Source organism: Bufo bufo, chromosome 9 (assembly GCF_905171765.1).
Source record: "Bufo bufo chromosome 9, aBufBuf1.1, whole genome shotgun sequence".
Lineage (NCBI taxonomy): Eukaryota > Metazoa > Chordata > Amphibia > Anura > Bufonidae > Bufo > Bufo bufo.
The window spans coordinates 153,706,753-153,778,841 of NC_053397.1; positions in this window are offsets into that span (position 1 = coordinate 153,706,753).

The window sequence follows — 72,089 nt, forward strand, 5'->3', positions numbered from 1 at the left end:
CCACTGCGCTCCACCCTCACCCCTGGCCCTGCCTACTTGCCTCACGAGTCCTGATGACAGGGGACAACTGGACGACAGTCCCTAACTTAGGATACGTGCAGGGAAGACAGACAAGACAAAATACGGAACATGAACGGACCGGGTCAGAACCAAGAGAGCTACGCAGTACAAAGGGTTAAGCAAAGAATGGTCAGGAGAAGCCGGGGTCAAATACCAGGAGAGCAGAGAAGTACAAGAGGAGTCCTAAGAGAGTAGTCAGGTGGGAGCCGAGGTCACAATACCAGGACGATTGCGCAGTACAGGAGTAGCAGGCAAAAGGATCATCAGGGAACAGGATCAGGTAAGTCTTCAGTAGTCCAACAAACAGCCAGGAACCTAGAAATTAACAGGCAACCTGTGGCTAGCAGGCTGCCTGTATTTATAGTGGGGAGTGAGGGTCATGTGACGCGGCCAGCGTCACATGACCGACAGACCAACCAGTTGAGCACCGAGTGATCAGCTCGGCGCTCAAGGCAGACTTAGGAGCAGGGAGCCACACATAGAAACATAGAATGTGTCGGCAGATAAGAACCATTTGGCCCATCTAGTCTGCCCAATATATCTGAATCCTATGAATAGTCCCTGGCCCTATCTTATATGAAGGATAGCCTTATGCCTATCCCATGCATGCTTAAACCCCTTCACTGTATTTGCAGCTACCACTTCTGCAGGAAGGCTATTCCATGCATCCACTACTCTCTCAGTAAAGTAATACTTCCTTATATTACTTTTAAACCTTTGCCCCTCTAATTTAAAACTGTGTCCTCTTGTGGTAGTTTTTCTTCTTTTAAATATGCTCTCCTCCTTTACCGAGTTGATTCCCTTTATGTATTTAAAAGTTTCTATCATATCCCCTCTGTCTCTTCTTTCTTCCAAGCTATACATGTTAAGGTCCTTTAACCTTTCCTGGTAAGTTTTATCCTGCAATCCATGTACTAGTTTAGTAGCTCTTCTCTGAACTCTCTCTAGAGTATCTATATCCTTCTGGAGATATGGCCTCCAGTACTGCGCACAATACTCCAAGTGAGGTCTCACCAGTGTTCTGTACAGCGGCATAAGCACTTCACTCTTTCTACTGCTTATACCTCTCCCTATACATCCAAGCATTCTGTTGGCATTTCGTGCTGCTCTATTACATTCTCTTCCCACCTTTTAGTCTTCTGAAATAATTACTCCTAAATCCCTTTCCTCAGATACTGAGGTCAGGACTGTGTCAAATATTCTATATTCTGCCCTTGGGTTTTTACGCCCCAGGTGCATTATCTTGCACTTATCCACATTAAATTTCAGAGTTCTGACCATTCTTCTAGTTTTCCTAAATCCTTTTCCATTTGGCGTTTCCCTCCAGGAACATCAACCCTGTTACATATCTTTGTGTCATCAGCAAAAAGACAAACCTTACCATCGAGGCCTTTTGCAATATCACTTATGAAGATATTAAACATAATTGGTCCCAGTACAGATCCCTGTGGAACCCCACTGGTAACATGACCTTGTTTTGAATGTTCTCCATTGACTACAACCCTCTGCTGTCTGTCACTCAGCCACTGCCTAATCCACAGCAGTAAAGCCGCCCTGGGAATGAGGTCAAACACAGATCCTCATTCCCCAAGCTAAGCAACAGTTCTGCGCCCAATGGGGGACCGAGTGCACCTTCGGAACCCCGTTACAGAGAAACAAAATAGCCACTGTTCTATTAGTGCACACAAAGCTTGTCCTAATCACACAGCAGGACAAGTTACTCCACAACACTGAGGTAAAGAGCTGCCTCATCCTCCTCTCTGCTCTACTTGTCAGGACCGGTTTTGTGTGGACTAATAGGACAGCGGTCATTTAGTTTTTCCTAATGATTGCTCTTAATTCCCAGACAACCCCTTTAATGTCTGCATGGAAGACCTGGTGTAAAATTTGTTAAAAGAAACAGTTGAGTTCCACAAACTCTTTACAGATTACTATCATAGTCAACTCATCTTTCCATGATGGCCGCCCAACCCCCATCTTTTATACCTGGTTCAGACATGGCCTTTGCTCACTTGTACATTTTGTAGAACAAAATAAGAAATCGGTACACACATTCAAGGAATAACAGGAAAAACACTCCATATGCACCTTTCCTTTATTTGCATAACTCCAAGCCTAAAGCTTCATCACAAAAAACATATGCTTCCTCTCTGATGTTGGAACTCGGCTTTTCACAATTAGCTTCTTAGTCGTTCTATAAACTCCAAAGGGTAAATCACTTCCTTATATAGATAATTACATTATACGCTAGATTATTGTACCTGCTCCACCGATTAGTGACATGGTTCCCTATCTTTCCTGGGTTGGACATTAAGGACCTCTTAACCATCTCAGCCCCCCTAGCTTAAACACCCTTAATGACCAGGCCACTTTTTACAATTCTGCACTACACTACTTTCACCGTTTATTGCTTGGTCATGCAACTTACCATCCAAATGAATTTTACCTCCTTTTCTTCTCACTAATAGAGCTTTAATTTGGTGGTATTTCATTGCTGTTGACATTTTTTTATTATTAATCGAAATTTAACGAAATTTTTTGCAAAAAAATGACATTTTTCAATTTCAGTTGGAATTTATTTTTTTTAAAACGACATCTATATATAAATTTTTCTCAAAATTTATTGTTCTACATGTCTTTGATAAAAAAAAAATGTTTGGGTAAAAAAAAAAATGGTTTGGGTAAAAGTTATAGCGTTTACAAACTATGGTACAAAAATTTGAATTTCCGCTTTTTGAAGCAACTCTGACTTTCTGAACACCTGTCATGTTTCCTGAGGTTCTACAATGCCCAGACAGTAGAAAAACCCCACAGATAAATATCTTCTCGGTCAAATGCCAACTTTGTATAAAAAAATGGGAAAAGTTGTCTTTTGCCGAGATATTTCTCTCACCCAGCATGGGTATATGTAAAAAGACACCCCAAAACACATTGCCCTACTTCTTCTGAGTACGGCGATACCAGATGTGTGACACTTTTTTGCAGCCTAGGTGGGCAAATGGGCCCACATTCCAAAGAGCACCTTTCGGATTTCACAGGGCATTTTTCACACATTTTGATTTCAAACTACTTCTCACACATTAGGGCCCCTAAAATGCCAGGGCAGTATAACTACCCCACAAGTGACCCCATTTTAGAAAGAAGACACCCCAAGGTATTTCGTGATGGGCATAGTGAGTTCATGGAAGATTTTATTTTTTGTCACAAGTTAGTGGAATATGAGACTTTGTAAGAAAAAAATAAAATAAAAAAAATCATCATTTTCCGCTAACTTGTGACAAAAAAGAAAAAATTCTAGGAACTCGCCATGCCCCTCACGGAATACCTTGGGGTGTCTTCTTTCCAAAATGGGGTCACTTGTGGGGTAGTTATACTGCCCTGTCATTTTAGGGGCCCTAATGTGTGAGAAGTAGTTTGAAATCAAAATGTGTAAAAAATGCCCTGTGAAATCCGAAAGGTGCTCTTTGGAATGTGGGCCCATTTGCCCACCTAGGCTGCAAAAAAGTGTGACACATGTGGTATCGCCGTACTCAGTAGAAGTAGGGCAATGTGTTTTGGGGTGTCTTTTTACATATACCCATGCTGGGTGAGAGAAATATCTCGGCAAAAGACAACTTTTCCCATTTGTTTTATACAAAGTTGGCATTTTTAGATATTTGGATCCCAGACTTCTTCTTACGCTTTAGGGCCCCTAAAATGCCAGGGCAGTATAAATAACACACATGTGACCCCATTTTGGTAAGAAGACACACCAAGGTATTCAATGAGGGGCATGGCGAGTTCATAGAAGATTTTTTTTTGGCACAAGTTAGCGGAAATTGATTTATTTATTTTTTCTCACAAAGTCTCCCTTTCCGCTAACTTGGGACAAAAAGTTCAATCTTTCATGGACTCAATATGCCCCTCAGCGAATACCTTGGGGTGTCTTCTTTTCGAAATGGGGTCACATGTGGGGTATTTATACTGACCTGGCATTTTAGGGGCCCTAAAGCGTGAGAAGAAGTCTGGAATATAAATGTCTAAAAAATTTTACGCATTTGGATTCCGTGAGGGGTATGGTGAGTTCATGTGAGATTTTATTTTTTGTCACAAGTTAGTGGAATATGAGACTTTGTAAGAAAAAAACCAAAAAAAATAAATAAATCAATTTCCACTAACTTGTGACAAAAAAATGTCTGAATGGAGCCTTACAGATCAATGACAGGGGGGTGATCAATGACAGGGGGGTGATCAGGGAGTCTATATGGGGTGATCTCCCCCCTGTCATTGATCACCCCCCTGTAAGGCTCCATTCAGACGTCCGTATGTGTTTTGCGGATCCGATCCATGGATCCGTGGATCCGCAAAACACATACGGACCTCTGAATGGAGCCAGCCTTACAAGGGGGTGATCAATGACAGGGGGGTGATCAGGGAGTCTATATGGGGTGATCACTCCCCTGTAAGGCTCCATTCTGACGTCCGTATGTGTTTTGCGGATCCGATCCATGGATCCGTGGATCCGTAAAACACATACGGACGTCTGAATGGAGCCTTACAGGGGGTGATCAATGACAGGGGGGTGATCAGGGAGTCTATATGGGGTGATCACCCCCCTGTCATTAATCACCCCCCTGTAAGGCTCCATTCAGACGTCCGTATGTGTTTTGCAGATCCGATCCATGGATCCGTAAAACACATACGGACATCTGAATGGAGCCTTACAGGGGGGTGATCAATGACAGGGGGGTGATCAATGACAGAGTGGTGATCAGGGAGTCTATATGGGGTGATCAGGAGTTAATAAGGGGTTAATAATTGACACGGGGGGGGGTGTAGTGTAGTGTGGTGCTTGGTGCTACTTATTACAGAGCTGCCTGTGTCCTCTGGTGGTCAATCCAAGCAAAAGGGACCACCAGAGGACCAGGTAGCAGGTATATTAGACGCTGTTATCAAAACAGCATCTAATATACCTGGTCGGGGTTAAAAAAAATCGCATCTACAGCCTGCCAGCGAACGATCGCCGCTGGCAGGCTGTAGATCCACTCGCTTACCTGCAGTTCCTGTGAACGCGCGCGCCTGTGTGCGCGCGCTCACAGGAAATCTCGCGTCTCGCGAGATGACGAATAAATGCGTGACTCTGCCTGAGACTGCCGCCTCCGGAACGTGATCCTGCGTTACGCGGTCCGGAGGCAGTTAAACATGTATTTCTACCAAAACAAAACCCTTGCATGAGCCAGATATATGGAAAAATGTATATGTGGAAATGGTTCTACAAACTTTTCTCAGATCACATATTTCACAGATCAGAGGTTTTAAGATGGGCCTTTTCCCCTCAAATTCTTGTCTCAGCTGTGGTTCTTCACAAGCAGATATTGTCTGTGGTCTTGTGAGGTAATTCAACATTTCTAGTCAAAGGTCTGCGACTTTACCCAAACGTACTTAACTAACTTTGAACTTTTCAACATTTTTTGGGGTTTGTTTGGATGAGTGGACATGAAGCAATAGCGTTGTGATCCAGACACATGAAAATTGCTTCAAATGTTATCCACAACAAGTAAAACTACAAAATGGATAGACCCACAAGCCCCACCACAGGGACTGTTCTTTGACAACCTCACATTTTTATTGAACCAGTTCCCCACGCCCATCGGCTATAAACCTCAGGGAGGTCTGGACTAATCTCTGAACAGACGTTCTGAAATGCCCGTTCAGAGATAACACCTGCACGATAATCATACAGCTGCTGAGCAGACGCTCTCAGTGACAGCAGGGCACCCCATAGAGAAGGCAGGGACGGTTTCTCAGTGTCCGCTGTGTCACCGAAGGAGCTCTGTGTACACAGTTCAGGAATCGCTATGCTGCTTCCTGTTCCGGCCTTAGCAATCATGTGACCGCCGGAACTGGGAGACTGCAGGAGCCGCCAGGTCTGCTTAGACCTAGATCAGCCCTGCAGTGAGGTTGTACATCATTGTATGGCACTGTATAGAATCTCTGGGGGCTGTATTCCCTCTGTAACTGGTACTACTATGTCAGCCCAAGCTACAGGAGAAATCAGCATAAAAAAAATTAAAAAAAGTAATGGTATACAGTGGATATAAAAAGTCTACACACCCCTGTTAAAATGTCAGGTTTCTGTGATGTAAAAAAATTTAACAAAGATAAATCATTTCAGAACTTTTTCCACCTTTAGGCTACATTCACACGTCCGTGGTGTGTTGCGGACCCGCAAATTGCGGGGCCGCAACACACCAGCCCGGCACCCCCATAGAAATGCCTATTCTTGTCCGCAAGCTGCGGACAAGAATAGGACATGCTCTATCTTTTTGCGGTGCTGCGGACCCAAAATCGGGGCCGCGTTCCGCAATTGCGGCTGCAGACAGCACACTGTGCACACCCTCTTATAACTGGGGATGTAGCTGTGTTCAGAATTAAGCAATCACATTCAAAATCATGTTAAATAGAAGTCAGCATACACCTGCCATTTAAAGTGCCTCTGATTAAAATAAATAAAATTCAGCTGCTCTAGTTGGTCTTTCCTGAAATGTTCTAAGTCGAACCCCACAGCAAAAGCCATGGTCCACAGAGAGCATACAAAGCATCAGAGGGATCTCATTGTTAAAAGTTATCAGTCATGAGAAGGGAACAAAAGAATTTCCAAGGCATTAGATATACCATGGAACACAGTGATGACAGTCATCATCAAATGGAGAAAATTTGGCACAACAGTGACATTACCAAGAACTGGACGTCCCTCCAAAATTGATGAAAAGACGAGAAGAAAACTGGTCTGGGAGGCTACCAAGAGGCCTACAGCAACATTAAAGGAGCTGCAGGAATATCTGGCAAGTACTGGCTGTGTGGTACATGTGACAACATTCTCCCGTATTCTTCATATGTCTGGGCTATGGGGTAGAGTGGCAAGACGATAGCCTTTTCTTACAAAGAAAAACACCCAAGCCAGGCTACATTTTGCAAAAACACATCTGAAGTCTCCCAAAAGCATGTGGGAAAAGGTGTTATGGTCTGATGAAACCAAGGTTGAACTTTTTGGCCATAATTCCAAAAGATATGTTTGGCGCAAAAACAACACTGCACATCACCAAAAGAACACCATACTCACAGTGAAGCATGGTGGTGGCAGCATCATGCTTTGGGGCTGTTTTTCTTCAGCTGGGACTGGGGCCTTAGTTAAGATAGAGGGAATTATGAACAGTTACAAATACCAGTCAATATTGGCACAAAACCTTCAGGCTTCTGCTAGAAAGCTGAACATGAAGAGAAACTTCATCTTTCAGCATGACAACGACCCAAAGCATACATCCAAATCAACAAAGGAATGGCTTCACCAGAAGAAGATTAAAGTTTTGGAATGGCCCAGCCAGAGCCCAGACCTGAATCTGATTGAAAATCTGTGGGGTGATCTGAAGAGGGCTGTGCACAGGAGATGCCCTCGCAATCTGAGTGTTTTTGCAAAGAAGAGTTGGCAAATCTTGCCAAGTCAAAATGTGCCATGCTGATAGACTCATACCCAAAAAGACTGAATGCTGTAATAAAATCAAAAGGTGCTTCAAAAAGTATTAGTTTAAGGGTGTGCACACTTATGCAACCATATTATTTTATTTTTATATTTTTTCTTCCCTCTACCTAAAAGATTTCAGTTTGTTTTTCAATTGAGTGGTACAGTTTATAGGTCACTTTAACTGTTCTGAAATAATTTATCATTTATCAGACATTTTAACAGAGGTGTGTAGACTTTTTATATCCACTGTATGTCTCCCAAAAGGTTTTATATGACGATATGGGGGACACAAATGTGTAAAATAAAAAATAAGGTGTAAAAAAATAAATAAATAAAGTCCCTTTTCCCTAATCAATTCATTTAAAAATTCTAAAAAAATAGGGGAAAAAAATACATATATTTGGTATCACCAAGTCTGTAATGACTGGCTGTATTAAAATATCACAATATCTAACCCATCCAGTGAACTCCGTAAAAAAAAAAAATAAATAACTATGCCAAAACAGCTATTTTTAGTCACCTCACCTCCCAAAAAACATATCAAATGATAAAAAAAAGTCATATGTACCCCAAAATGGTATCAATGAAAATTATACCTCATCCTGCAAAAAAGAGCCCTCACACAAGACCATCACCATGAGAATAAAAAATAAATAAATATGGCTCTAAGAAAATGGGGACAAAAAAAGAATGATTTTTTTTTCAAAAAAGCTCTTATTGTGTAAAACTGAAAAAAATAGACATATTTGGTATCGCCACGTCAGTAACGACCTCCTGTATAAAAATTTCACTTGAAATTTGACCCTATCTGATGAACGCTGTATAAAAAAAAAAATATGCCAAAAGAGCTATTTTTAGTCACCTCATATGCCAAAAAACATAATATCAAATGATCAAAAAGTCATGTATACCCCAAAATAGTACCAATGAAAATGTCACCTCACCCCGCAAAACAAAAGGCCACCACTAGAAGAATAAAAAACAATGGCTCTCAGAAAATGGTGACACAAAAGCCAGATTTTTTTTTCCAGAAATGCTCTTAGGCCTCTTTCACACAGGCGAGTATTCCGCGCGGGTGCAATGCGTGAGTTGAACGCATTGCACCCGCACTGAATCTTGACCCATTCATTTCTATGGGGCTGCGCACATGAGCTGTGATTTTCACGCATAACATGGTTATAAGGGAAAATAATAGCATTCTGAATACAGAATGCAAAGTAAAATAGTGATGGAGGGGTTAAAAAAAAATAATAATTAACTCACCGAGTCCACTTGATCGCGTAGTTGCGGATCTCTGTCTTCTTCTGTAATGTTGAGCTGCCGGCTAAGGACCTGTGGTGACGTCACATCACATGATCCAATCACATGGTCCCTCACCATGGTGATGAACCATGTGATTGGACCATGTGATGAGCACAGTGATGTCATCAAAGGTCCTATTCCTGTGCACAGCAAAGAAGAAGACAGAAGAGATGCCGGCTGCGCGATCAAGTGGATTAAGGTTTTTTTAACCCCTCCAGCCCTATTGTACTATGCATTCTGTATTCAGAATGCTATTATTTTCCCTTATAACCATGTTATAAGGGAAAATAATACAATCTACAGAACACCTAACCCAAACTTCTGTGAAGAAGTTCGGGTTTGGGTAGCAAACATGCTGATTTTTCTCACGCGCGTGCAAAACGCATTACAATGTTTTGCACTCGTGCGGAAAAATCGCGCATGTTCCCGCAACGCACCCGCACCTTTTCCCGCAATGCCCGTGTGAAACCAGCCTTATTGTGTAAAACTGAAAAATACAAAAAATAAAACAATGAAAAAGTCATATGTACCCCAAAATGGTACCTATAAAAAATACAGTCTGTCCTGCAAAAGGCAAAACATCTACATTGGCTGAAAAATGGATATTAGTATATGGCGATGAAAAATACAAAAGATTTTTAATAAACAGTGATTTTATTATGCAAAAGTAGTTAAACAAGTAAAAAATATATATCAATTTTGTATTGCCATAATCGTATCAACCTGCAGAATAAAGTTATCATATATACCACATGGTGAACCCGATAAAAAAAAAAAAACATAGAATTTCTATTTTTGACCACCTTACCTCCCAAAATGTAAGATAAAAAGCGATCAGAAAGCCAAATGTACCCCAAAATGGTGCCAATAAGAAATACAGCTTGTTCTGCAAAAAAATGAGCCCTCACACAGTTCAGTCAACAACAAAAAAAGTTATGACTCTTAAAACGAGCAAATTCCATGCTTGAAAATCCAGGACCCACTCCATCCGTTCTGAACCCTGGGGTATTCCCAAACAGCAGTTTTCGACCACAAATGGGGTGTTACTATATTCAGGAAAAAATGGATAGCAAATTTTGGGGCGATATTCTCCTGTTATCCCTTTTGAACAAGAAAGTTTGGGCCTAAAGTGACATTTTATGGTTAAAAAAATATATTTTTTTCATTTTCACAGCCAAGTGTTATAAATTCTATGAAACAACTGTTGAGTCAAAGTGCTCACTACACCCCTTAAAAATTCCTTGGGTAATGTAGTTTCCAAAATGTGGTCACTTTCGACTGTAGGGGTACCTGAGCGTCCCTTCAAATGCACCAAAGACAATTCCAGCAAAATCTGCCCTCCAAAAACCATATGGCGCTCCTTGCCTTCAGAACCCTGTTATATGCCCATACAACAGTTTACAACCACTTATGGGGGGGGCGGGGGGGGGGGTGCGGTCCGCCCCGGGAGCCGGCTCTCAGGGGGGTGCCAGAACAGAAGCAAAGAGCGCTTCCATCAATACAGAGGGAAGCGCTCATTGCTTTTCCCTTTATAAGATGCAATGAGTATGCAAACCTGATGGTCAGGAATATATACATTAGATCAGTGTCTCCCAACCAGTGTGCCTCCAGGTGTTGCAAAACTACAACTCCCAGCATGCCTGCACAGCCAAAGGCTGTCCGGGCATGCTGGGAGTTGTAGTTTTGCAACAGCTGGAGGCACGCTGGTTGGGAAACACTGCATTAGATACTGTAAGTGAGGTCTAGCAAAAGAAAACAATTTCCACAAATACCTAGTGCTGCTATGGCCCCTTTGTTTATATGCAATTGCAGAGCTGTGGGGGCGTGTAACATGTGCATGTAGACGTAGGCATAAGTGGCATGTATAACCTCTGCACAACTTGAGCTTTTGTGTGTCTAAATACATTAGTGTATTTTTGGGGACAGTCTATGGTGTATGGGGAGTTCCTGACTCTCTCCTGACAGATGTAAATATTTTCGTCTGATCCTTTTCTTCTCTGAAGAGAACCGAAAGTGTAGGAGAAAGTCGGGAGAGATAGCTGTCAGTTGAATGATCGTTCAATGGACAGCTACTAAATGCGTATGCTTGGCTGATGGTTCTGTGTGTGTGAAAATTATCTGAAAACCTTTGGCAGTGAAATAGTTAAATAAATAAGAAATTTATAATTTGAAAAAAATGTGAAAATTCTTACCTGAAGCAAGAAAATCTGCAAATCCGACAAAACGGTCTGTGGAAGGTCCGTCATTTTTAAATGTGCCGCCTCATCAATAATTTGATCTATTTCATCCATAGTAAGAATGCTCATACAATCATATTTCACAAACTTAAGAGAATAAAAGAAAAATAACTAATATTTTCAAATGTCATTTAAAGTTTCATATAATATTGCATTTGGCAACAGTAAAAGCCTCTATGTTGCATGGAACATTTAACCCCTTTGCGCTCTTTTACATAACTCAACATCCAAGATGGGTGTAGGAAGTGTGGTCACAAGCTAAGTCAGCTATGGAATACCAGCTATGGAATACATCTGACACCAGATAACTTCAATCCTGGTCATTAAACCCCTCAGATGCTGCTGCCAATAGCAACTGCAGCATCAGTTAGAGGGAAAGGGCTCTGACTTCCGATCTGAACCCCTGCAGTAAAATTGCAAGGTTGTGATCAGTTGCTATGAAAGCCTGGGACCAAGCCTACCATAGCAAACTGCATTTTAAGCCAGTCTATAATACAGCGGCCCCCAACCACCAGGCTGCAGACAAGTACGACCGTGGCCCACGGTGGGACTGGTCCACGGGGAGCACCAGAGTTGAATGGTGGAGATAGAAACTATTGGTTCCGCTGCCCCGCCGTTTAGCCTCATAGGCTGAAGGCTGCCATGCCTGAGGCCTATGAGGCAGTGCTAAGATGCAGAATTGTCTCTATGACATCATCACGACCTCCTGCGCCAGGTCACAGGAGGTCGCAATGACGGTCTCGAATTTTCTTTGCATCGCCATTTTCTGACAGCCATAAATGTTCTTATAATTTGGTCTACAGAAACCATTTTTGTGGTATGTATGACTTTTTGAATCTGTCACCTTCAAAAACCATCTGAAGCCGTACCTGAGAGTAGACAGCAGTGTGTTTTTGTTTTGTTCATGAAGGCAGATGCGGCAAAAGCTTTGAAAACGTTCCTTTATCCCGGTCACCGCCAGTTCTGTGAGAAGGTCTGACAGACGTTCTTCTCTACCTCTTGTATGACGTTCTTTGTTTTGGTTTCACTTTGTCATCTCCGTTCCTTCTGCCAGGTGTCACTTATTTAGACTAATTGTCTTCCTTTATATTCCCTCCCATACTGCCTCACTTTGCGGTTTATACTAATTCCTGGATGAAGTGTTCACTGCTGGAGGCTGCTGCTGTTTGCTCAGATAAGTCTTTTCCTTTATTGTGTTTCCTTGCTGGCTTGATTCTAGGTGACCCTGACTCCGTCCATATTAAGTGCAGGGAGCCGGTGGTGGTGTCCCCTCACTATTATAGGGTTTTCAGGTGTCACACATTCTTAGGTACGTGGGCATGCAATCGTCTACAATTGAGACCCTTGCATGTGCTTAGCAGTCAGGGAGAGCTCGTAGGGTTTTAAAGGGCTCACCTATATGCTCCTTAGTTTGGGATCAAGCCAGTCGGTCGTTTATTTATAAGTTCCAGCTATCTGCAACTTCACCCGTGACATTATAAACCGCCTAAACAGTCTTAAGCATGGATCCGGTTTCAACCTTGATTGACCGCATGCAAGTTCTTTCGCTGGATGTAGCAGATCTCCGTAAAACTGTGTCTCAGTTTCAGGTGACCGGTTCTGCTGGCGTTCATGGAGTTTGTTCCGAGCCTAAGATCTCGCTTCCGGATACGTTCTCCAGGGGTAGTGAGAATTTTGTTTGCTTTAGAGAGGCTTGCAAACTCCATTTTTGCCTACTTCCCCATTCCTCTGGTGATGAGGAGCAGAGGGTGGGGATCATCATCTCACTGCTCAGGGATAACGTTCAGTCTTGGGCCTTTTCACTGCCGGTGGGGGCACGGCCCCTCCGATCGGTGGATCAATTTTTTGTAGTCCTGGGGCAGATATATGATGACCCGGATCGTATTGCTCTGGCTGAATCTAAACTGCGTCTTTTATGCCAGGGTAAACAGTCCGCAGAGATATATTGTTCTGAATTTCGGAGATGGGCAGCTGATACTGGTTGGAATGATGCTGCACTCCGAAGTCAATTTTGCCATGGTCTTTCGGAAAGATTAAAAGATGCGTTTGCTTTTCATGAGAGACCAGCGTCGTTAGAGTCTGCCATGTCTCTAGCTGTTTGTATTGACAGGCGTTTTAGAGAGAGAGAGGAGACTACTCTTTCCTGTCATATTCAGCCCAAGGACAGTGGGGCTGTCTCATTCAGTGCGCAGGGGTCTCAGTCTCTCTCAATCCCCTCTGAGGAGGAGGCCATGCAGCTGGGCTTTTCTTGCCTCTGATAGTAGAGGATTCAGCTCTCAGAGGAGGGTTTGTTTCTGTTGTGGGGGTATAAATCATTTGGCTAATGTTTGCCCCTCTAGGAGATTCATGGAGTTTTCTGAGGGTAAAAAAAAAAAAAAAAAAAAAAAAAACCCTCTAAAAACTTTCCATTTGCTACTATTGGCAAGGTTGATGCCGAAATTGAAGGTTTGCTGTTTGCTTGTAGTTCCCGTTTTCTCCTACCTGCCAGGGTGGCGCTAGACAGCAAGAACATTATTTGTAAGATTTTTGTAGATAGTGGAGCAGCTGTCAATCTCATTGATAATCAATTTGCAACAACGCATGGTTTCCAGATGTGCACTTTGGAAAAGGATATACCTGTTTCTGCTATCGATTCCGCTCCACTTTTTCAAAGATCGTTAAAGGGCATAGTTCACAATATCCGTTTGACTGTGGGCGACGCTCATGTTGAGGATATGTCATGGTTTGTCTTAAGCGAATTACCTACTCCTCTAGTGTTGGGGCTACCCTGGCTCACTAAACATAACCCCACCATTGATTGGCAAGCAAGGCAAATAAATGGTTGGAGTGAGTTTTGCAGAGAGAATTGCCTCACGGCATCTCTTTCAGAGGTTTCTACCAAGACTGTGCCATCTTTTCTCTCTGAATTTTCTGATGTGTTTTCCGAGAGTGGTGTCCAGGAGTTGCCCCCTCACGGGGAGTACGACTGCCCTAATAATCTCATCCCAGGCCCCAACCTGCCAAAATCACGATTATACAATCTCTCCCAACCTGAAAGAGTTGCTATGCGTACTTATATCTCTGAGAGCCAGAGAAAGGGACACATCCAACCCTCAAAGTCACCTGTTGCCGCTGTTTTTTTTTTGTTAAGAAAAAAGATGCTTCTTTAACCACCTCAGCCCCCAGTGCTTAAACACCCTGAAAGACCAGGCCACTTTTTACACTTCTGACCTACACTACTTTCACCGTTTATTGATCGGTCATGCAACTTACCACCCAAATGAATTTTACCTCCTTTTCTTCTCACTAATAGAGCTTTCATTTGGTGGTATTTCATTGCTGCTGACATTTTTACTTTTTTTGTTATTAATCGAAATTTAACGATTTTTTTGCAAAAAAATGACATTTTTCACTTACAGTTGTAAAATTTTGCAAAAAAAACGAGATCCATATATAAATTTTGCTCTAAATTTATTGTTCTACATGTCTTTGATTAAAAAAAAAAATGTTTGGGTAAAAAAAAAAATGGTTTGGGTAAAAGTTATAGCGTTTACAAACTATGGTACAAAAATGTGAATTTCCGCTTTTTGAAGCAGCTCTGACTTTCTGAGCACCTGTCATGTTTCCTGAGGTTCTACAATGCCCAGACAGTACAAACACCCCACAAATGACCCCATTTCGGAAAGTAGACACCCTAAGGTATTCGCTGATGGGCATAGTGAGTTCATAGAACTTTTTATTTTTTGTCACAAGTTAGCGGAAAATGATGATTTTTTTTTTCTTACAAAGTCTCATATTCTCACTAACTTGTGACAAAAAATAAAAAGTTCTATGAACTCACTATGCCCATCACGAAATACCTTGGGGTCTCTTCTTTCCAAAATGGGGTCACTTGTGGGGTAGTTATACTGCCCTGGCATTCTAGGGGCCCAAATGTGTGGTAAGGAGTTTGAAATCAAATTCTGTAAAAAATGACCAGTGAAATCCGAAAGGTGCTCTTTGGAATATGGGCCCCTTTGCCCACCTAGGCTGCAAAAAAGTGTCACACATCTGGTATGTCTGTATTCAGGAGAAGTTGAGGAATGTGTTTTGGGGTGTCTTTTTACATATACCCATGCTGGGTGAGATAAATATCTTGGTCAAATGCCAACTTTGTATAAAAAAATGGGAAAAGTTGTCTTTTGCCAAGATATTTCTCTCACCCAGCATGGGTATATGTAAAATGACACCCCAAAACACATTCCCCAACTTCTCCTGAGTACGGAGATACCAGATGTGTGACACTTTTTTGCAGCCTAGGTGGGCAAAGGGGCCCATTTTCCAAAGAGCACCTTTCGGATTTCACTGGTCATTTTTTACAGAATTTGATTTCAAACTCCTTACCACACATTTGGGCCCCTAGAATGCCAGGGCAGTATAACTACCCCACAAGTGACCCCATTTTGGAAAGAAGACACCCGAATGTATTCGCTGATGGGCATAGTGAGTTCATGGAAGTTTTTATTTTTTGTCACAAGTTAGTGGAATATGAGACTTTGTAAGAAAAAAATAAATTAAAAAAAAATCATCATTTTCCACTAACTTGTGACAAAAAATAAAAAATTCTAGGAACTCGCCATGCCCCTCACGGAATACCTTGGGGTGTCTTCTTTCCAAAATGGGGTCACTTGTGGGGTAGTTATACTGCCCTGGCATTTTCCAGGGGCCCTAATGTGTGGTAAGTAGGTAAATGACCTGTGAAATCCGAAAGGTGCTCTTTGGAATGTGGGCCCCTTTGCCCACCTAGGCTGCAAAAAAGTGCCACACATGTGGTATCTCCGTACTCGGGAGAAGTTGGGGAATGTGTTTTGGGGTGTCATTTTACATATACTCATGCTGGGTGAGAGAAATATCTTGGCAAAAGACAACTTTTCCCATTTTTTTATACAAAGTTGGCATTTGACCAAGATATTTATCTCACCCAGCATGGGTATATGTAAAAAGACACCCCAAAACACATTCCTCAACTTCTCCTGAATACAGAGATACCAGATGTGTGACACTTTTTTGCAGCCTAGGTGGGCAAAGGGGCCCATATTCCAAAGAGCACCTTTCGGATTTCACTGGTCATTTTTTACAGAATTTGATTTCAAACTCCTTACCACACATTTGGGCCCCTAGAATGCCAGGGCAGTATAACTACCCCACAAGTGACCCCATTTTGGGAAGAAGACACCCCAAGGTATTCGCTGATGGGCATAGTGAGTTCATGGAAGTTTTTATTTTTTGTCACAAGTTAGTGGAATATGAGACTTTGTAAGAAAAAAATAAATAAAAAAAAAATCATAATTTTCCACTAACTTGTGACAAAAAATAAAAAATTCTAGGAACTCGCCATGCCCCTCACGAAATACCTTGGGGTGTCTTCTTTCCAAAATGGGGTCACTTGTGGGGTAGTTATACTGCCCTGGCATTTTCCAGGGGCCCTAATGTGTGGTAAGTAGGTAAATGACCTGTGAAATCCGAAAGGTGCTCTTTGGAATGTGGGCCCCTTTGCCCACCTAGGCTGCAAAAAAGTGTCACACATGTGGTATCTCCGTACTCGGGAGAAGTTGGGGAATGTGTTTTGGGGTGTCATTTTACATATACCCATGCTGGGTGAGATAAATATCTTGGTCAAATGCCAACTTTGTATAAAAAAATGGGAAAAGTTGTCTTTTGCCAAGATATTTCTCTCACCCAGCATGGGTATATGTAAAATGACACCCCAAAACACATTCCCCAACTTCTCCTGAGTACGGCGATACCAGATGTGTGACACTTTTTTGCAGCCTAAATGCGCAAAGGGGCCCACATTCCTTTTATGGGGGCATTTTTAGACATTTGGATCCCAGACTTCTTCTCACGCTTTAGGGCCCCTAGAATGCCAGGGCAGTATAAATACCCCACATGTGACCCCATTTTGGAAAGAAGACACCCCAAGGTATTCAATGAGGGGCATGGCGAGTTCATAGAATTTTTTTTTTTTTGGCACAAGTTAGCGGAAATTGATTTTATTTATTTTTTTCTCACAAAGTCTCCCTTTCCGCTAACTTGGGACAAAAATTTCAATCTTTCATGGACTCAATATGCCCCTCACGGAATACCTGGGGGTGTCTTCTTTCCGAAATGGGGTCACATGTGGGGTATTTATACTGCCCTGGCATTCTAGGGGCCCTAAAGCGTGAGAAGAAGTCTGGAATATAAATGTCTAAAAAATTTTACGCATTTGGATTCCGTGAGGGGTATGGTGAGTTCATGTGAGATTTAATTTTTTGACACAAGTTAGTGGAATATGAGACTTTGTAAGAAAAAAAAAAATTTCCGCTAACTTGGGACAAAAAAATGTCTGAATGGAGCCTTACAGAGGGGTGATCAATGACAGGGGGGGTGATCAATGACAGGCGGGTGATCAATGACAGGGGGGTGATCAATGACAGGGGGGTGATCAGGGAGTCTATATGGGGTGATCACCACAGTCATTGATCACGCCCCTGTAAGGCTCCATTCAGACGTCCGTGTGCGTTTTGCGGATCCGATCCATCTATCAGTGGATCCGTAAAAATCATGCGGACATCTGAATGGAGCTTTACAGGGGGGTGATCAATGACAGGGGGGTAATTAATGACAGGGGGGTGATCAGGGAGTCTATATGGGGTGATCACCACAGTCATTGATCATGCCCCTGTAAGGCTCCATTCAGACGTCCGTGTGCGTTTTGCGGATCCAATCCATCTATCAGTGGATCCGTAAAAATCATGCGGACGTCTGAATGGAGCTTTACAGGGGGTTGATCAATGACAGGGGGGTAATCAATGACAGGGGGGTGATCAGGGAGTCTATATGGGGTGATCACCACAGTCATTGATCATGCCCCTGTAAGGCTCCATTCAGACGTCCGTGTGCGTTTTGCGGATCCGATCCATCTATCAGTGGATCCGTAAAAATCATGCGGACGTCTGAATGGAGCTTTACAGGGGTGTGATCAATGACAGGGGGGTAATCAATGACAGGGGGGTGATCAGGGAGTCTATATGGGGTGATCAGGGGTGATCAAGGGTGAATAAGGGGTTAATAAGTGACAGGGGGGGTGTAGTGTAGTGTGGTGCTTGGTGCAACATATTACTGAGCTACCTGTGTCCTCTGGTGGTCGATCCAAACAAAGGGGACCACCAGAGGACCAGGTAGCAGGTATATTAGACGCTGTTATCATAACAGCGTCTAATATACCTGTTAGGGGTTAAAAAAATCACATCTCCAGCCTGCCAGCGAACGATCGCCGCTGGCAGGCTGGGGATCCACTTTCTTACCTTCCGTTCCTGTGAGCGCGCGCGCCTGTGTGCGCGCGTTCACAGGAAATCTCGGCCATCGCGAGAGGACGCGCCGGCGCGTCCAGGAGGAATGAATCAACCACCTCCAGGACGCGTCTGTGCGTACAGCGGTCCGGAAGTGGTTAAAGACCTTGTCTGGATTTCAGGGAGCTTAACCGTATCACGATTCGTGACCCATATCCGCTTCCTCTGATCCTGGACCTGTTTAACCAAATTGTTGGGGCAAAAGTTTTTTCTAAGTTGGATTTAAGAGGGGCATACAACCGAGTCAGGGTCAGGGAAGGGGACGAATGGAAGACGGCCTTCAATACCCCTGAGGGTCATTTCGAGAATTAGGTTATGCCCTTTGGTTTGATGAATGCTCCGGCCGTCTTCCAACATTTTGTGAACAGCATTTTTTATCATTTAATGGGAAAATTTGTACTGGTGTATCTAGATGACATTTTGTTTTTTCTCTCCTGATTTCAAGACTCATCGGGGCCACCTATGTCAGGTCTTGCTGATTCTGCGGGAGAATAAATTGTACGCTAAACTGGAAAAATGTGTGTTTGCGGTTCCGGAGATTCAATTTCTTAATTTTCTTCTCTCCGCTTCTGGTTTTCGGATGGACCCTGAGAAGGTCCGCGCTGTGCTTGATTGGGAGCTTCCTGAGAATCAGAAGGCGCTGATGCGGTTTTTGGGTTTTGCCAATTATTACAGAAAGTTCATTTTGAATTATTCCTCTGTTGTTAAGCCACTCACTGATATGACTAAAAAGGGGGTGGATTTTTCCTTGTGGTCGGTAGATGCGCTTAAAGCCTTTTCTAGTATTAAAGAGTCTTTTGCTTCTGCTCCCATTTTGGTACAACCTGATGTCTCTCTTGTTGAGGTGGATGCTTGTGAGGTGGGTGTGGGTGCGGTCTTATCTTAGGGTCCCTCTCCTGCCAAATGGCGACAATGTGCCTTTTTCTCAAGGAAACTCTCCTCTGCAGAGAGAAATTACGATGTGGGAGATAGGGAGTTGTTGGCCATCAAATTAGCTTTTGAGGAATGGCGCCATTGGTAAGAGGGAGCCAGACACCCTATTACCGTGTTTACCGACCATAAGAATCTGGCCTACTTGGAATCGGCCAAGCGTCTGAACCCGAGACAGGCCAGTTGGTCTTTGTTCTTTTCTAGGTTTAATTTTGTTGTTACGTTCTGCCCTGGGGTTAAAAATGTGAAGGCAGATGCCCTGTCACGTTGTTTTCCGGGAGGGGGGAACTTTGAAGACCCGGGTCCCATTTTGGCTGATAGGGTGGTTGTCTCTGCTCTTTATCCTGATTTGGAGGCAGAGGTTCAGGCAGCCCAGGCAGAGGCTCCTGATCTTTGTCCTCCTGGGAGGTTGTTTGTGCCTCTCGCTTTACGGTTTTTAAGGAGCACCATGATACTGTCCTTGCTGGGCACCCGGGGAGTAGAGCCACAGTGGATCTCATTGCTCGGAGATTCTGGTGGCCGGCTCTTCGTAAGATGGTTGAGGGTTTTGTGGCAGCCTGCGAGACCTGCGCTCGTGCCAAGGTCCCTCATTCACGGCCATCGGGTTCTCTCCTCCCGTTACCCATTCCTTCCCATCCTTGGACGCATCTGTCCATGGACTTCATTACGGACCTGCCTCGTTCCTTGGGGAAGACTGTGATTCTGGTGGTAGTGGACCGTTTTAGCAAAATGGCGCATTTCATTCCCTTTCCTGGGTTACCCAATGCTAAGACGCTGGCACAAGCGTTTGTTGATCACATTGTTAAATTGCATGGCATTCCTTCAGACATCGTTTCTGATAGGGGCACGCAATTTGTTTCCAGATTATGGAAGGCCTTCTGTTCTCGCTTGGGGGTTCGGTTGTCGTTCTCTTCTGCTTTTCACCCGCAGTCGAATGGTCAGACCGAACGCGTCAATCAGAATCTGGAGACATATCTGCGCTGTTTTGTGGCGGAGAATCAGGAGGATTGGTATTCTTTTTTGTCCCTTGCTGAGTTTGCTTTAAATAACCGTCGCCAGGAGTCCTCTGATAAGTCACCATTTTTTGGTGCATATGGGTTTCATCCGCAGTTTGGGACATTCTCTGGAGAGGGGTCTTCTGGTTTACCTGATGAGGAGAGATTTTCCTCGTCTTTGTCATTTATTTGGCAAAAGATTCAGGGTAATCTGAAGAGGATGAGTGAGAGATATAAGCGTGTGGCGGGTAAGAGACGTGTGCCTGGTCCGGACCTGAATGTGGGTGATCTGGTGTGGTTGTCTACAAAGAATATCAAACTGAAGGTTCCCTCCTGGAAGTTGGGTCCTAAGTTTATTGGGCCTTACAAGATCTTGTCCGTCATCAATCCCGTTGCCTTCCGTCTTGATCTTCCTCAGACTTGGAAGATCTATAATGTTTTTCACAGGTCCCTATTAAAACCTTATGTCCAACCCACTGTACCCTCCTCTTTGCCTCCTCCTCTGATTTTTGTTGATGGTAATCTTGAATTTCAGGTCTCTAGGATTGTGGATTCTTGCATTATCCGCGGTTCTCTCCAGTACCTCGTTCATTGGGAGGGTTATGGTCCTGAGGAGAGGATGTGGGTCCCAGTGGCGGACATTAAGGCCACTCGTCTCATCAGGGCTTTCCATAGGTCTCATCCTGCGAAGGTGGGCTCTGAGTGTCCGGAGTCCACCCGTAGAGGGAGGGGTACTGTCACCGCCAGTTCTTTGAGAAGGTCTGACAGACGTTCTTCTCTACCTCTTGTATGACATTCTTTGTTTTGGTTTCACTTTGTCATCTCCTTTCCTTCTGCCAGGTGTCACTTATTTAGACTAATTGTCTTCCTTTATATTCCCTCCCATACTGCCTCACTTTGCGGTTTATACTACTTCCTGGATGAAGTGTTCACTGCTGGAGGCTGCTACTGCTGTTTGCTCAGATAAGTCTTTTCCTTTATTGTGTTTCCTTGCTGGCTTGATTCTAGGTGACCCTGACTCCGTCCGTATTAAGTGCAGGGAGCCGGTGGTCGTGTCCCCTCACTATTATAGGGTTTTCAGGTGTCACACAGTCTTAGGTACGTGGGCATGCAATCGTCTACCATTGAGACCCTTGCATGTGCTTAGCAGTCAGGGAGAGCTCTTAGGGTTTTAAAGGGCTCACCTATATGCTCCTTAGTTTGGGATCAAGCCAGTCGGTCGTTTATTTATAAGTTCCAGCTATCTCCAACTTCACCCGTGACATTCCCCTGCCAGCGCACTTCTCTAGATGCTTGAAGCCAAGGGGGCAGCGGCCTCCTTGCTTCAAGTCAAGGTAACCACACCCCCTTCCCTGCCCCTTCGCAGTGACTAGGCATTTTCTATTATAGCGGAAAGTGCAGAAGGCACACAGGCCGAAATCGGTATTTTGTGGATCCGCAAAACACTACGGTTGTGTGAATGTAGCCAAATAGAGATCTATTAGGGTGAATAGGATTCTGACACTCTCCTTGTGTCTCGTGCACAGCTCAGCAGGGAGCTTACCATGATAGACATCTCACCAGCGATGCTAAGGAGGCTGGTCACTGTTGCGGCCTGCTATAGGCTGCATTCCCCCGGTTGCCGGATGTTTTGATCTGTGTGACGGGGAGATGCAGCAGCGGCTGTGCAGGAATCCAGAGGGACGCAGGTGGCGGGAGAAGGTAAGTATGGTCTAGAGGAGGGGCATTCTGGGGGTCATTATAGAGATTGGATAACCCCTTTAAAGTCTACCTATTCTCTAACTTTTCAATATAAGCTGCCATGTGTACAGGTGAAACTCGAAAAATTAGAACATCGTGCAAAAGTTCATTTATTTCAGTAATGCAACTTAAAAGCAGTTGCATTAATGCAACTTAAAATTAAAAAATATTGTGAAAAGGTTCAATATTCTAGGCTCAAAGTGTCACACTCCAGTCAGCTAATTAATCCATACCCCCAGAGCAAAGTGTACCTGAGATTGTGACTTTGGGGTTTTCATAAGACGTAAGCCATAATCATCCAAATTATAACAAATAAAGGCTTGAAATATCTCGCTTTGCATTTAATTAGTCTATCTCATATATTAGTTTCACCTTTTAAGTTGCATTACTGAAATAAATGAACTTTGCACGATATTCAAATTTTTCGAGTTTCACCTGTACATGAGTGATGGCATTATATATGATCCTGATGAAATTTTTAACAGTTTTGCTGTCTGTGTGCTATCTCTGTTTTATAACGTGAATTCAACAACTTTAGAATAAATATATATATAATAAATATATTATGTGATTAAATATAAGGTAAACCAGACAAATCACATACAGAATAAATAATAATCAATCACATGGTGTATTGTAAGTTTTATGTTACACATGGCCTGCATAATACAATATGGGGGGGACTCCTGCCGCCATGTCGTAGCATATGGCCGACACCCTATGGTGATACAAAACAGAAATAGACTATACAACATCCTACCTGATGTTCAGTGGAGTTCCCATTAACTGTCTTTGTGTACAAGGTTTATACCTTTCAGCCCCTCCTCCTAAGGATGTCCAGTGTACAGCACGCATGTGTTTGAGATAATCACTCAGGAATATGGCCTTCTCTGCACAATGGGGGATTTGTATATGTCTAACTATCGCTAACTCACTACATTACAAAGAATATAGAAGGTGATATAATAATTAAAGGGGACAAAACCAATCAGTACTTAAAATACCCTTACAACACAATCTCTTTATGTCAGTTTTCTCAGAGCTCGTGGGAGGAGACTTGCTGGTATAATTTCTGCTCATAAACTGCACATGGAGACAGCAGATTCTGCTCCCAGGTTTTGCTTGATGTAAGGAGATTTTTGTATCTATTTATTGCCTAAATGTGAGCTACTTAAGAGCAGTTGTACACTAGACATTTTTGTCTTGTTGATTTAATAAACCAAGATCTCAAAAGTGAACCTCTGCCTATGTCCCTGTCAGCCTGTTACTGGGTTAAAACCTACACACCATATAGGACGTTACAGATAAGTATTAAGCAGTAGTCATGTAAATAAAGCACTTGGGGGGGGGGGGGGGGAGAGAAACACACAGCAGACTTAAATCACCTCAATGTAACTCTATTTTGTAATTTTTTTTATTTATTTTTTTGAAAAATTCTTTATTGTTTTCTAAGCCAAATATATAAAATTCCATTACATACAATTTTAAAATAACAGATAATTATACACAAATTAATATAATTGACCCTTTTTACCCCCCCCCCCCCCCCCCCGATTCACTGCTGTTGGGTCCGACTGTACCCTTGTTGCCACTTGGTATCAATTTCCAGTGCTATTAATGACCAAAAGTTTTGGAGCGAAAAACCTACCCTTTCTAACATTGCTCTGATTTTCTTGCTATTCTTCTATAGGCGTCAATAGTGTCTATCCGAGCCCTCCACTCGGAAAAGCTAGGGCTAGTTTTTGTGCCCCAGTATTTAACAATCAGGGCCTTTGCGGTCATAAAACCCTCCAAACAGACTCGTATCTGGTAGGGCGTTAAATTGGTAGGGAGAAAGAGACTTAGTATTGCCTGCATAAAGCAACGGTTCAATTTAATCTTATATCTTCTATATAGTTCTTCATAGATACTGGTCCAAAACCCACCTACTTCTGGACAATTCCATAGCAAGTGACTTAGACCAGCATTTTCTGCCGAGCACTTCCAACACGTGTCCCCTTTCCCCTTATCTATTTTGTAATTAATGTAATATGTTTTTGCTTCCCCTATGCTGGAAAAAAATGCCCCATAGATGCAGGCATGTTGATGCAAAAAACCACATGTTTTTAGCTGCACCAAAAACGCAGCACAGCCACCACGTGGCATCTCATCCATCTCTCAAGATGGATTTATCACAGAATTGAGCAAATGTTAGTTTAGGAAACAAAAGAGCTGATAACTGGAGATCAATGCATTTTTCTCTGATAGAATTATATTACAAAGTTTCTTATATTCGCCTGCAATATTGATTTTTGCAAAGTTGTGTAAAAAGCTAATGACCATTTAATGTTCATGTTTTCAGAATATTTTAAATTTTCTTAATTTGCATCTGCAGGCACAAAATGTAGTTACTGCTTCAAAATCAATTACATTCTATATATTTTTTAGGTAACTGTGTGTTATAGCATAACTATAAGTATTAGCCCTTTTTGCAGTATTTTTGGCAGTTCATCCTTTCCAGTGAAAAGTGGCTCTTCATTATCCATCATTTATAGTGTTTATAGTGAAACTTTGGCCATATTTTCATATCAATTACATTTTCAGATCTACTAAGGTCAGTTAGCAAACTTGGGCTAATAATTTCAATGTGGTCTCTCAAACCCAAGTTTCTAAAATCCGACTTTTTAACAAGCCTTGGGACATGACATACTGTATATGGCTTGACTATTTTCATTTTCATGTTCCAAGGCTTGTTAAAAGTCGGATTTTGACTCATAGGGAGCCACTTCCTCAAGGTCGCAGTATCGAGATGGTTCTCTTTCCTTGGGATATATCTCTTTGCATAAATAAATAGAAGAATGCATAAATAAAATTCCCTATAAAATTGTTATATGAATGTTAATTTTATTAATTTGCTAAATATTTAATTTAAAAAAAAGATTCTTATTAAGGTTTTAAATAACTCACCAGTGCCATAAGCCGAAGCACACCGAGCTGTAAGTAGCCATTTGCTTTACAAGTTAGAGACACAAGGAGCACGGATCTGTTCCATGGTTGTGATGCCACATGGCATGCTAAACAAAAAACAGAAATATTTTGAATGAGTACTTTTTTAATTAGTACCTGAAAAAAAAACACTGTTCAGGGGGAGTTCTCTTTATGGAATGTTTTGGCATTTGGAAAGAGAGGAAGTTTTGGGTTTTGTGGAAGCCACATTTTACAGAAACATGTGCAACTTTTTTCAATGTTTAACTTCTCTCATCACTTTTGTGAAACTGATATAAGAAAGATATATGAGGTGACTTTTCAATACATGTATAAGAAAAGTTTATTTTTCTCTTTTTGGTAAAAAATGGTAAAAACTGCCAACTTGTAAAAGTAAAAAAAAGAGGCATGTTGCAGAGCTAATTAACCCCTTCCATCAATAGCCAGTTTGGACCAGATGCTGAGGGCTCATTTTTAAAATCTGACAAGTGTCACTTTATCTGGTAATAACTTTGGAACACTTTTACTTATATATGTGCTTCTAAGATTGTTTTCACGTGATACATTGTACTTCTTGTCATTGGTGAATTTGACTTGATGTGTTTTATAAGTTTTCATTTGTAAACATTTGCAATTTCTAAATTTATTTAAAATCGATTTTAGAAACTTTGTTAACCCTTTAGGGGTTCGACAGGAATTAAAGTAAAATGGAGGTGAAATTTAAAAATTGTCCCATTGTCATTTTTTTGTGCAGATTTTTCATTTTAAGCAATTTTTCCTGTAACACAGCAAGGGTTAACAGCAAAACAAACCTCGATATGTATTATTACCCTGATTCTGCAGTTTACAGAAACAGCCCATATGTGGTCGTAAATCTCTTCATGGGCACATGCAGGGCTGTAAAGGAAAGGAGTGCAATATTGTTTTTTTAGGGCAAGGAATTGAGGGGTCTAGTGAGTGCTTTGAACCAAAAAGCATTTCATAGAATTTAGAAACACTGGGCTGTGAAAATGAAACATTACATTTTATTTCCAATAAAATGTTGCTTTAGCCCTAAATTTTTCATTTTCACAAGGTGTAACAGGAGAAAAAATAGCCCATCATTTGTTTGCATTTTTTCCTAAATACAGCAAAACTCCATATGTGTTTGTAAACTGCTGCTTGGGAACACAGCAGGGTACAGAAGGGAAGGAGCTTCTAACATAGAATTTTTTTTTTTTTTACAGATCAGGTTGTTACGGACGCAGCGATACCAATTATGAGTAGTTTATTTTATGTTTTCATTTTTTTTCATATATGGGGAACAATATGGAAAAAAGCTATTTTTTTTCCCATTTAAATTTTTATTTGAATATTTTTTACACTTTTTTTTTATCAAGTACCATTTGCAGGGTCTGTCAGGCTTAGGTACATGGCAAACCTAGATGCCTTCGTCCAGCTGCTATGGTTATCATCAGGATGCTGCCATCGCAGTGCAGCGGCCCTATGGGGGAGAGAGGGTGCACCCTCCCTCTGTTAACCCCTTACATCAGCGGTCACTACGAACGGAAGTGTGTAAGGGGTTAAACTACAGAGATTGGTGCCAGCACCGATTTCGACCATTGCAGCAAAGTGTCAGCTGTATTTTACAGCTGACACCCGCTGTATTTTACAGCTGACACCCGCTGTATTTTACAGCTGACACCCGCTGTTGATGGTGGCGGCAATGTTCCTGAGCTGCTGCCACCAGCATACAATATGACACAGAGGGAAACCAGGCTGCAGAGGGCATCAGGGGCACAGGGGGCATTAAAGGCAGGAGGGAGGGCATACCTGATTTCAGGCTCTGATTTCCAGAGTGCAGATAGAACCTGAAACTAGAAGAATTAGAGCAACTACGCTCTGATTGGTTAGGTTGCACAGACTAACCAATCAAAGTAATCACCGGCAAGGGTCCCCTCTGGTCCCTTGTCGGCTTTCTCATGTGTCTCTGTGAGAGCGGAAACTCTGGGGCTTTGACACTTTATCACAGCTCCAATTAACAGTTTGGAGTAACTGTACACCCGATTGCATTAAATTAAATATGCGGGAAGGGGTTAAATCATTACCTTTCCATTAGAAATCTGCATACTTGCCATATTTAGCAGAAAAAGACACTTTTCAAATGTGCAAATGAGATGTTCAATGCACCGAGGGAAGTAAGCCCCTCCTTTCCCTAGCTGACTCTTTTGGCTGCAACGTGCTGCAGAATTTTGGTGCATGCTCAGTCAGTACAGTTCTTCTTTCCAGGGCAGTAATGCAGTATGCACCAAAATTTTGACGCAACTGCGGATAATCCCTTTAAACTGAATACAGGCACTACAATGTACATAAAGGCTATAAAGCTCTAGCTATGAAATTTGTTGGGTTGTAGACTAAGGCTAGTTTTACACTACCACTAGAGATCTGGCTGGCTGTTCTGGCATTGCCAGAAGCTTGAAAGTCTGTGTCCGGCCCCATTAACTCTAATAGGCCCCTGTGGAGGTCCGGCCAAAACCTGGCAAATATTCTTTGCATATTTGCTGGATTGCGGACGGATCTCTGCCGCTCCCCATTATACATGTAGTTAATGGGGCCGGACAGAGACTTTCAAGCTTTCAGCAATGCTGGAATACAGAGAGATCCAGCAGACTCTGCCCTGCCAGAACAGCCTGCTGGGTCTCTAGCGCTAGTGTGAAACTAGCCTAAACTATTCTTACCAAGATCAGGAGCCTTGCCATGTAGATAATCTAAAAGAGAGCCAAAACAGTCTACAGCTACTTGTACAAGAAGTGTGTCAGTCTGTATAAAAAAAAATACTATATCGATAAGAATGCACATTTCATTCAATACCATCACAAAGTTAAATAATAAAAACAAAATATGCTCATATAAAGATAGAAATACATAGGTCATTTATAAGAACAGTGTTAGGATACGTTCACAGACGACCATAATGATTAACCAGAAATAAGGTATGTCATTACTGAAATGATTTTTTTTTTTAGATTGTATGAATGATAGTTATTAGTCTAGTCTTAGATCGTACTACACTGACAGGCCATCTTCAACAGATGTATGTACAGCAGACATCCCAACCTTCAAAAACTCATTTCAGGGAGGTGCACTTCTAATTTCAGGGAGGTTTTCTTTTTTTTTCTTTCACAAACTTTTTATTACATTTTCCATACATATGCAGTATCTGCACACTTTGCTCTATGGTGTGGAGGACTCGGCTCATTACCCTGCCCCAAATTATCATATTCATGTATATGATTAAAGGGATTCTGTCACCACCTAGAAGCCCTGTGAGCTAAACATATGCTCATGTCCAGGGTAGCATTCTGATTTCTAAGGTGGCCTTATAAAAGCTATTTGTGGCTTTATTCTGTGGAAAAACAGGTTTTACTAACCTGTCAATCATTGAATTAAGGTGCCCAAGCAGGGGAGGTCTGTAGTTCTATATCTACTGAATGAGACAGAAGAAGGGATTCCTTTAACATATATATCTCCTTGAGAAGCCAATTTGACCCTAAAGAGATATATTCAACCTGTAATCTAAACTCTGTGTCCTGTCACTTCTCTTATCTCTCTGCTCTGCTATCAGTAAACCTTTCCGGGATATATTGTTTTACATGTGGGTGTCAGGGAGCCGCTATCTAATAGCGGGAGACTCCCTGAACGTCCGGGAGACTTGAGATCCCTGTGTACAGTATATACATTTTATATGAAGACAATATTCCCCACATTCATTAAGAAATGCACTGCTGTCAGGCCACATATCAACAACACAAATTGATTAGGTGCCCCCTTCTCAATCAGTACCGTCCCATAATTCCTAAGATCCAACAGACAGTGAGAAAACATTTGGTCCATAAGGCCTGCCCCACAAATCACAGGTTTTGTCAGAGCAGACAATGGGAGCATAAAAAATTACAATTCCTCCACTTCAGACAATGACACATTTCCTGCTTGCACTCTGTTAGATGCTCTAATGTGATCAAAGGTGGTGCTATGTTGAACCTACTGTACATACAGTCAAAACTTTCACTATATTTACTGCAATGCATTTAATGCGTAATACATCTTCTTCAGGTTTTCCCACTTCTGATATTATCTTGAGGGAAGCGTAGAGATACATTTACACTTCCTCCTTTCATTAGAGAGGTAAACTCTAGGTTGGGGAAGTCAACTTTGCTAGAATCCCAATAAGACTGGATGCTCCTAATGCTTGTGACCTGACTGATTAATTGGGCAAAGTTTTTCAACTGCAGGTATCAGTGGGAAGTACCTATTACCAAATGGGATCCTCAACGGTAAGGGCTGTTTCACACGAGCGGATGCCGTGCGTGACATCCGCTCCGTGAAAGAGTGCCAAGACCCGATGCAGACTGCAGAGGCACGGAGCATTAACATGACTGATAATGCTCCGTGCCTCTCTGTGATCTCTTTACTACGAAATCACAGTGAGATAAAGTTGTCACTGTGATTTCGTAGTAAAGAGATCACAGAGAGGCACGGAGCATTATCAGTCATGTTAGGCTACTTTCACACCTGCGTTCGGGTGTCCACTCGTGAGCTCCGTTTGAAGGGGCTCACAAGCGGCCCCGAACGCAACCGTCCAGCCCTAATGCATTCTCAGTGGACGTGGATCCGCTGAGAATGCATCAGTCTGCCAGCGTTCAGCCTCCGCTCAGCGAGCGGACACCTGAACGCTGCTTGCAGCGTTCGGGTGTCTGCCTGGCCGTGCGGAGGCAAGCGGATCCGTCCAGACTTACAATGGAAGTCAATGGGGACGGATCCGCTTGAAGATGACACCATATGGCTCAATCTTCAAACGGATCCGTCCCCATTGACTTTCAATGTAAAGTCTGGACGGATCCGCTCAGGCTACTTTCAGACTTAGTTTTTTTTTCAAACTATAATGCAGACGGATCCGTTCTGAACGGATACAAACGTCTGCATTATAGGAGCGGATCCGTCTGAGCAGACATCAGACGGACCCGCTCTGAACGCTAGTGTGGAAGTAGCCTTAATGCTCCGTGCCTCTGCAGTCTGCATCGGGTCTTGGCTGTCATTCACGGAGCAGATGTCACGCACGGCATCTGCTCGTGTGAAACAGCCCTAAGGGTTACAACCTTGGTTCCTACATGAGGTAATTTGGGCTACCCGAACCAACAGTGCCTAGGGGGTTGTGGCAGCAGCAAGCCATTACCTTTTACAGATTTTTGCATGGTAGTCCCTTACATTGGTAATCCTGCCACAGTAAACTGTGGTAGCATCAAAATAAAGCTGTTGCATACAGCTGGGCAGCCATATACAGGCATGTCATAACTCCAACCAAACTATGACAACATGGCTGCAGCAGTGGAGAGGATAGGAGCAATGGCACTGGTTTGTCGGGGGTCTGGAATTCGAAATACATCAGTTTTTTAAATTCCTATTTTGACAAAGCAGGTCCTATTTTGACACAGCGATTTTCCATTTTTGCGTTTTCATTTTTTGCTCCCTGCCTTTTCTCCCTGTCTTAGAAATTTGTACTTTCTAACGCCACCATCTAATATATTATACAATGAAGAGGGAAGATGGAAAAATTCAAATTGGGCAGAATTGGAAAAAAAAAATGCAATTCTGCCACAGTTTTATGGGTTTTGTTTTTAAGGCGTTTACTATGAGGTAAAACTGACTTGTGCTCTTCATTCTCCAGGTCAGTGCAATTACAGCAATACCACACTTGTATAGTTTTTCTTGCGTTTTAATACTGAAAAAAATAAACACTTCTTGTCATTGCCATATTTGGAATTTTTTATCGTTATGTCTACGGAGATGTGAGAAGGCAAATTTTTTTGGGACACTCTCTAGTTTTTGCTAATATAATTTATTGGTGTGTATGACTTTTTGATCATTTTTTATAAAATTTTGTGGGGAAGTAAAGTGATGAAAAACCGGCAAATCGGCCATTAATTTTTTTTTTTCTGTTATGCCATTCACCGTATGGGATACGTTTTTCTAAATTTTATATTATTTAATAGTACGGGCATTTTCGCATGCAGCGATGCCCATGATTTTAGGGAAAGGGGGGTGATATGATTTTTTATATTTTTATCATTGTTTATATTTTTCATAACTTTTTTTTACTTTTTTTTTGTTCCCCAAGTGGGTCCCAACTTACAATCATCAGATTGCAATTTCTATAGAATAATGGAATTTGCTTTATTATTCTATACAGAAATCACTATATTACAGTTCAGTGCTTCTACCTGCTGCCCTGAACTGTAAAATACAAGTAATGAGACTAGAAGCCTAGTACAGGCTCAGGCTCACTACTGTAAAGTAACGTCTTGCCCGATCTCCACCGTGCGGCACCTGAGGGGTTAATTGCCACGGTTTGGCGGATCGTCATGCCCCGTCATTGAGGCTGGGTGCTGGGTATGTGATACGGCCGACACTCGCAGCCTACATTTGTATTTTGGGGTAAATTATATACATTGGTGGCGCAGTGGCCACAGCCCCTCCTTCTCAGTATTATACTCTCATTGGTGGCAGTGGTGGTCACGTCACAGTGGGGAGGGACTCCCTCCTTCTCCACTGTACTGCTGAGGAGAACAGCCTAGCAGTAGCGCAGCCTAGTATCGGACAATAGCAAATCCGGTTATTGTATCGATCTGGGTACAAAAGTATCAATTGGGTATTGAAAATTCGATACCCGTTGCAACCCTACTTGGAAGCACGTGATTACAGGTTTTAACCCTTTCAGACAATGTGGTCACATCATCTGAGGGGTTAAATGTCAGCCGTCTGCATTACTGCCAATTGCTTACATTAGCTGCGGGTGTCTGCTATATGAAACAGCAGGCACTGGCGGCTGCTCCACTCCAGAGCGGGCACCATCTTTAAAGACCCGGCATGTACAGCAGATCTCGTGAAGGGGTTAAAGAGGGAGTTTCACCACTCCAGCCTTGTCAATATTAGTAAGTTCTTAGTATTAGTATTCCCCCTATTAAATTCTGTAGCAACTTTTTCACAGGAGTCTGCACTTTGCTTATGAATAAGTTGACAACTGGATGCTACCAATTTAGGGTATGTCCCTACTTGGTCTGACACTGTCCAAACAGTGCTGACAATGCCAGGCTTTGTAGGAACACACCCCTTTGACCAAGGGAATGGTAATGAGCAGTTGTAAACGTATTTATAAATTTCAAGGAGAAATAACAGAGGAGGACAATGGAGCTCTATAATTGTAAACAAAGGGCTGGCACTCCACAAGAAATACTAGCATTCTAGAATATAAGGACAATTTATTAAAAGAAACCCCACTCAAAAGACATAAACCCCATAAAATATACTACACCATATACTGTATAACATCATACAATGGTTCTTACAATAGTTTGTATACTAATTGTATGCAATTCTGGTCCTATCTTAAGTGCTGGGCCCTCCTGGTACAAAAAAATTACTAGGAGCGTAAAAGTTAAAAACCACATATGCTTTATTTTCTTAATAGTATAGCAGTTGTTATATGCATCAATTCACACTTGGGCTACTATGGGTACAAATAGTTGTAATAATTGCCAGATGATGGTTTTGTCTTAATACATCCAAAAAAATATTAGTATTCAGTAAAAATGTTTTATTCAAGTAGCTAATGGGAGTCTATGCCGGCAGCATTATATAGAACATATAGGGTAATTTATGAAACTGGTGTAAACTGAGACTGGCTTAGTTGCCCAAAGCAACTAATCAAATTCCACCTTTAATTTTTGACAGCTCCTTTGGAAAATGAAAGGTGGAATCTGATTGGTTGCTATAGGCAACTAAGCCAATTCTACTTTACACCAGTTTGATAAATTACCCCAATAGTTTCTGTAACCAGCTGGCTGATTATTAGGTTGATTAGCAAAACGCTCACACATTAAGACCATAGTTTGTATAATCATATAGTGTTCATGCCAGTGGAAATGATATTAAGAATATGATTGAGCATTTATGAATGGTGGAAGCATGGCAGCGCTTCTTACCATCCAGCAGTAATGATTTGCAAAAAGGAGGTGAATATATGCGGACATGCTACTGAGCTCGGATTACGATTCCCACTGGACTATGCCGATGATGGGTTGCATAGTGCAGTGGGCTGTTGCTGTGTTGATGAACTCCAACTTGAACAACGGCTGCCGCCAGGTCATGCTCGTGGGTCAGGGGTCCAGTATGATGCGTGCCTCTTTGTGTAGATAAGTTTGCAGGTTCTTAATTCTGCTCCCGCTTGTAATCTACAATCAATTGCACTTCTGCTCTTACATCATTAGACAAAAATAAGTTTCTGTCTGTCTGTCCCGACGTCTGTCTGTTCTTTATGCGCGACCAAGAAACTGGAGCGATCTTCACCAAATTTGGCTCACAGGTACATCAGGTATCCGGGAAGGTTTTAGACCGGGTCTCAGCTCTCTAGGACGTACCGTTCCTGAGATATTCCCAAAATATGACCTGTATTAGCCAATACAAGACTGCAAGTCTTTCTCTTCATATCCCAACTGCCATACACACGGTCACATGCCCCTTATCAGCCAATAGAAGCTTGCAGGCCCTTAGTCTCCACATACACACAGTTTTACTCCAGGTTATCAAAACAACCCAGCCATTTTTCTTCAGCTTTAGGCTAGGGCTACAGGACGACAATAAGTCGCACGACACATAGGGCACAATTACGCTGCTACATGCATCCATCTTGGATGGATTTTCTGCGACTGTTGGGTCGCAGTCGCAGCATGTCACAGTGCAACCGCAGTCGCAGCATGTCGCAGTGCAACACCATAGCCTATCATTATAAAAATTGTGGAGACAAAATGTTGCGTGACACATGTTGTCGTGTAGCCCTAGCATTAAAGGGGCGGACGCTGTGGAGGTCACTGTTAAAGGGGCGGGCACTGTGGAGGACACTGTTAAAGGGGCAGGCACTGTGGAGGTCACTGTTAAAAGGGTGGGCACTTTAGAGCTCACTGTTAAATGGCGGACACTGTGGAGGTGTCACGAGGATGTCAAGAACCACGCCTGACGTTATACCCGGGGTCAGGAAGTCGCAGCGGTTGGCTGCGCGCTCTATGTAAGATAGGGCTGTTTCCTTATGGTAGCTTTCTGGGTTTGCTTTGCAACCCTTTTGGCTTACTCAGGGATCCATAGCTCTTTCTCCTCAGCTGTTCCTTGTCCAGCACTCCCAACCTCCTTATATTCCCCTCTCACACTTCTTTGGTTGCCAGATATAGAGCTTCCTGCCTGGACATCTATTCTGACCCTCTGGAGCTGTGTTGCTGCGTTCTCTGGTTGTTGGTCCAGAACGCTACCCTCCGGATCCCTGTTGGACCTTTGTGGTCTGCTGTGGTCGCCCACCTGGGTGTATGTGTTTGTCTGTATTGTCTGTCCTCTCCCTGGTGTTTCCCTCTTAGTGTCAGTGGTGCGGACTAGCGATCCCACCGGCCCGTTCACTATCTAGGGCTCATTGTAGGGAAAGCCAGGGTTTAGGCACGTGATCGCCGCACGGGTGAGGAACCCGTCTAGGGACATCAGGGCAGTCAGGTGCCAGCCGCAAGGTGAGTCAGGGGTCACCACCTTTCCCTCTCCCTTGGGCAGGGCTTTCCCTTTTCCCTCCCTGTGCATGACGCCGGTCATTACAGGAGGTCATTGTTAAAGAGCTGGGCACTGTGGATGTTACTGTTAAAGGGGCAAGGCGCTGTGGAGGTGTCACGAGGGTGTCAAGAACCACGCCTGACTCCGTTATACCCGGGGTCAGGAAGTCGCAGCGGTTGGCTGCACGCTCTATGTAAGATAGGGCTGTTTCCTTATGGTAGCTTTCTGGGTTTGCTTTGCAAACCCTTTTGGCTCACTCAGGGATCCGTAGCTCCTTCTCCTCAGCTGTTCCTTGTCCAGCACTCCCAAACCTCCTTATATTCCCCTCTCACACTTCTCTGGTTGCCAGATATAGAGCTTCCTGCCTGGACATCTATTCTGACCCTCTGGAGCTGTGTTGCTGCGTTCTCTGGTAGTTGGTCCAGAACGCTACCCTCCGGATCCCTGTTGGACCTTTGTGGTCTATTGTGGTCGCCCACCTGGGTGTATGTGTTTGTCTGTTTTGTCTGTCCACTCCCTGGTGTTTCCCTCTTAGTGACAGTGGTGCGGACTAGCGATCCCACCGGCCTGTTCACTATCTAGGGCTCATTTTAGGGAAAGCCAGGGTTTAGGCACGTGATCGCCGCATGGGTGAGGAACCCGTCTAGGGACGTCAGGGCAGTCAGGTGCCAGCTGCAAGATGAGTTAGGGGTCACCACCTTTCCCTCTCCCTTGGGCAGGGCTTTCCCTTTTCCCTCCCTATGTGTGACGCCGGTCATTACAGGAGATCACAGTTAAAGGGGCGGGTGCTGTGAAGGTCACTGTTAAAGGGGCGGACACTGTGGAGGTCACTGTTAAGGGGCAGGGGCCACTATTAAAGGGGCAACTTCTGTGGAGGTCGCTGTTATGGCAGCAGGGTACTGTGAAGTCACTGTTAAGGCAGCGGGGAACTGTGGAGGTTACTGTTAAGGGGGCAGGCCCCTGAGGAGGATACTGTCAAGGGAGTAGGGTGCTGTGAAACTCACTCTTAAAGGGGCGGGATGCTGTGAAGGTCAAAGTTAAGGGGATGAGCTGCTGTGGAGGTCCCATTTTAAAGTGGCGGGGCACTGTGGGGGGGGGGTCAGTGTTAAGGGGTGGGGGACTGTGGAGTTCACTGTTATGGGGGATACTGTTGATATCTTTTAACGACACAAATATTAAATGAAATACATGAAATATACCCGTGCAAAGCCGGGTCCTTCTACTAGTCTATTATTTATATAAAAATGAGTTTCTGTCTGTCTGTTCTTTATGCGCGACCAAACGACTGGACCTATCTGCACCAAATTTGGCACATAGCTACATCAGGTGTCCGGGAAGGTTTTAAACCATGTCTCATCTCTCTAGGATGTACCGTTCCTGAGATATTCCCAAACAATGCAAATATGGCACCATTAAATGGCCTGCATTAGGCAATAGAAGCCTGCAGATCTTTCACTCATATCCCAACTGCCATGCATACGGTCACATGGCCTTTAGAAGCTTGCAGGCCCTTAGTCTTGACATACAAAGTTTTACACCAGGTTTCCATAACAACCCAGCCATTTTTCCTCACTGCTGTAGGTCACCTTTAAAGGGGCAGGGCACTGTGGATGACACTGTTAAGGAAGGGGAGTTCTGTGGAGGTCACAGTTAAGAGGGCAGGCTGCTGGGGAGGTCACAGTTAAGGGGACGGTCCGCTATGCGGGTCAGTGTTAAGGGGCAGAGTGCTGCAGAGGCCACTGTTAAGGGTGGGTTATTGTGGAAATAACTATTAAGGAGATGGGGTACTGTGGAGGTCACTAATAAAGAGGCAGCCTTTTTGGAGGTCACTGTTAAAGGGATGGGTCGCTGTGGAGGTCACTGTTAAGGGGTGGAATGCTGTGGAGGTCATTGTTAAAGGGGCAGGCACTGTGGAGGTTACTGTTAAGGAGGCAGAGGATTGTGGAGGTCGCTGTTAAGGGAGGGGGGAAACGGTGAAGATCACAGTTAAGGGCACATTCTGCTGTGAAGGTCACAGTTAAGGGGACGGCCTGCTATGAAGGTCAATGTTAAGGGGCAGGGTTCTGTAGAGGTCACTGCTAAGGGAGCGGGGTGTTGTGGAGGTCACATTTTAAGGGAACGGAGCACTGTGAAGGTCACTTTTAAGGGGGCGGGTTATTGTGGAAATCACTGTTAAGATGACGGGGCACTGTGGAGGTCACTAATAAATGGGGGGCTGCTGTGGAGGTCACTTTTAAAGGGGCTTTCACTGTGGATGTTATTGTTAAGGGGGCAGGCCCTGTGGAGGTCACTGTTAAAGGGACGAGCACTGTGGAGGTCACTGTTAAGGGGCAGGGGTCAGTGGAGGCCACTATTAAAGGGGAAGCTGCTGTGGAGGTCACTTTTAAGGCATCAGGGTATTGTGAGGTCACTGTTAAGGGAGCGGGGTACTGTGGAGGTCACTGTTAAGGGAGCAAGGTACTGTGGCAGTCACTGTTAAAGGAGCAGGCGCTGTGGAGGGCTCTGTTAAAGGGGCAAGGAACAGTGGAGGCCACAGTTAAAGGGGTTGTCTCACTTGGAACAATGATAGTTATGTTCAATATAAGCCCATAATAAACAACTTACTAATATACTCATGTTTCAAAACAGCCTTCTCTCCTAGATAATCCTCATCTTGTAGTCCTTTGGGGCATGCTCGTTGTCAGGGTTTATGGCCACCGCTGCAATCTAGCAGCCGTGGCCGCATCTGCTCATTAAGAAGTACAGCACTGGCTTGTATGGTGGCAGGAGCAAGCTCTCATACCTTCACATGCGCACTAGCTCCCTCCTATCCCGGCCACCTCCTATGTACTTTGTTGAACATCGCCCGGCAATGTCAGAAGCCTTGGAGCTGTTCAACACAACAAAAAGCAGCTCTAGGCATGGGACCTATTATAAGTTATACCATGTGCAGGATCTAGGCTGTCATCTGTGATATATGACAGCTGTTCCGGGCTGTTTGGCCTGCTTTTAACTTCGTAATATAGTGTGTCCTTTCACGCGCAGGCAGGGGACCGAGCATGGCACAGGTAAGCTGTGGGCGTGATTACAACGCTGCCTATGCCATCAATCAAGTGATGTGTGACCGGGCCTAGAATGAACTGAAAGTGCACAGCTAAAGATCCACGCTGTGCTCAAATTGCAAGGTGAGAAAAACCCTTTAAGGAGAGGGTCTGCTATGGAGGTCAGTGTTAAGGGGCGGGGTGCTGTAGAGGTCACTGTTAAATGGGCGGGCCCCTGTGGAGGTCACAGTCAAGGGGGTGGGTTGCTGTGGAACTCACTGTTAAAGGGGCGGGCCGCTGGGAAGGTCAAATTTAAGGGGTAGGCTGCTGTGGAGGTCCCATTTTAAGAAGGCTGGGCACTGTGGAGGGGGGGTCAGTGTTAAGGGGTGGGGGGCTTGGACTTCACTGTTAAGGGGACGGGGTGCTGTAGAGGTCACTCTTATGGGGGATACTGTCAATATATATTAACGACACACAGAAGCATTAAATGAAATAGATTAAATATACCCATGCGAAGCCGGGTCCTTCTGCTAGTACCTAATAAAAATGGAAATACTACTAATAATAGAATTAGTAATGAAACATGAATGTCCAAACTTATCCAAGGTACATTAAGTGCAAGTCTGGACATTTCTATTACTCTTCTTCCACTAATTCTCTTTGTTTCAATTACTATTATTATTTCTACTGTAATTAATGTATAATTGTGGACAATATATGAACTAATTAGAGGAGCAGAACAACGAAAATAACGGAAATACACATTACTGCGTACAAAGAAACTGAACAGACCCCACTGGCTATAATGAAAAATGTTCTGCATGCAGGGCTTTTTGTAAGTGTTTTTTTGGTAAAATCTGTGAGGGAGCCCTAATCAGAGTCTCCAGTGAACATGCCCTAAGTTGTTCAAGTCTACTTGTACTTATTGTACCTTGGATATGTTTAGACATTCATGTTTTGTTTTATAATCTTTATTTTTAGTATTTCTATCTTTATTAGGTGTTATTTTTATTTTAAGCCCTAATTACACCAATTATTCAGTTAATTAGTGAAATTTTTGTTCACAACTAAGGCATTACAATGTGAACAGTGTTCAATATACAGGAAAGGCATGACCAATCCACTTCAAATTTTGAATTAGGGATGACTTGGTCTATATGGCGTGGGAAGAAAAAAGTCTGGTACCGTGTTAGCCAGAAAACTTGTTTATTGCTCTCATTAAGAGAGAAAAAAGAGTTTTGTAGGTCTGATACCTAAATGGCTAACAAAAATAGACGTAATGATGTTATATAGCAATTTCTAGACAAGCCAGGTCTCTTCCTCAGGCATAATACAATAGTGTCTGAAGAAGAAACAGCAATATACAGAAATATACCTCACACAGAGTTCCATGCAAAAGTTTGGGCACCAATTTTTTTTTACAATTTCAGAGTGAAAAAAGGAAAGGAATAACTTGCAAAAGTATTGGAACCCAAGGAGATAACTTTGACCAAGGTCTCAGACCTTAAATAGCCTGTTAGGGTTAAAGCTTGTTCACTATCATCCTTAGGGGAAAGGCCTGGTGATGCTAATTTCCAAGCTTTATAAATACCCAGACTCCAATAACTATGCCCCACAAAACAGCAGCCATTGGTTCTTCTAAGCAGCTGCCTAACACAAATAAAAATGTTTGAGGCTATAAGAAGATAGCAAAGTGTTGGCAGGTTGCCATTTTCTTCAGTTCGAAATATAATTAAGAAATGACAGTTAATAGGACCAGTTACAGCTGCTCGTAGGATTGCTACAAAAGCAAATCAGTACCCTTGCTTGACTACAAAAGACCTTCAGAAAAATTCAGCAGACTCTGGAGTTGTGGCACATTGGTCTAGTGGTTAGCAACACCTGCACAAATATGGCCTTCATGGAAGAATTATTAGAAGAAAACCTCTCCTGGGTCCTCACAAAAAATTCAGTGTCAAAAGTTTGCAAAATAACAGCCTTATTTAACAAGCCTGATGCATTTTGGAAACAAGTCCTATGGACTGATGAAGTTAAAATAGAACTCTTTGGCTACAATGAGCAAAGGTATGTTTGAAGAAAAAAGGGCACAGAATTTAATGAAAAGAACACCAACTATTATGGATGGGTGGATCAATCATGCTTTGTGGTTGTGTTGCAGCCAATGGCATGGGGAATATTTCACAGGTACAGGGAAGAATGGATTCAATGAATTTCCAGCAAATTCTGGAAGCAAACATAACACCAACTGTAAAAAAGCTGAAGGTGAAAAGAAGATAATGATCCTAAACACGCCTCAAAATCCACAATAGACTACCTCAAAAGCTGCAAGCTGAAGGTTTTACAATGGCCCTCACAGTCCCCTGATCTGAGCATCATTGAAAATCTGTAGATAGACCTCAAATAAGCAGTGTATGCAAGATGGTTCAGCAATCTCACAGAACTGGAAGGCTTTTGCAAGAAAGAATGGTTGAAAATCCCTCAAACAAGAATTGAAAGACTCTTGGCCGGCTATAAAAAATGCTTACAAGCTGTGATACTTGCCAAAGGGGTTGCTAGTAGGTACTAACCATGCAAGGTGCCAAAAAGTTTGCTTCGGGCCCTTTTTCTTTTGTTATTTTGAATATGAAAAAGATGGAAAAAATATATATAGTTTTTGCTTAAAATAAAAAGAGAATGTGTCATCTTTAAATGGGTTATCCAATGTCTGGGCCCCTCATATAGATTATACTAACCACACTCGCCAACTAGGGTTGAGCGGTAAACCCGTGTCAATGATATACCGCAGTATTAAGAAACAGCGATTTGGCGATATTGCTTTATCCAAATAACCAAAGTATTTGGTGACGTCATATGCGCGCTGACCGCTACTAAATCTGTGTCAGCCTGCCCCTGCATCGTGCATATGCGTAACATACATATTAGTTCCTGCAGCGGCCGCCCCCCGGCTCCTCCTCGCTCCCATATTTAATTCTCCGCCCACCGGCTGAGCACAGGAGCAAGGCGCGCAAAGTCAGTCAGCAGTCAGTGTCCAAGCCAAGGTGAGGGAAGAGGAGTGAGAGACCCTAACGGCCCGGGTGTCATAAATAAAGGTTGTACTGTCTATGTCTTCTGCGGCCCTGGCCCTGCCTGCAAGCTGCACTACACATGGTAAGGCACTTGATCTCTCATAGCAGGCCTTAGGGAATAATATACAGGTCATCATGAGTCCCATCAGTATAATAGCCTCATACAGTATAAATGTCTCCCTGTTGACCCCATACAGGATCAACAAGAAGACATTACTGTATGGGGGCCACAAGACATTATTATACTGATGGGGGAGGGGTTACAAATTGTTTTCCCATACAGTAAAATGTCACCTTGTGGGCCCCTTACAGTATAGTTCCCAAGTCAAGACAGTATAATCTCTCCTGGTGGCCCCATACAGTATATAATCTCTCCTTGTGGCCCACTGCCTGCCCAGCCAGCCTATACAGTATATAATGTCTCTTTGTGCCCGCTGGCTGCCCATACAGTATATAATGTTTACTTGTGCCCTGCTGCCTGCCCGTCCAGCCCATACAGTATATAATGTGTACTTGTGCCCTGCTGCCTGCCCAACCAGCCCATACAGTATATGTCTCCTTGTGCCCCGCTGCCTGCCCATACAGTATATAATGTCTCCTTGTGCCCTGCTGCCTGCCCATTCAGTATATGTCTCCTTGCGACCCGCTGCCTGCCCATACAGTATATAATGTCTCCTTGTGCCCAACTGCCTGCCAATACAGTATATAATGTCCCCTTGGGCCCCGTTGCCTGCCCAGCGACCAGCACATGCAGTATATAATGTCTCCTTGTGGTCCCCATACAGTATAATATCTCCTTGTGGCCCCCATACAGTATAATGTCTCCTTGTGGCCTCCATACAGTATAATGTCTCCTTGTAGTCCCCATACAGTATAATGTCTCCTTGTAGTCCCCATACAGTATAATGTCTCCTTGTGGCCCACAGCCCCATACACTATAATATCTCCTTGTGGCCCCAAGTGTTTTTTTCTTCTAAATGGGTATTTATCGCTCACATTCTAACTTCCATTTACACAGTCACATGACCCTTATTATGCAATAGTTTGTTAGTCCAATAGGTTGTTAGTCCATCTAAAAATTGATATTTAAGTCACTTCTGTTGATATACTTTTCAATTTGCTGAGTACACATAGGTTAAGTATATATGCGATTAAGTTTACTGATTCAGCAGAGTAATTAGGTTTCTGTATTCCACAGGTTAGTATAGTGGATGGATACTATGGTGAGTGTATTAGTTGCTTAATCGTTAAGTCTTTACTCACAAGAGACCTTTTTGTATATTGGCTGGTGGCAGTCTTGTCCCATCCGCTGCACAGCCACTCACCCGTCTTTGTTTTTCTGCGCGACATATCTGTTCTGTCCCCATGGATTCGTGTAGCGGTTCCCGCTACACAGATGGCGTCTCACGTGGTATAGCACTGATCATGTGATGTAGGCGTAGGTCATGTGCTTTTTCTGTTTGTGGAGTGCCGATTGTTCCGATTGTAATTCAATGGGTATATTGCCTTAAGGAAGTGGCTAGCCACTAAGGAAGAGGTGGGAATACCTCGAAACGCGTCTGGCGGATACCGAACGGGACCCTCTATACTGTACACTTAATCTGATATTCGGCACTATAAGACTGTAAGAAGTTAAGGAAATATCCCCATTGAATTACAATAGGAACAAGCGGCACTCCACGAACAGAAAAAGCACGTGACCTACGCCTACATCACATGATCGGCGCTATACCACGTGAGACGCCATCTGTGTAGCGGGAACCGCTACACGAATCCATCAGGGACAGAACAGAAGTGCCGCGCAGAGAAAAAAGGACGGGTGAGTGGCTGTGCAGCAGAGTCTCTTGTGAGTAGAGACTTAACGATTAAGCAACTAATACACTCACCATAGTATCCAATCACTATACTAACCTGTGGAATACAGTAACCTCATTACTCTGCTGAATCAGTAAATTTAATCGCATATATACTTAACCTATGTGTACTCAGCAAATTGGAAAGTATATCAACAGAAATGACTTAAATATCCATTTTTAGATGGACTAACAACCTTTCCACCATAAGGATTAACCCATTAACATCAATTCACCCTTTTTGGCAAATGTATGCATACATATACTATTGATTAGAGGAATGTACTAAGTTCACACTGTATAACACAGAGATTATAACCCTACCTCTTTTAACAAAGGGAAGGCTGAACTCACATATGGTGGATTAAAGTGACATTTCTCTGTTTTTTGGGACGAACTCTTTTACCTTTTTAATTATTTGTGGATATACTATTTATGTATTTATTCTATGTATTCAGCTTTTACCTTATGCACAATATAAGCAAATAGCTTTCAATCATGTACCCAGCCATCAAACACTACTAATTTATGGTGTATGTACTCAGCGGTTTTTGCACATATTATTCCTATTTCAGTTTTTTAACTATGTACTCAGCTATTTAGCACTCATAATTCACTGTGAATTTACTCAACTTTTTATGCACTAAACTATATGTATTCAGCTTTTTACTATGTACTCAGCCATTAAGCATTCACAATTCATTTAGATATATTCTTCTAAGAGTATATTGGTAATATACATAATTGTATTACAATATATATGAAATAGTGATCTTCAGTCCTGGGACGAGCTATTACCCCCACCAGTGTTCACAAAAAGAAGCAGTAGCTCTATATTTAAATTTTATGTGGAAAAGTATAATAAAGGTATCTGTACATTTTACCAAAAAAATGAATCCAGCCAGCAAAGGAGGAAATATGGATAATAACAATACATTAGTAAGCGGCTTGTATTAACTTTCTCTACATGATAAATGCCACTTGCTGAAGTGAGACAACCCCTTTAAGTCTTGTAATATGCCATAAATTCTTGGGGTAAATTTAATCCTATTTTCTGGCTCTTTGAGATTTGAAATCTCCTTTAAAAGGGTTGGCCCATCTCAAACACTGAGGGCATATCGCTAGGATAGTCCACCAATGTCTGATAGGTGCAGGTCTAACCTCTGGCCCCTCGGCTATTTTTGGAAGTCCCATAGAAATGAATTGGAAGCGCACCACGCAAGTGCAGCCAACGCTCCATTCACTTCTAGGGACTGACGGAAATAGCCAAGCTAGCCCTTGGCTATTTTCAGCAATCCCACAGAAATGAATCGAGGGCAGCAGCACATATGCAATCCGCTCTCCTTCACTTTGCGGGCTCTGTTCTAGATATAGGTCCAGGTCCCAGAGTTGGGACCCACACCTATCGGACATTGGAGGCATATCCTAGCGATATGCCCCCAATGTATGAGATTGGCCAACCTCTTTAATATAACTACTTTCACATGTTCTCCATTGTGTCCTGGGTTACAAAAATGCTTAGCAATAGAAAAGTGTACCCTTTTCTCTTTATTTGTGTGGCAATCGGACACCATCCTTGCTTTAAAATTTTGCCCTGTTTTTTCTAACCTAGAGACTCCCAACAGGATACACAGTGCAGAGAATCAGGTTCACAACATTGGCTTTAGAACACGTTAATGTCCCAGGGATCTTATAGTCCTGCTGTGTGTAGGGAATTTGAATCTTTGCTTTCATCATTACATGAGAACAGGTTTTTCATCTTCTTACATTAAAGGTATAAGTTCTTTTTTTTTTGTACCTCAGATTTGGAGGTTGTTGGTAACAAAGCAAGGGAGGATCTGGGGAAATTGTTTTTAGCTGTTCAACCTTATTTAGGAGATGATGTAATATCTTTGCAGTTTTCCTCAGTACTTCTAGTTGTGGATTGTAGGTCACTACCAGAGTTACACAGTGGTTCTCTTCTTTTTTTTCTTGCATTTGAGAAGTTGTGTTCTGGGTATCCTGGTGGCTCTTGGGATTTGATCTTCAACTGAAGCAGGATGATAGCAGTGATGTAAAAATGTCCTTTTCAGATGGTGTAAATGTTTTTACCTGTCTGATGGGCTGTAACAGATGTGATTATACCTGATAGCCTGACTGTAGTTGATGGACCAGTTTGGCTTTGAGCTAGACCTGAGGGCGTTATCCGAGTGGTCCCCTGGTTTTCAACCTTTAATGCCAGTCGTGGCGTAAAAAAGTTGCGAATTATGGCACAAGCCATATCTGCTCCATATTTTATGACTTTTAGAGGTTTTTGCCACTTTTGAAGAGAGGTTCGGCTTAGCGGGAGGGGTGTCATCAGCCGGATTTACTATAACTTACACCAGAAACTGGCGTCAGTTATAGCTTAAGACTGCGCCAACTCCTAGCTAGCGTAGACTTGATTTTTCTGGCGCACGGCAGAGATGCGCCTAATTTATTAAGAGGCATTTGTCTCTTAATAAATTAAACACATCTTACTCCAGCGCAGGGGGATCAAGAATGGTGTATGGGAAAGCTAGTCTTGATAAATGTCCCAACCCATACTGTGTCCACACTTTTGAATGGCCTCCAAAAAATGGTAGCTAGTCATAAAATTGTCAAATGTATGCTGAAAGGATACACTTTTGGTAGATGCATATCCCACAGACATCTTTGAGAATATCACAGGATATGGTTACATACTTTTAGTTTTTCTATACAGGTGTATATGTCTGACAAAGGGCAAAATAATTTTGTGAACAGAACCTACACAACAGTTCTATGCTAATATATAGTAAAGAACTTACCTGCACCATGAGGTTCTGTAAAGCTGCAACCAGATAGAGTGTGTTTTGAGATGTCAAGGGCCAAATAGCATCTTCTGGTTTCCGTAAAGGATTATTTCTGTGTTCTTTAAATAGGTTAATAAAAGGCGAGGAGAATTTTTGTCTAAGCAGTGAGTTGAAGTGCTGAAGAATACTAACTGAAAGGCATTAAGTAATGTATATTTAAATAAAGAATTGATTTGTTGAAGGAAAGGCAGATAAACAGCATTGTAAAATTACCTTGCAGTAAATACAACAGCGTATTTTTTTTTTAGTAACATGTAAAATACACAGTCTAACAAAAAAAATATGTAATTTTCTAATCAAGATGCTCAGTATCAGAGTTCCTGATATTAATTGCACTGAAAAGAATGTGTTATGCTGATGGTATATGAAGCAAGATGCATGTGCAATTCTGGAGCATTTTCAGTGGAAATAATGGCACACACTGTCTGCATTTGATTTCTTGAGTATAACTTCCAATAAAATACTGATTGCACCATTGCATTTGTGATTTATGGTAGCCAAATTGCGTGGTGTCAGTTTTTAGCCAAAATTTCTGAATAGTGTTGAGCGAATTGAAGCATCCGAAGTGGAATTTGATGCAAAGTTTAGGAAAAATTTGATTTGCCACAAATCTGAATTTCCTACTGCTTCGTGGTAGTGAATTGTTTTGCTTTAGAAAATGGCGGCTGCACTTGTTACAAAGTGAAAGTAAGAAGCCCAGGAATGCGAGATCACCCATAATGCCATGCAACCGCTGTTGCTAAAAACTGTTTAAAATAGAATATTGGATAGGGAGAGTGCAGTGACAGTGTAGGGAGATCGTAGAAAGAGTTTTTCGAGACTGTAGGGAGAGCACAGGGAAACAGCAGGGAGACTGCATGTTGAGTGCAATCGCCGGATTTCTTGTTCAACTGCTGCAACATTTATAGCTAATCTGTTATTTTATACATAGAAACATAGAAACATAGAATGTGTCGGCAGATAAGAACCATTTGGCCCATCTAGTCTGCCCAATATACTGAATACTATGGATAGCCCCCGGCCCTATCTTATATGAAGGATGGCCTTATGCCTATCCCATGCATGCTTAAACCCCTTCACTGTATTTGCAGCTACCACTTCTGCAGGAAGGCTATTCCATGCATCCACTACTCTCTCAGTAAAGTAATACTTCCTTATATTACTTTTAAACCTTTGCCCCTCTAATTTAAAACTGTGTCCTCTTGTGGTAGTTTTTCTTCTTTTAAATATGCTCTCTTCCTTTACCGAGTTGATTCCCTTTATGTATTTAAAAGTTTCTATCATATCCCCTCTGTCTCTTCTTTCTTCCAAGCTATATATATTAAGGTCCTTTAACCTTTCCTGGTAAGTTTTATCCTGCAATCCATGTACTAGTTTAGTAGCTCTTCTCTGAACTCTCTCTAGAGTATCTATATCCTTCTGGAGATATGGCCTCCAGTACTGCGCACAATACTCCAAGTGAGGTCTCACCAGTGTTCTGTAGAGCGGCATAAGCACTTCACTCTTTCTACTGCTTATACCTACATAGACTTACTGTGCCTCAGTATCGCATGCATCTTGTGCAACTGCTGCAACATTCATAGTTAGGGAGCATTCACACGACCGTTGTGTTTTGCAGATCTGCAAATTACAGAATGCACATGGCCGCAACTATAATAGAAATCCCTGTTCTTGTCCGCGACTGAAGGCAAGATTAGGACATGCTCTATCTTTTTTTGCGGGACCACAGAAATTAACCACGGAGCAGACAGCACACAGTGTGCTGTCCGCATCTTTTGCAGCCCCATTGAAATGAATGGGTCCGCACCTGTTCCGCAAAATTACAGAACGGATGCGGACTCATTTAAACGGCCATCTGAATGAGCCCTTAATCTGTTATTTTATACCTAGACTTACTGTGCCTCAGTATTAAAGGGCAGTCTAATATATCAGTCTAATATATGCATCTTGTTGAACTGCTGCAGCATTCATAGTAAAGCCTCATGCAGACGTCCGTGGAACGCGGTACGTGAGATACCGGACTGGCATTGCAGGAGCGCACGCGTCATTGGTTTCTATGACACCGTGCACTTCGTGCCACACTGCGGCGGAGGCACAAAGCACATGGCGTCATAGCAACCAATGATGCTGTGCACTCCTGCAATGCCAGTCCGGTATCTCAAGGATGTCTGCATAAGGCTTTAATCTGTTATTTTATACACAGACATATTGCGCGTCATACTCAGTATTAAAGTGCGGTCTAATATATCGCCATACGCATCTTGTTCAACTGCTGTGACATTCATAGTTAACATTAACCTGTTATTTTATACATAGACTTACTGTGCCTCAGGCAGGGGTGGACTGGGAACTTAAAGTGGCCCTGGAAAAAGAACTAGAAGTGGCACCATTGTAGGCGGGCCCAAACTGACAGCAGGTGAAGAAACAGAAGTAGGTGGGGCAAGCTATTGTCACGATCAGTGTGGGGGGATACTCCAATCCGAACACAGGAGGGAAGGGGAACAGTAACTGGGCCTGGAAACTAGGGAAGAAACAGGTCACCTCCTAGACAACCCTTATCCGGGCCCTAACTATCTAGCAATATGAATAGACCTTGAAGGTAGGAATATTCATATGCAGGATACCTAGGCCTTTAGATCCCTAAAAGGCTCTGGAAAAGGTTAGGACCAGATACAACCCATTCCTCCCCAGATGGACGAATGGAAGTCTCTGTCTCAGGCCCAGATACAAAAAAACAAGGAAAATAACAAACACAAACAAACGCGACACTTAACTTCTGTAGAGACTGACGAGCAGAAACACCAGAGACAAACTCACACCAGCTCAGCCAAACCCAAATGAAGCTATCTACCGCATAGTCAGAAGAGTGGGGTCAGACTATAGAGGGTAAAAGTGACCACTGAGCAACAGCTGAGAAAAGCGAAATGGTCATTAACCCTATAAACACTGAATCAAGTGGCTGTTAGATTCCTCCACGCTCAGCCAATCTCTTTGATTTCCTGACATCAGTCACCTGAGGGACCGTGACAGTACCCCTTCTACGGGTGACCTCCGGGCACCCAGGACCGACCTTACCAGGATGGGCTCTGTGAAAGGCCTTCAACAGACGATTCGCATTAACATCGGCCACTGGAACCCACATTCTCTCCTCTGGTCCGTAACCCTTCCAGTGGACGAGATACTGGAGGGATCTACGGAGAAGTCGGGAGTCCACAATCCAGCTGATTTGAAATTCTAAATTACCGTCCACCATGACAGGAGAAGAAGTCAAGGAGAACGGCTCAACAGGTTCGACACATTTCTTGAACAACGACTTATGAAATACGTTATGAATTTTCAAAGACTGAGGAAGTTCAAGATGGAAGGCTACAGGGTTAACAATGGCAGTGATCTTATATAGACAAATAAATCTTGGGCCCAACTTCCAAGAAGGTACCTTAAGCTTAATGTTTCTTGTGGACAGCCACACAGAATCACCCACTCTCAGGTCTGGACCATTCATACGTCTCCTGTCAACCACACGCTTATACCTGTTGCCCATCTTTTTCAGGTTATTTTAAATTTTCCGCCAAATCGAAGACAAAGAAGAGGAAAATCGTTCCTCTTCAGAAATACCGGATGTTTGAGAACCAGAAAATGTGCCAAACTACAGACAGAATCCATTTGCCCCAAAAAACGGCAACTTATCAGTGGACTCCTGTCTACGGTTATTAATGGCAAACTCAGCTAATGACAAGAATAAAGACCACTCCTCCTGGTTCTCCAAAACAAAACATCCCAAGTAAGTCTTCAGATTCTGATTGGTGCACTCCGTTTGTCCGTTCGACTGAGGATGAAAAGCCGAAGAAAAGGACAATTGTACCCCCAGTCGAGTACAAAACGCCTTCCAGAATCTGGAAACAAACTGAGCCCCCCCGATCAGACACCACATCAGAGGGAATGCCATGTAGTTTTACGACATTATTGACAAACACCTGTGCAAAAGTCTTGGCATTAGCTAAAGCCGGCAATGCTATAAAATGTGCCATTTTGCTAAACCGATCAACTACCACCAGGATCACATTTTTTCCAGAAGAATTCGGTAAATCCGTGATAAAGTCCATGGACAAATGCGTCCAAGGTCTGGGTAACAGAAGAAGAGATCCAGAAGGCCGAGTATGTGTCACCTTATCACGAGCACAGGTACTACACCTTAGCATGTGCACAAGTACTACAAGCAGACACATAGTCCTCAACACATTTACGCAGCCCTGGCCACCAAAATCTGTGCAAGATGAGATCGACAGTGGATCTACTCCCAGGGTGTCCAGCCAAGACAGTACAGTGATGTTCCTCAAATACCTTATGACGTAAGTCTGAAGAAACAAACAATTTCCCTGGAGTACAAGAGTCCAGTGCATCCTCTTGGGCCTCCAACACCTTAGCCTCAAGATCAGGATATAGGGCAGATATGACTACCCCTTTCAGACAAAATGGGACTAGGATCTTTAGAATCCCCCCCTCCCAAGGAAAGTTGCGTGACAAAGCATCCGCCCTGACGTTCTTAACCCCAGGGCGGTTGGTGACAATGAAGTTAAATCTGGTGAAAAACAGTGACCATCTGGCCTGCCTTGGATTCAGTCGTTTAGCCGACTCAAGGTAAGCCAGATTTTTGTGATCAGTAATTACCGTAATAGGATGAATTGCTCCTTCCAACCAATGGCGCCATTCTTCAAAAGCGATCTTAATGGCCAGCAATTCCCTATTACCAACGTCATAATTTATTTCAGCAGTCGAGAGTTTTTTAGAGAAAAAAAGCACATGGGCACCATTTACTAGGTGAAGGACCTTGCGACAAAACTGCTCCCACCCCTACCTCGGATGCGTCAACCTCTACAATGAATGGCTAAGACACGTCCGGTTGCACCAAAATAGGGGCTGAAGCAAAACATTCCTTCACAGCAGAAAAGGCTTGTAATGCCACCTCAGACCAAACAAAGAAATCGACCCCCTTCCTAGTCATGTCTGTTAAAGGTTTAACCACAGTTAAATAGTTCAAGATGAATTTACGATAGTAATTTGTGAATCCCAAAAACTGCATAAGCGCTTTCAGATTTTCGGGTCGATCCCAGTCCAACACAGCATGGACTTTCTCGGCATCCATGCGAAAACCTGAGGTAACCCAGGAATTGCACTTCCTGAACAGCAAAAACACATTTTTCTATCTTCGCATACAATTTATTCTCTCTTAGGATCTGTAACACCTGTCTCACATGATCCTTATGAGTCTCCATGTCTGGAGAATAAATTAGTATGTCATCCAGATATACAACAACAAATCTCCCCACCAGATGATGAAAGATGTCTTTGATAAAGTGTTGAAAAACCGCTGGAGCGTTGTTTAACACAAAGGGCATGACCAGGTTTTCAAACTGACCCTCAGGGGAATTAAATGCGGTCTTCCACTCATCCCCCTCCCTGATCCTTACCAGATTATATGCCCCCCTCAGATCCAATTTAAAGAACACCTTGGCACCGACAATCTGACTAAACAAATCCGGAATCAAAGGAAGGGGGTAAGGATCACAGACGGAAATACGGTTGAGCTCACGGAAGTCCAGACATAGTCTAAGGGTACCATCTTTTATTTTTACAAAGAACAACCCAGCATCCACTGGGGATTTGGATGGTCTGATATGACCCTTCGCATAGCTCTCGGTGATATACTCTCGCATAGCCTTTGTTTCGGGCTCCGAAAGATTATACAACCGAGATTTAGCTCCAGGAATAAGATTGACCGGACAATCATACTCTCGATGCAGGGGTAACTCCTGGTTACACTCACAGAAAAAAAATCGGAAAATTCGGAAATGAAAGAGGGTACAGTTTTAGTGGTGACCACAGAGAAAGACGCATTAAGACAGTTGTCCATGCAAAAATCACTCCAATCGAGAATCTGTCTCGCTTGCCAGTTGATGGTAGGGTTATGTTTGCTTAACCATGGTAAGCCCAAAACCATCGGAGCAGGCAGACCCTCCAACACATAACACGAGACAGATTCATGATGGAAATCACCCACTCTTAAATGGATGTCATTTACCACCTGCGACAGGCATTTTTGGGTAAGAAGTGCAGAATCAATTGCAAAGACAGAAATGCTTTTCTCTAGTGCACTAGTAGACAACCCATGAATACGAACAAACTGTCCATCAATCAGGTTAACTCCAGCCCCACTGTCGATAAATACCTCGATTTCCACAGTTTTGGACTCTAGCGCCACCTTGGCAGACAGGAGAAATCGGGTACTACCAGTAAATGACAAAAGTAAGTTTTCTTGCTCCCCACCCACACCACAAATAGTAATTTGGGGATTAAGTGTTTTTTTTTTTTGTTTACACCTTGACGCTGAATGTACGGACAAATATTCACGAAATGTCCCTTCTTTCCACAACAAAAACAGACTCCCTTCATATGACCAGAGCTCTTACCAGCAGTCCCAGGAGTAGCTCCCCCAAACTTCACAGGCTCCTCACAAGGCGTAACCACAGGTGTCTCTTTACCATAAGTGTCAAAGGAAGCCTCCACCTTATTTGACAGTACGTCCTGAGGGTAAGGACCCTTAGATCTCCCCCTCAAGCGTCTATCCAGACGTACAGCAAGGGACATAGCTGCTTCCAATGACTCAGGTTTTTCATGAAAGGCCAATGCACATGCAGCCTCTCAGATAATCCTGACAGAACTGGCTACGGAGAGCAGGATCATTCCACTCCGTATCCGTAGCCCATTTCCTAAATTCAGAGCAATAGATTTCTCCCTGCCGTAAACCACGTAACTTGGTCTCAGCCTGAGAGATCCGATCCGGGTCATCATAAATAAGACCCAAGGCTCTAAAACATTAATCTACCAACTGGAGGGATGGTGATCCGGTCGGCAGAGAAAAAGCCCAAGACTGTGCATCATCCTTAAGCAAAGAAATGATCATACCCACACGTTGACACTCTTCCCCTGAAGAGTATGGACGCAGCTTAAAGGAAACCTGTCATGTGGATATTTGATTATAATCTAACTAATTATATACAATCATTAACTACTAAAAAGTACCTTAGATGTATTCACTTACTGGTGTGACAGATGGTTACCTCATAATATACACACAAAGATGCTGCATGCCGCATGCTAATGAGCTGATTTGAGTCCAGCATGATGTCATTGAGTCCAGCGTATATTTAATTCAGAGCTATAGCCACTCCCCTGCCCACCTGCTGCTGATTCATATAGAAAAAACTGTCAATCAGCAGCAGGTGGGCGGGGAGAGTCAGGAGCTCATGAATATTCAGGACTCATCATTATCAGCTGGAGCTTTTCAATACAAGATGTTGGCAGATTGACTGGGTTAATTAAAGAAAGTGACCCAGCATTTTGCTAAGAGAATCAGTCACTTATTTATGTTGCCCTTAGTTAGGACACCATAAAACTGGTGATAGGTTCCCTTTTTTCAACTTACACGATTCCCTGAACTGAATGGAATTGTCACTACCCCCAGAAAATCTGTTCGGGAGGGCAACCTTAGGTTCAGGGCAGGCCTGAAACCCACCATCGGAACCAGCTGCCTGTGGTCTCTGAATCCGTAAGACTGTCGCGTGGAGGTCAGCTACAGTACCTCCAAAGACAGTCCCTGCAACTGTTCGACCAGTACAGACATAGGATCCATAGCTGCACTGACCTGAAAGAAATGGCGGTTTATATGGCGGTAGATAATGTCACGATCAGTGCGGGGGGATACACAACACTGAACACAGTAGGGAAGGGGAACAGTAACTGAACCTGGAAACTAGGGAAGAAACAGGTCACCTCCTAGCCAACCCTAATCCGGGCCCTAACTATCTATCAATATGAATAGACCTTGAAGGTAGGAATATTCATATGCAGGATACCTAGGCCTTTATATCCCTATAAGGCCCTGGAAAAGGTTAGGACCAGAGACAACCCATTCCTCCCCAGATGGATGAATGGAAGTCTCTGTCTCAGGCTGTCACGCCTTGCCCTGTGAATGTGCGGAGGTCTGTCAGACTGGGTGCACATGTCTGACTTCTCTGTTTGTTTTGGTTTGGGTTTGAGCTGGATCCACCTTCCCTCAAGTTTGATTGTTAGCGAGGCTATTTATCCCTCCATTCCCCAGTGGCCTGTGCGGGTTATAGTTCTTTCCTGTGAGCTCTGGATGTGTGGTGGATCATCTGCTCCAGCTCTTCTCAAGATAAGCCCTCTCCGTTATTTCACATTGTGCCTTTATCTAGGCCTCTAGAGAGACGCTTGCTTCCTCCATTTTGAAGAAGCAGGTTGCCTCTTTCCTTTTCTCTACAGCTTAGGGCTTGCCCAGGGTGTATAGACTTAGGCACAAGGGCATGTGCATATCCACCATTAGGGTATGCACATGGGCACAGCAGTTTCGGGAAAATTTTTAGGGATCGCTAGGAGGTGACCCTTTTCTCCCTAGCTTATGGGCCTAGTCATTTGTTCTGTTTGTTTTCCTGTATTTGGTTATTTCCCGGCTTACCTACCTATCGTGACATTATAACCCGCCCAAAAAACTGTCATTTCCCTGCTGTTTGAGAAAAGGCGGAAAATCAGGTCTGCTTAGAGCCTAAAGTCGCTCTCCCGGATAGGTTCTCAGGGGGTGGTGATGACTTTATTCGGTTCAGGGAGTCCTGCAGGTTGCATTTTCGTCTGCGGCCGATTTCATCTGGTGACGAGAATCAGAATGGGGATCATTATATCTCTGCTCAAAGGGGACGCACAGTTCTGGGCATTTTCTCTGCCGACCGGTTCACCATCTCTCTGGTCGGTGGATGAATTTTTCAGAGCCTTGGGCTTGATTTAGGATGACTAAGACCGGGTCTCTATGGCTGAATCTAAGTTGCGCAGTTTGTTACAGGGAGAACGTACTGCGGAGTCGTATTGTGCAGAATTTAGAAGATGGGCAACTGACTCGGAGTGGAATGATCCTGCACTCCGGAGTCAGTTTTGTCAGGGGCTATCTGAGAGGTTAAAATATGCACTTGCTTTTCATGAGTATCCCGATTCATTGGAGACGGCCATGTCTTTGGCAGTGCGGCTTGATAGACGTCTGAGAGAGAGGTATAAGATTCCTCTTGAGCGGGGGGTCCCGTCTGAAAGTGGATCCGTCCCACTATTCCCCGGGGTAATATGACATTTGAATCTGGGGCAGGAGAGGAGCCTATGCAGTTGGGCCAGGTTTCCTTTCGCTCAGGTGATAGAAACATAGAATGTGTCGGCAGATAAGAACCATTTGGCCCATCTAGTCTGCCCAATATACTCAATACTATAATTAGCCCTTGTCCCTATCTTATATGAAGGATGGCCTTATGCCTAGCCCATGAATGCTTAAACTCCTTTACTGTATTTGCAGCTACCACTTCTGTAGGAAGGCTATTCCATGCATCCACTACTCTCTCAGTAAAGTAATACTTCCTGATATTACTTTTAAACCTTTGCCCCTCTAATTTAAAACTATGTCCTTTTGTAGCAGTTTTTCTTCTTTTAAATATTCTCTCCTCTTTTACCTTGTTGATTCCCTTTATGTATTTAAAAGTTTCTATCATATCCCCTCTGTCTCGTCTTTTTCCAAGCTATACATGTTAAGGTCCTTTAATCTTTCCTGGTAAGTTTTATCCTGCATTCCATGTACTAGTTTAGTAGCTCTTCTCTGAACTCTCTCCAAAGTATCAATATCCTTCTGGAGATATGGTCTCCAGTACTGCGCACAATACTCCAAATGAGGTCTCACTAGTGCTCTGTAGAGCGGCATTAGCGCCTCCCTCTTTCTACTGGTAATGCCTCTCCCTATACACCGAAGCATTCTGCTAGCATTTCCTGCTGCTCTATGACATTGTCTGCCTACCTTTAAGTCTTCTGAAATAATGACCCCTAAATCCCTTTCCTCAGATACTGAGATTAGGACTGTATCACTGATTTTATATTCTGCTCTTGGTACTGAGGTTAGGACTGTATCACTGATTTTATATTCTGCTCTTGGGTTTTTACGCCCCAGGTGCATTATCTTGCACTTATCAACATAAAATTTTAGTTGCCAGATTTTTGACCATTCCTCTAGTTTTCCTAAATCCTTTTCCATTTGGTGTATCCCCCAATAACATCAACCCTGTTACAAATCTTTGTGTCATCAGCAAAAAGACACACCTTACCATCGAGGCCTTCTGCAATTTCGCTGATAAAGATATTAAACAATATGGGTCCCAGAACAGATCCCTGAGGTACCCCACTGGCAACTAGACCATGGTCTGAATATACTACATTGATTACAACCCTCTGTTGTCTGTCCCTCAGCCACTGCCTAATCCATTCAACAATATGGGAGTCCACGCACAAAGACTGCAATTTATTGATAAGCCTTCTATGTGGGACAGTATCAAAAGCCTTACTAAGGTCCAGATGTCTACTGCACCTCCGCCATCTATTATTTTAGTCACCCAATCAAAAAAAATCAATAAGATCAATAACATAGGGATTTTAGGAAGCTGAATAAGCTATGTTACTTCTGTGGAAAAGAAGGTCATTTTGTTTGTGCGTGTCCCTTTGTTAAACCTCAAAGCGGTAATTAAAAACTACGGAGGTATTCACATAAAGAGAAACAAAAAACTTCCCAGACTCTTGGTAGTGTGAATGGGGAGTCTGAGCAAGCAAATATGCCTTCTCCCTGCAATACCCGTTTCCTCCTGCCTGCCATGGAGGCGCTAGATTCAGGAAATTTAGATTTTGAGGTATTTGTTGACAGTGGTGCGGGGGTAAACCTTATTGATTTTCAGTTCCTCCAAAATCTTGGTTTTAGAACTAGCACATTAGATAAAGAGATACCAGTGTTTGCTATTGATTCCTCGCCTCTCTCACAAAAGAGTCTTACTCATATCGTTCATGACATTCAGTTAAGGGTGGGTGATTCACATGTTAAGTCCATTTCTTGTTTTGTTATGAAGGGCTTGCCTGCTCCGTTTGTTCTAGGTTTACCGTGGTTGATAAAGCATAACCCTACTATTGACTGGCAAACAAGACAAATCAGTAGCCAGATTGAATTTTGTACGGACAACTGTCTTTGTGCTTCTATCTCAGGGGTGTCAACTACGGGCCTACCTCAGTTTCTCTCTGATTTTGCGGACGTATTCTCAGAGGATGGAGCTCAGGAGTTGCCCCCCCATCGAGAATATGATTGCCCGGTCAATCTCATCCCTGGAGCTAAACTGCCAAAATCTCGGCTATACAACCTTTCCCAACCCTAAAGAGAAGCAATGCGGAAGTATATTGCCGAGAGTTTGACAAAGGGGCATATTAGGCCATCTAAGTCCCCGAGCCTCGGGTACTTGGTATGGCTTTAACCGGATTTTTGCCTGAGGCTCAGTGACAATGTCATGTTGGATTACGGAAGTGCGTCCAGGGAGGTCTGAGAACACATCCGTGTTCCGACTAACGAACTCCCTGGTTTCCTGAGCCTGTTTAGAGGAGAGGCTGTCAGCAATTTTTATGTTGGCAACCGCTTCCCTCGCATCAGACCTAGGAGCCGGAATCTCTTGTCCAAGAAAGCCCGGCCGCGGACTGTCTTCCGTACAGGTTTCCCTATCCTTCCAAGGTTTTAGCAAATTAACATGGTAAACCTGCTCCGGTTTTCGCCTCCCCGGCTGGTGTACTTTGTAATTTACTTCTCCCATTTTTTCACGTACCTCGTAGGGCCCCTGCCACCTGGCTAGGAACTTACTGTCCACTGTCGGCACCAGAACCAAAACCCGATCACCCGGGTTAAAGTTCCGGACCCGAGCCTGCCGATTATAGATCCGACTCTGGGCTCGCTGAGCGGCCTCCATATGTTCCTTGACAAGAGGCAAAACGGTCTCTATCCGCTGTTGCATCTTAGTAACATATTCCAGGACGCTTTTATGCGGAGTGGGTTGTTGTTCCCACGCCTCTTTGGCTACATCCAACAAGCCACGAGGATGTCTGCCATATAGCAATTCGAAGAGCGAGAACCCAGTAGAGGCCTGGGGCACCTCTCGCACTGCGAACATGAGATAGGGCAGAAGAAGGTCCCAATCCTTCCCATCTTTGGTCACCACCCTTTTTAACATGGTTTTTAGAGTTTTATTAAACCTTTCCACCAGTCCGTCCGTTTGTGGATGATACACGGACGTCCGTAACTGTTTTATACACAGCAACTTGCAGAGTTCCCTCATGACCTTGGACATAAAAGGGGTCCCCTGATCAGTCAGGACCTCTTTAGGTAGCCCCACTCGGGAGAACATCTCCATTAGCTCTTTAGCTATAAGTTTTGCTGAAGTATGTCGCTGTGGCACTGCCTCCGGGTACCGAGTAGCGTAATCAAGGACAACCAAGATGTGTTGGTGTCCCCTAGCGGACTTTGGTACAGGACCTACTAGGTCCATAGCGATTCGCTCAAACGGTACATCAATGATCGGGAGGGGTACCAAGGGACTGCGGAAAAGGTGCTGGGGGCTAGTTGCCTAGCAGGTCGGGCAAGACTTACAGAACTCGTCCACCTCTTTAAACACACTGGGCCAGTAAAACCGTTGTAGTATGCGGTCCTGTGTTTTCTGCATTCCCAGATGACCCCCAAGAACATGCTGGTGGGCTAACTCTAACACGAGTTTGCAATAAGCCTGGGGCACCACCAACTGTTCAACGGATTCACCTCGCAGCTGATTTACCCGATACAACATATCCTGATGAACCACAAAACGGGGAAACACTGAATCTGCCCCTGGTTGTTGTGGTTCACCATCTATTATTAGTACATTTTCCCAGGCTCGGGATAAGGTTGGATCCCGGTGTTGTGCGGTACCAAAATTATCCCCTGAGACATTGAGGTCTGCCAGCTCAGGCCCCGGTGGCGAGTCTTCCATGTCTCCCACCATTACACTTAGCGGGGTTGTTTCCCCCTCTTCCACCGAAGTGGCGGTCACCCCTACCGCGGGACCTTCGGACTCAGGTTCCCAGGGTTCTGGTCTCCCCCCTGAGCCGGGCCATTCTGCTAGGGTTACACTTGTATCATGCGTATCAGTCACTCTCGGAACCGGCCACAGTGCCGTGAAACCCGGAAAGTCTCTCCCTACTATAAGTTCATAGTGGAGGTGGGTTGCAACAGCCACCTCGTGGATCCACCTGCCGGAAACCGTAGACAGAGACACTATAGCAGTAGGATAGTCTTTCAAGTCCCCATGGATACACATGACTCCAACCTTACGGCCGGTGTACTTAGTGGAGCGTACTAGGGAAGCCCTTACCAGGGTCACCAGACTTCCTGAGTCCAACAGAGCCTCCGCTGGAGTGTCTCCCACCTCAACCTGGCACAGGTGGTTCAGAGACTCCGGAGCACCCACTGCACACAGTTTCCTGGCATATAATGACTGACGGAAGCCACAGTTTGTGTCCATGGGTTCCCCCTGACGTGGACAGTCCGCTCGAACATGGCCTGGCTCTCGACACCGCCAGCAGATTATTGGAGCGGGGTCCACAGGGGTTATATCCCGGGCAGGTTTGATGGGCACCGGTTGTTGGGTCCGGGGTGGAGAGTTACGGGATCTGACTGCCCCCCTCCCAACAGAACCCCCCTGTAAGTTCCGGGTAGCCTCATAGCGCTCCACCAGGTCGACCATCTCCAGCGCATTCCCTGGGGAGACCTGGCCAATCCATTGCTGGAGAGGAGTGGCAGAGCCCTCCAGAACCTGTCTGCTAACAACCGGTCCAACATAGCCGTGGGGCTCAACACGTCAGGTTGTAGCCACTTTTGTAACAGGTTAAGCAGGTCATAATACTGGGGTCTCACGGGCTCCGCCGGGTTGAACCCCCACTGATGCACCCGCTGGGCCCGGACCAGCACATTCACCCCCAGTCTTGCCAAAATCTCCCCCTTTACCTTTGGGTAGTCGGCCACTTGATCATCAGGCAAGTCGAAAAACACCCGCTGGGACTCTGATGTCAGAAAAGGAGCGACGATCTCAGCCCACTGGTCTTGGGGCAGCTTTTCCCTGGTGGCCACTTTTTCATACATCGCCAGGTAGGTCTCAATGTCGTCTGCGGGGGTCATTTTAGGGATCGCTGCACGTACTGCTTTCCGGGCATCGTGTACGCTTGGGGTTGCTCCTGCTGACTGTAACGCCATTACATGTTGTAGCAGCAACTGGTTGGTCTCCTGCTGCTGCTTATTAGCCTCGCGTTGTTGCAGGTTAGCCTCCACAAGGGCCTTCATAACAGCCTCCATTTCGTCTCTTGACACCGGTTTGAATCTAGCCGGTTTGATAAAGGACATACAACCGTGAGAGAAAAAATAAAATTTCGGCGTTCACGCCAGCCTCACTGCGCTTGCCCGCATCCTCCACCAATTGTGGGGATTCGCTCTGGTAGGCAGGTTAAGCGGACGCAGTACAGAGGCAAAAACAAGGTTGTAAACCAAAGTTCAGTGTTCATTCTCACACAGAAAGAAAACAAGCCAAAAGTAAGTGTTCATTTTTTGGTGCCTGTTCACACCACACAAAGTTCACAGTGCAAAAAGACTTCACCTGGTCAGCAGATGATTTTCACCCACAGCAGTTTCGGGAAAATTTTTAGGGATCGCTAGGAGGTGACCCTTTTCTCCCTAGCTTATGGGCCTAGTCATTTGTTCTGTTTGTTTTCCTGTATTTGGTTATTTCCCGGCTTACCTACCTATCGTGACATTATAACCCGCCCAAAAAACTGTCATTTCCCTGCTGTTTGAGAAAAGGCGGAAAATCAGGTCTGCTTAGAGCCTAAAGTCGCTCTCCCGGATAGGTTCTCAGGGGGTGGTGATGACTTTATTCGGTTCAGGGAGTCCTGCAGGTTGCATTTTCGTCTGCGGCCGATTTCATCTGGTGACGAGAATCAGAATGGGGATCATTATATCTCTGCTCAAAGGGGACGCACAGTTCTGGGCATTTTCTCTGCCGACCGGTTCACCATCTCTCTGGTCGGTGGATGAATTTTTCAGAGCCTTGGGCTTGATTTAGGATGACTAAGACCGGGTCTCTATGGCTGAATCTAAGTTGCGCAGTTTGTTACAGGGAGAACGTACTGCGGAGTCGTATTGTGCAGAATTTAGAAGATGGGCAACTGACTCGGAGTGGAATGATCCTGCACTCCGGAGTCAGTTTTGTCAGGGGCTATCTGAGAGGTTAAAATATGCACTTGCTTTTCATGAGTATCCCGATTCATTGGAGACGGCCATGTCTTTGGCAGTGCGGCTTGATAGACGTCTGAGAGAGAGGTATAAGATTCCTCTTGAGCGGGGGGTCCCGTCTGAAAGTGGATCCGTCCCACTATTCCCCGGGGTAATATGACATTTGAATCTGGGGCAGGAGAGGAGCCTATGCAGTTGGGCCAGGTTTCCTTTCGCTCAGGTGATAGAAACATAGAATGTGTCGGCAGATAAGAACCATTTGGCCCATCTAGTCTGCCCAATATACTCAATACTATAATTAGCCCTTGTCCCTATCTTATATGAAGGATGGCCTTATGCCTAGCCCATGAATGCTTAAACTCCTTTACTGTATTTGCAGCTACCACTTCTGTAGGAAGGCTATTCCATGCATCCACTACTCTCTCAGTAAAGTAATACTTCCTGATATTACTTTTAAACCTTTGCCCCTCTAATTTAAAACTATGTCCTTTTGTAGCAGTTTTTCTTCTTTTAAATATTCTCTCCTCTTTTACCTTGTTGATTCCCTTTATGTATTTAAAAGTTTCTATCATATCCCCTCTGTCTCGTCTTTTTCCAAGCTATACATGTTAAGGTCCTTTAATCTTTCCTGGTAAGTTTTATCCTGCATTCCATGTACTAGTTTAGTAGCTCTTCTCTGAACTCTCTCCAAAGTATCAATATCCTTCTGGAGATATGGTCTCCAGTACTGCGCACAATACTCCAAATGAGGTCTCACTAGTGCTCTGTAGAGCGGCATTAGCGCCTCCCTCTTTCTACTGGTAATGCCTCTCCCTATACACCGAAGCATTCTGCTAGCATTTCCTGCTGCTCTATGACATTGTCTGCCTACCTTTAAGTCTTCTGAAATAATGACCCCTAAATCCCTTTCCTCAGATACTGAGATTAGGACTGTATCACTGATTTTATATTCTGCTCTTGGTACTGAGGTTAGGACTGTATCACTGATTTTATATTCTGCTCTTGGGTTTTTACGCCCCAGGTGCATTATCTTGCACTTATCAACATAAAATTTTAGTTGCCAGATTTTTGACCATTCCTCTAGTTTTCCTAAATCCTTTTCCATTTGGTGTATCCCCCAATAACATCAACCCTGTTACAAATCTTTGTGTCATCAGCAAAAAGACACACCTTACCATCGAGGCCTTCTGCAATTTCGCTGATAAAGATATTAAACAATATGGGTCCCAGAACAGATCCCTGAGGTACCCCACTGGCAACTAGACCATGGTCTGAATATACTACATTGATTACAACCCTCTGTTGTCTGTCCCTCAGCCACTGCCTAATCCATTCAACAATATGGGAGTCCACGCACAAAGACTGCAATTTATTGATAAGCCTTCTATGTGGGACAGTATCAAAAGCCTTACTAAGGTCCAGATGTCTACTGCACCTCCGCCATCTATTATTTTAGTCACCCAATCAAAAAAAATCAATAAGATCAATAACATAGGGATTTTAGGAAGCTGAATAAGCTATGTTACTTCTGTGGAAAAGAAGGTCATTTTGTTTGTGCGTGTCCCTTTGTTAAACCTCAAAGCGGTAATTAAAAACTACGGAGGTATTCACATAAAGAGAAACAAAAAACTTCCCAGACTCTTGGTAGTGTGAATGGGGAGTCTGAGCAAGCAAATATGCCTTCTCCCTGCAATACCCGTTTCCTCCTGCCTGCCATGGAGGCGCTAGATTCAGGAAATTTAGATTTTGAGGTATTTGTTGACAGTGGTGCGGGGGTAAACCTTATTGATTTTCAGTTCCTCCAAAATCTTGGTTTTAGAACTAGCACATTAGATAAAGAGATACCAGTGTTTGCTATTGATTCCTCGCCTCTCTCACAAAAGAGTCTTACTCATATCGTTCATGACATTCAGTTAAGGGTGGGTGATTCACATGTTAAGTCCATTTCTTGTTTTGTTATGAAGGGCTTGCCTGCTCCGTTTGTTCTAGGTTTACCGTGGTTGATAAAGCATAACCCTACTATTGACTGGCAAACAAGACAAATCAGTAGCCAGATTGAATTTTGTACGGACAACTGTCTTTGTGCTTCTATCTCAGGGGTGTCAACTACGGGCCTACCTCAGTTTCTCTCTGATTTTGCGGACGTATTCTCAGAGGATGGAGCTCAGGAGTTGCCCCCCCATCGAGAATATGATTGCCCGGTCAATCTCATCCCTGGAGCTAAACTGCCAAAATCTCGGCTATACAACCTTTCCCAACCCTAAAGAGAAGCAATGCGGAAGTATATTGCCGAGAGTTTGACAAAGGGGCATATTAGGCCATCTAAGTCCCCGAGCCTCGGGTACTTGGTATGGCTTTAACCGGATTTTTGCCTGAGGCTCAGTGACAATGTCATGTTGGATTACGGAAGTGCGTCCAGGGAGGTCTGAGAACACATCCGTGTTCCGACTAACGAACTCCCTGGTTTCCTGAGCCTGTTTAGAGGAGAGGCTGTCAGCAATTTTTATGTTGGCAACCGCTTCCCTCGCATCAGACCTAGGAGCCGGAATCTCTTGTCCAAGAAAGCCCGGCCGCGGACTGTCTTCCGTACAGGTTTCCCTATCCTTCCAAGGTTTTAGCAAATTAACATGGTAAACCTGCTCCGGTTTTCGCCTCCCCGGCTGGTGTACTTTGTAATTTACTTCTCCCATTTTTTCACGTACCTCGTAGGGCCCCTGCCACCTGGCTAGGAACTTACTGTCCACTGTCGGCACCAGAACCAAAACCCGATCACCCGGGTTAAAGTTCCGGACCCGAGCCTGCCGATTATAGATCCGACTCTGGGCTCGCTGAGCGGCCTCCATATGTTCCTTGACAAGAGGCAAAACGGTCTCTATCCGCTGTTGCATCTTAGTAACATATTCCAGGACGCTTTTATGCGGAGTGGGTTGTTGTTCCCACGCCTCTTTGGCTACATCCAACAAGCCACGAGGATGTCTGCCATATAGCAATTCGAAGAGCGAGAACCCAGTAGAGGCCTGGGGCACCTCTCGCACTGCGAACATGAGATAGGGCAGAAGAAGGTCCCAATCCTTCCCATCTTTGGTCACCACCCTTTTTAACATGGTTTTTAGAGTTTTATTAAACCTTTCCACCAGTCCGTCCGTTTGTGGATGATACACGGACGTCCGTAACTGTTTTATACACAGCAACTTGCAGAGTTCCCTCATGACCTTGGACATAAAAGGGGTCCCCTGATCAGTCAGGACCTCTTTAGGTAGCCCCACTCGGGAGAACATCTCCATTAGCTCTTTAGCTATAAGTTTTGCTGAAGTATGTCGCTGTGGCACTGCCTCCGGGTACCGAGTAGCGTAATCAAGGACAACCAAGATGTGTTGGTGTCCCCTAGCGGACTTTGGTACAGGACCTACTAGGTCCATAGCGATTCGCTCAAACGGTACATCAATGATCGGGAGGGGTACCAAGGGACTGCGGAAAAGGTGCTGGGGGCTAGTTGCCTAGCAGGTCGGGCAAGACTTACAGAACTCGTCCACCTCTTTAAACACACTGGGCCAGTAAAACCGTTGTAGTATGCGGTCCTGTGTTTTCTGCATTCCCAGATGACCCCCAAGAACATGCTGGTGGGCTAACTCTAACACGAGTTTGCAATAAGCCTGGGGCACCACCAACTGTTCAACGGATTCACCTCGCAGCTGATTTACCCGATACAACATATCCTGATGAACCACAAAACGGGGAAACACTGAATCTGCCCCTGGTTGTTGTGGTTCACCATCTATTATTAGTACATTTTCCCAGGCTCGGGATAAGGTTGGATCCCGGTGTTGTGCGGTACCAAAATTATCCCCTGAGACATTGAGGTCTGCCAGCTCAGGCCCCGGTGGCGAGTCTTCCATGTCTCCCACCATTACACTTAGCGGGGTTGTTTCCCCCTCTTCCACCGAAGTGGCGGTCACCCCTACCGCGGGACCTTCGGACTCAGGTTCCCAGGGTTCTGGTCTCCCCCCTGAGCCGGGCCATTCTGCTAGGGTTACACTTGTATCATGCGTATCAGTCACTCTCGGAACCGGCCACAGTGCCGTGAAACCCGGAAAGTCTCTCCCTACTATAAGTTCATAGTGGAGGTGGGTTGCAACAGCCACCTCGTGGATCCACCTGCCGGAAACCGTAGACAGAGACACTATAGCAGTAGGATAGTCTTTCAAGTCCCCATGGATACACATGACTCCAACCTTACGGCCGGTGTACTTAGTGGAGCGTACTAGGGAAGCCCTTACCAGGGTCACCAGACTTCCTGAGTCCAACAGAGCCTCCGCTGGAGTGTCTCCCACCTCAACCTGGCACAGGTGGTTCAGAGACTCCGGAGCACCCACTGCACACAGTTTCCTGGCATATAATGACTGACGGAAGCCACAGTTTGTGTCCATGGGTTCCCCCTGACGTGGACAGTCCGCTCGAACATGGCCTGGCTCTCGACACCGCCAGCAGATTATTGGAGCGGGGTCCACAGGGGTTATATCCCGGGCAGGTTTGATGGGCACCGGTTGTTGGGTCCGGGGTGGAGAGTTACGGGATCTGACTGCCCCCCTCCCAACAGAACCCCCCTGTAAGTTCCGGGTAGCCTCATAGCGCTCCACCAGGTCGACCATCTCCAGCGCATTCCCTGGGGAGACCTGGCCAATCCATTGCTGGAGAGGAGTGGCAGAGCCCTCCAGAACCTGTCTGCTAACAACCGGTCCAACATAGCCGTGGGGCTCAACACGTCAGGTTGTAGCCACTTTTGTAACAGGTTAAGCAGGTCATAATACTGGGGTCTCACGGGCTCCGCCGGGTTGAACCCCCACTGATGCACCCGCTGGGCCCGGACCAGCACATTCACCCCCAGTCTTGCCAAAATCTCCCCCTTTACCTTTGGGTAGTCGGCCACTTGATCATCAGGCAAGTCGAAAAACACCCGCTGGGACTCTGATGTCAGAAAAGGAGCGACGATCTCAGCCCACTGGTCTTGGGGCAGCTTTTCCCTGGTGGCCACTTTTTCATACATCGCCAGGTAGGTCTCAATGTCGTCTGCGGGGGTCATTTTAGGGATCGCTGCACGTACTGCTTTCCGGGCATCGTGTACGCTTGGGGTTGCTCCTGCTGACTGTAACGCCATTACATGTTGTAGCAGCAACTGGTTGGTCTCCTGCTGCTGCTTATTAGCCTCGCGTTGTTGCAGGTTAGCCTCCACAAGGGCCTTCATAACAGCCTCCATTTCGTCTCTTGACACCGGTTTGAATCTAGCCGGTTTGATAAAGGACATACAACCGTGAGAGAAAAAATAAAATTTCGGCGTTCACGCCAGCCTCACTGCGCTTGCCCGCATCCTCCACCAATTGTGGGGATTCGCTCTGGTAGGCAGGTTAAGCGGACGCAGTACAGAGGCAAAAACAAGGTTGTAAACCAAAGTTCAGTGTTCATTCTCACACAGAAAGAAAACAAGCCAAAAGTAAGTGTTCATTTTTTGGTGCCTGTTCACACCACACAAAGTTCACAGTGCAAAAAGACTTCACCTGGTCAGCAGATGATTTTCACCCACAGTCCGCAGCAGGCTTTAGAGGCCTGTTTCCCCAGCCTATGGCTCTCACAAATAAATGTCTCAGTGTCTCAAACCACAGACTCCTCAGCTCCTCTGCCATGGAGGATAATCCACACCCAGCTGAGCTGCTGGCTGGGTTTTTAAACCCCAGCCCAAAACCTGGCCTGGACGTGGGGAACAGCCACCCACCCTGCTCTTTGGCTGCTCCCAATAAGAACCGGCCCGGATCGGCTTTTCAGCCACACTAAGAATAAACAGTGTCAGCAAGCACTAGCTGCGGCTGACACATTAAATAACCGGTTCTTATCTCACCGAGGCCAGGAACCTCGGTGACACGTACCTTCTGTCAATGACAGACCCTTGCGCCTTCCTACAAGGGTTATGTGGCAGCTTGCAAGACCTATGCACGTGCGAAGGTGGCTCACACTCGGCCTTCAGGATCCCTTTTTCCTTTGTCCATCCCGTCCAAGGACTTTTGTCCATTTGTCCATGGACTTTATTACCGATTTACTGAGTTCCTCTGGGAAAACTGTGATTTTGGTGGTAGTGGACCGTTTCAGTAAGATGGCCCACTTTGTATCGTTACCTAGCTTGCCCAATGGCAAAACTCTCGCTCAGGTTTTTCGATAACATTGTGAAACTACATGGCCTTCCCTTTGATGTGGTGTGTGATAGGGGGACGCAATTTGTTTCCAGGTTTTGGAGGGCGTTCTGCTCTCGTCTGGGAATTTAACTGTCTCTCTTCGGCTTTTCATCCCCAGTCGAATGGTCAGACAGAGTGCACTAACCAAAACCTGGAGACCTATTTGAGGTGTTTTGTTGCTGAGAACCAGGATGACTGGTCCTCGTTCTTGTCTCTAACCAAATTTGCCTTGAATAACCGTAGACAGGAGTCCACTGATAAGTTTTGGCGCATATGGTTTTCACCCACAGTTTGGTAATTTTTCTGGGACTGGATCTTCTGGGATGCCAGAAGAGGAGAGATTCTCTTCCGCCTTGTCATCTATCTGGCAGAAGATCCAAGTTAATTTGGGAAAGATGGGTGAAAGATATAAACGGATGGCTGACAGGAGACATATGACTGGTCCGGACCTGTGTGTGGGTGATTCGGTGTGGTTGTCCACTAAAAACATTAAGCTGAAGGTACCATCTTGGAAATTGGGTCCAAGATTTATTGGCCCTTACAAAATCTCTGCTATTGTCAACCCGGTGGCGTTTCGTCTGGATCTTCCGCAGACCTGGAAGATCCATAATGTGTTTCACAGGTCTTTATTGAAGAAATATGTGGAACCATCTCCATTATCACCTCCCTCTGTCCTGGTGGATGGCAATTTGGAGTTTGAGATCTCTAGAATTCTCGACTCACGTGTTCTTCGGGGTTCCCTTCAGCACCTGGGTGGGTTCCTGCTAATGATGTTAGTGCTAGCTGCCTGGTGAGGGTCTTTCACAGGGCACACCCAGATAAAGTTGGTCCAGGGTGTCCGGAGGTCACCCGTAGAAGGGGGGTACTGTCATGCCTTGCCCTGTGAATGTGCGGAGGTCTGTCAGACTGGCTGCACATGTCTGACTTCTCAGTTTGTTTTGTTTTGGGTTTGAGCTGGATCCACCTTCCCTCAGGTGTACTGGGTTTGATTGATAGTGAGGCTATTTATCCCTCCTTTCCCCAGTGGCCTGTGTGGGTTATAGTTCTTTCCTGTGAGCTCTGGATGTGTGGTGGATCGTCTGCTCCAGCTCTGCTCAAAATAAGTCCTCTCTGTTATTTCCCATTGTGTTTTTATCTAGGCCTCTAGGGAGAAGCTTGCTTCCTCCGGGTTTGAAGAAGCAGGTTGCCTCTTCCCTTTTCCCTACAGCTTAGGGCTTGGCCAGGGTGTATAGGTTTAGGGGCGAGGGCATGTGCATATCCACCATTAGGGTATGCACATGGGCACAGCAGTTTAGGGAAAACTTTTAGGGATCGTTAGGAGGTGACCCTTTTCTCTCTAGCTTTTGGGCCTAGTCATTTGTTCTGTTTGTTTTCCTGTGTTTGGTTATTTCCCCGCTTACCTACCTATCGTGACACAGGCTCAGATACAAACAACAGGGAATATAACAAACACAATCAAACGCGACACTTAAAGGGAACCTGTCACCAGGATTTTGGGTATAGAGCTGAGGACATGGGCTGCTAGATGGCCGATAGCACATCCGCAATACCCAGTCCCCATAGCTCTGTGTGCTTTTATTGTGTAAAAAAAAACTATTTGATACATATGCAAATTAACCTGAGATGAGTCCTGTCCCTGAGATGAGTCACGTACAGGACTCATCTCAGGTTAATTTGCATATGTATCAAATCAGGTTTTTTCCACAATAAAAGCACACAGAGCTATGGGGACTGGGTATTGCGGATGTGCTAGCGGCCATCTAGCAACCCATGTCCTCAGCTCTATACACAAAATCCCGGTGACAGGTTCCCTTTAACTTCTGTAGAGACGGATGAGCAGGAACTCCAGAGACAAACTCACACCAGCTCAGCCAAACCCAAATGAAGCTATCTACCGCATAGTCAGAAGGGTGGGGTCAGACTATAAAGGGTAGAAGTGATGACCACTGAGCAACAGCTGAGAAAGGGGAAATGGTCATTAACCCTATCAACACTGAATCAAGAGAAATCAGCCAATCTCCTTGATTTCCTGACATCAGTCACCTGAGGGATCGTGACAGTACCCCTTCTATGGGTGACCTCCGGGCACCCAGGACCGACCTTATCAGGATGGACTCTGTGAAAGGCCTTAACCAGATGATTCGCATTAACATCGGCCACTGGAACCCACATCCTCTCCTCTGGTCCATAACCCTTCCAGTGGACGAGATACTGGAGGGATCTAAGAAGAACTCGTGGGTCCACAATCCTGCTGATTTGAAATTCTAAATTACCGTCCACCATGAGAGGAGAGGGAGGCAAGGAGGACGGCTCAACAGGTTCGACACATTTCAATACTGAATCACCTGAGGGACCATGATAGCTATAACGTAGTAAAGAACAAAATACCATCCCAGCAGAACCAAATACCACAATGCAGCACAAAATACTACTTCAGCAAAATCAGACAGGCTGAGAGCATCAGATTTTTATTTACCTGGTTAGCGGCCAAAAGGAGGGACTAGGTGTCCCTCTCAGCATCGGCCCACCGGGAAATTTCCCTGTAGGGTCTATGGCCAGTCCGCCCATGGCCTCAGTATTAAAGGGTGGTCTAATATATTACTGCATGCATCTTGTTCAACTGCTGGAGCATTTATAGTTACATTGCTGATACATTTACTGTACACTATGGCCAACAGAAAGTTGCCTGGGTCCTCCAAAGGAATGGGCAGTGGCAAAAATGTTGCTGTAGCCTGCACAAGTAGCAGCAAAAAAAGGGAGGGTGGTAGTAACCACAGAAACAGGCCAGATATGCCACTGTTATCCAGCGGTCATGTTTTGACCAACAATCCAGCTGTACTGGAATGGTTTATTTGCTCTTCAACATCATCTCAAGTGACAACAGATACACAGCCAGGAATCGGTGGGTTCCTCTGACACCACACTTAATTGGCATGGTCCAAGAACTGCCTCTGTGCCCTCATCTGTCCTGAATGTGCCTCTTGCTTTTGCTGCTCCTTCTGCTGGCCAAGTAATGTGTTACAGGCCAGCACAGACTTGGAGGAGAGGTCAGCTGCATACTCCTCTAGGTGTGCAACTACCGATGATGACAGTTGGGTGGCAGCACATGTTGCGAGAGGTCAGGGACGTGTGCAAGAGACAGGTGAGGGTGACACAAGTGATGACAAGCAGATGTAGATGATGATGTAGACGTTCACACGTGGGATCTAGGTGAAGAGGGGGCAGGTCTGACCGGGAGGACCCTCTGTGCTAACACTCCACTGCCATGACTGGTGGGAGGGGGGCGAGGAGCATCACCCACTCCATATGCAGCAACTTCATTGGAGTCTGTTATGAGCATTTTTCTTCAGCCACCTACTGAAGCAAAAACCCAGCAGCAGGGGGATATCCAGCAGAACCTCAACCAGCAGATAGTGGCATACTTGGACTGCACTCACCCATAATCCAAGATCCCCTGAACTACTGGGCATGCAAACTTGAAGTGTGGTCGCTACTGGCCAAGTTTGCCATGGGCATGCTTTCTTGCCTGGCCAGTAGTGTGGCATCAGAGCGGGTGTTCAATTTGGCGGGGGGGCCTAGGTAACCTTAAGAGAACTCGCCTTTTCTCCCAAAATGTTGAGGGACTAACCTTCATAAAGATGAATCAGGCATGGATCAACCAGGATTTCCAGACTGATATGCAAGCGGGTGTGGACCCACTGTTCCACTGACTAGGTATACTCCGGAGGGGCGTAACTAAGCAGCTACATGGTATTCACTAGAGCCCCTGATGGTGGGGATAGGCTTGGGCCGTAGGGTAGCTGCCAGGTGCCACTCCAGAGTAGTCCCCAAGTCAGTGGCAGCTGACCAGGGGGTCAGAGTGCTCGGTGCAAGCTCCGAGGGGACTTACGAGGCCTGGAGGTACGGGTCAGGACAGGCGGCAATCAAGCGAAGTCAGCAAACAAGATCCGAGGTCAGGGGCAGGTGGCAAACAGGCAAAGTCCATAAACGAAGTCCGAGGTCAGAGGCAGGTGGCAGAAAGCAAAGTCCAGGAGTACAATAGCAGGATTCGGTACACAGGAAGGCAGACAAGATAAACACCTTTGCACAGGAACTAGACAGGCTAGACACTGAGGTTGCTCAGGCAGCTTCCTGTAGTAGGAAGTGCCTTTAAATACCTGCTGCAATCCGGCCATTGGCTGCTGAGACAAAGGGCGTGTATATGTTGCCACATAGGAAAGAGAGAGACACCCATGCAAGCTTCAGCACCAGTGCAAGTCTCCAGCAGCAAGGAAACACTGGCATGGATCACATGTAGCAGGGTTAAGTTAGTTGCTGCCCGTGTTTGTCAGCTGGGTGGCAGGAGGGAAAAGAGGGAGCCCGGCGCCCATGCTTGCGGATGGGGGCAGCGGCGCGGGCACGGGCTGCTGGGCTAATACAGACACTGGTGTCTGATGCAACAGAATAGATAATTCTGCCACACGAGAATATTCTGCAAAATGGGCTGTTACTTCTGGCCACATGCTACTGCCACCCACCTGCTGCCTCTACGGCCATTCTTACAATGGGGCTTCTTGGCCTACCGATATGTACATGTTACATTTTTAAAAGGATATGCATACCACTGGGCTTTGCTATCACACTGCTGTTGTTGGGTTCTGCTACTATTGTTATCTGCCACCATCTTGTGCTGTATGCCACTGCTGCTGCCCTCCATCGCCACTCTGTCATGGGGCCACTATTGTCACTGCTACTGCCACCCTCCTCACTCTGTCATGGGGCCACTACTGTCACTTGTACTGCCACTGCTGCCACACTCCCCACTCTGTCATGGAACCAGTACTTGAATCTTGGGGAACAGTGATAAGTCCATGGCGATAAATTGACCTGTAATACCGACGCACAGTAAATGTACAGCTAACAGAAGGGATTAAACAGCATGTGTTTGGACTGCCACAAGATTTATTAAAATAAAATAAAATTCTCCATTACTTTATTGGCGATGCGTCCATTTCTTTATAATTTTTTAATTTTGGGAGAGTGGGCTGCTTAAAATTATTTTATTTTTTTATTTTAAAAAACGTAAAAAAAAATTTTGTTTACTTCCCCAAAGGGACCCCTACGTGCAATCATTAGATTGTCATTTGTATTCGGTAATGGAATTTCATCCTTTATGGAATACAAAA